The sequence below is a fragment of the Mesocricetus auratus genome, unplaced genomic scaffold (genome assembly GCF_017639785.1).
Source record: "Mesocricetus auratus isolate SY011 unplaced genomic scaffold, BCM_Maur_2.0 Super-Scaffold_100015, whole genome shotgun sequence".
Lineage (NCBI taxonomy): Eukaryota > Metazoa > Chordata > Mammalia > Rodentia > Cricetidae > Mesocricetus > Mesocricetus auratus.
Genome location: NW_024429198.1, coordinates 50529646 through 50601734, shown reverse-complemented (window position 1 = coordinate 50601734; position 72089 = coordinate 50529646). Strand labels below are relative to the sequence as shown.

Here is a 72089-nt window from a genome sequence, read left to right as displayed (position 1 = left end):
GCTAGTCTGTACCCTGAAATCATGCATGCACCCTTACTGAGGTGCACTGCTGATTTTCTTTGTGTGTAGGATGTATTCCAAACACATAGACACCGAATAGCTTGGCTTCTGGTTCTGTATTAATTAAAGTGTGCTGCTTACATACTCACTGGCCTCTTCATTGGTTCCCGAATTCCTGATTTTGACAGAGGTACCCATACCTATGTTAGATGTCACTCTGACTTGCTCAAGGCTACTGGCTGTGCCCTTCCTGTGGGTATATTGTTTACCTTTGATATGTCAGCTTTGTATCTGTCCAATTCAAGTATAGGATCTGGGCAACTCAGTTTGGAGAAGAAATCCAGAAATGAGAGGATCTAAAAGCAGGTATGGCTTTTGTAATGTATTTCTTAGGTAATGTGGGGGAAAAATGAAGATTTCTTGGCCCCTGGTCTACTGAATTAGAATCTGGGAGGAGTCAAAGAATTGCTTAGCTGTTACATGCTCCCAAGGTAATTTTGGGTTTGTGGGCTGGAGTTAGGAACTAGTGACTCCTGAGCTAATGAGATAGTTTAGTGGGTGTGTGTCTGCTTCCAAGACTGACACCCAGAGTTTCATCCTGTGGGAGGTGGATTGAGATGGCACCCATAGCATCAGGTATCTGAACACTGGTCTTCAGATGCTGACACTCTTTGGGGAGGTGGTATAGCTTTGGTGGAGGAAGAATGTCACTGCGGTGGGCTTTGAGAGTTCATAGTCTTAGCCCACTTCCATTTTACATCAGACTTGGTGTTGAAAGCATGATCGCACAGATTCTTGCTCTAGCTGTTTCCTGCCATGCCCGTCTAGCCATTGTGGACTGACCTTTGTAACCACAAGTAAATTCTTTCTTTTGCAAGTTGTTCTTGATCATGGAGTTTATCATAGCAGATGAAATACATTCTCAGAATCCACAGGGTGGAAAGGGAGAACTCATTCTGACCTCCTCAAATACACCGTGCATATATGTGACCATTCCTGTATGCTTACACACAAAGTAAATAATATGTGGTAAGAGTGTTTTAGAAGAACTGTTCATTGATTCAGAGTCATTATCTTATCCTATGGATGGCCCAGAGGAAGAGGACATCATGTAAATAAGAACCTCATTGTTTTGGTTTGAAAATATTGCTTATTTAGTGTGTGTGTGTGTGTGTGTGTGTGTACATGTGAGTGCTGGCATCCTTATGTGCCATAGTGTACATGTGGAACACAGGATAACTTGTGGGAGTTGATTCTGGCTTTCTTTCTATTGTGTGGACCCTAAGGTTTGAACTTAGGTTATCAGGCCTGGTAGATTAATATCTTTACCCACTAAGCCATCTTGCTAGTCCAAGGACACTTTTTCTAATGTAATTTACTGTCTCTTCATGGAGTTGGTAAGTATTAACCATTATTTATTTTTATAAGGGAGGGTTGCTTCATTTCCTCTCCCATTTAGTCCATCTTGCTAATGATATAATTGTTGCTAATTTATAAACATGCCAACTTATTTAGAAAAAAAGTGCAAGTGACATCTTTTGGGACTCTGACCTTCTGCATTCCCTTCCCTGCCAATCAATGATGTGGAGCCAGGTTTCCATTATCAAATAATTTTATAGTTGCCAGATATCCCTATGTTATGAAGGATTATGTCATCTTTAGAGAACAGTATATTCTTGTCTCAGTTCACTCATATTGCTAACACAAAAAGTCAGAGGCTGGTTAGCCTGTGTGTATTTGCTTCTTATAGCTCTGAAGGCACAAGACCAAAGTACCAGTAGATCCTTTGTACGTCAAAGGCTTGCTTCCTGCCTCGTAAGTGACACTTTCCTGTTTACTTCCATGATGGAAGAGGTGATGAGCTTCTTTGGGTCTGTTTTTCTCAGAGTAATAATCCCATTCATCAAGGCTCTGTCCTACGCCTTAATCATTTCTTGAAGGTCCCACTCCTAATATTGTTATGTCAGGGTTAGGATTGTAAGAGCAGGCTTTCTCTCTCAAACTCCCTCTTTCAGCTAACTTGTCACCACAGTGGGACGTGACCAGAACCTTGGTTTTTTTTAATCTATCTGTGAATCTCACTGGATTTGGGACATATTACTATTTTACTATGAGCTTTGTTTGAACAAAATCACATCCTTTACCCAATTTTGAGGGTTTTGTTTTAGAGGAGGAAGTCTTTTGCAGATATTTAGAAAATAAGTCTTTTTTCATTTTTATCATTTTTTCAGTTGATTATGATTCAAGAAGTTACTAGTTAGGCCAGATATTTCCAAATCTCCTCTTTACCCTGAAATATCTAAAACACTGGCCAATACTCATCTGCAAAGTTTAGATGTTTTGTCCCTCAATTCGTAGTTACCTAGTCACACAACAAGGAGCAGTTCAGAGCAAGCAGCTGTGTCTGAAGGGATGGGAATTTGAGGGGCAGAACGGTGTGGTCCAGGGCCCACTTCACACAAGACTGTCAGGCAAGGATAGATTTCAGGATGATTTAATATCCAAACTGTAATACAAGAAGTTAACCTGTAAGCCCCCTTGCCTGAGGACCAGGTAACTTTCTGGAATGCTGGAAGTCACACTTCTTAGAAAATAACAACAAACCTACATGGGAAAGTAAGGTGGTGGCCTTTTGGATTTTCCTTAAATAGCTCTGTAACAAGTGTTTCTGGTAAACTCTGCTGGGAAGTTCCAGAGAGTGGTCCTAACCAAAGTCCTTCTAGGTGAGTACTTAATATTTAAATAAAGCTTGCTTTAAATTTGACTCAAAACGGTGGAACTGATTTCTCTCCACTGAGTCTCAGGATTAACAATGTGAACGGTGAACAGCTAGCATTTATTCATATTCAGCAAGCAACTGTCAAGCTTCTATTTAACATGCTAATTTAAAAGTTGTTATGTTAATTCAAAATTTGCTACTTAATTTTATGTGGGTATATCTTATGACAATATAAATTTTTTGGTGTGCCCCATTTTCCATTTACAGTGTTTTATTTTATTTACTTATACTGAACAAACAAACTTACAAATCTAGTAATTAAGCATGCCTGTATTTTAAGATTCTGTCTTGTTTCATGTGAGAATATAAACTAGATCTAACCCTGAGTTACTTCATTTCCTGATTTAATTTATTTCTTCTTCCTTCCTTCCTCTCTCTCTCCCTCCCTCCCATCCTCTCTCTCTCTCTCTCTCTCTCTCTCTCTCTCTCTGTCTCTCTCTGTCTCTCTGTCTCTCTCTCTTTCTTTTGAGACATGTTTTTTTTCTCTGTGTACCAGCCCTAGCTGTCCTCTGTATACTAGGCTGGCTTCAAATTCACACAGATCCACCTGTCTCTGTTTCCCCTGTGCTGGGATTAAAGGTCGCTCCACCACTGCCCAGCCCTGGTTTAATTTTTAATTGCACAGTATTACATGAGGGCCTTTCCATGCATGTATGTAATATACTCTGAACATATTCTCCTTGCACCCTCTCAGTGTTCTCTTCCTCCTTCCCTTTCTTCCTATTAATTAGATTCCTCAGTTAGCTTGTTTCTTGTCATCAGTACATCTGTGATTCAACATGTCTGTTGAATCACAGAGCCCAGAAATGAGAGAAAACATGACATTTCTGAGACTGAGTGTTCATCTAATATGATTACCTCCAGTTTCTTACACATAGCATAAATTTATTTTTCTCCATGGTTGTAAAAACTTCCACTGTATATGAGAGCAACATTTTCTTTATGCAGTTCTCTGTTATTGGACAGAGGTTAGTGGGAACAGTGCTGCTTTAAAAATTGGTGCCCCCTCTAAAATAAGCTAGCTGTAGAGATATGTCTCACCAGCACACTTGGCATTTCCATACTGTTTGACCAACGTAATGTTCTTATCATCCTCAACTTTTTCTCAAAGGCAATACACAATAAAATTTTATCTTAACTGGCTGACTTGAAATGTGTCCTCACAGTTTTCTCAGACAGTTTTCCTGGGACTCTCATAAGACTAAACCATTTTCACTATGGCAATTCTCTTGTACCCCTTGAGACCTAGGGTTTTAGGTCTCAAACTAAAATAACATTTAACACTGGTCAGGAAATACCCTAAAATTTCCAAAAATGTTTTCTCATTTTCCCAAAAAACAAAGTGTCCCAAGACACCCTTTGAGATGTGACCTTAGAAGACACCAACACCAGACACTACTCTTTCTTTTTTTTTTTTTTTTTTTTGGGATGAGTGAATATTTTTTTTTTATTATATTAATATTTTTTTTATTTTCCATTTTAAATTTAGATAAGAAACAAGGTTGCTTCACAAGTCAGTACGAGGTCCCTCTCCCTTTCCCTCCCCTCCTCCTGTGCCCTCCCCCCATCCCCCCCCCGTTATCCCCTCATTCCCCCAGGGAGGGTGAGGCCCTCCATGGGGGTGTCCATAGTCTGTCATTTCATATAGGGCAGGGCCTAGACCCTTCCCCAAGAGTTCAGGGTGAGAGTGCACCTCACATTGTTCTATGGGAGTCCAGAGACCGTGTGTATACTTGGGATGGGTACTGATCTGCTGTCCAAGGCTCAATAGATTACCTAGGCCTCCTCACTGACACCCAGATTCAGGGGGTCTTGATCAGTCCCATGCTGGATTCCCAGGCTGATGCCTGGGATTCAAGAGTTAACCTTTGTCTGGTCAGCTGTTTCTGGGGGTTCAACCAGCCCAGTCTTAATCCCTTTGATCATCAGTCCTCCCTCTCTGATACTGGCTTTCTTGAGTTCAGCTCAGTACTTAACCAGCCAGTAAATGAAGTTTCTGTTTCCCAGACTCTCTGGCAATAGGATTGTAGGCTGGCACTCCCCAGATCTATGTCTAAAATCCATATATGAGAGAGTACATGCCATGTTTCTCTTTTTGTGACTGGGTTACCTCACTCAGGATGGTTTCTTCTAGTGTCATCCATTTGCCTGCGAATCTCATGATTCCATTATTTTTTTCTGCTGAATAGTACTCCATTGTGTAGATGTACCACATTTTCTCTATCCATTCTTCGGGTGAGGGACATCTAGGTTGCTTCCAAGTTCTGGCTATTACAAATAAAGCTGCTATGAACATAGTGGAACAGACATCTTTGTTATATGAATGGGCATCTTTTGGATATATGCCTAAGAGTGCAGTTGCTGGGTCTTGTGGTAGGTTTATTCCCATTTTTCTGAGGAATCTCCATACTGCTTTCCAAAGTGGCTGAACCAGTTGGCACTCCCACCAGCAATGGAGGAGTGTCCCCCTTTCACCACATCCTCTCCAGCATAAATTGTCATTGGTGTTTTTGATTTTAGCCATTCTGACAGGAGTGAGATGGTATCTCAGAGTTGCTTTGATTTGCATTTCCCGGATGGCTAAGGATGTTGAGCACTTTCTCAAGTGCCTCTCAGCCATTTTAGACTCCTCTATTGAAAACTCTCTATTTAGTTCTGCAGCCCACTTCTTAATTGGGTCCTTTGCTGTTTTGGAGACTTGCTTCTTGAGTTCTTTGTAAATTTTGGAGATCAACCCTCTGTCAGATGTGGGATTAGTGAATATTTTTCCCATTCTGTGGGCTGCCTTTTTGTCTTGCTGACTGTGTCCTTTGCCTTACAGAAGCTTCTCAGTTTCAGTAGGTCCCATTTATTAATTGTTGATCTCACTGTCTGTGCTACTGGTGTTATGTTCAGGAAGCTGTCTCCTGTACCAATTCTTTCAAGGGTACCACCCACTTTCTCTTCTAAGAGGTTCAGTGTGGCTGGATTTATGTTGAGGTCTTTGATCCATTTGGACTTAAGTTTTGTGCATGGCGATAAACATGGATCGATCCGCATTTTTCTACATGCCAGTCTCCAATTATGCCAGCACCATTTGTTGAAGATGCTTTCTTTATTCCATTGTATATTTTTAGCTTCTTTGTCGAAGATCAGATGTTCGTACGTGTGTGGGTTAATACCCGGATTTTCAATTCGATTCCATTGGTCTGCCTGTCTATTTTTGTGCCAATACCAAGCTGTTTTCAGGACTATAGCTCTATAATAGAGCTTGAGGTCAGGGATAGTGATGCCTCCGGACGTTGCCTTGTTGAACAGGGTTGTTTTGGCTATCCTGGGTCTTTTGTTTTTCCATACAAAATTGATTATTGTTCTTTCAAGGTCTGTGAAGAATTGTGCTGGGATTTTAATGGGGATAGCATTGAATCTGTAGATTGCTTTTGGCAGGATTGCCATTTTTACTACATTGATCCTACCTATCCAAGAGCATGGGAGATCTTTCCATTTTCTGAGGGCTTCTTTAATTTCTTTCTTTAAAGATTCAAAGTTCTTACGATACAGGTCTTTCACTTGTTTGGTTAGCGTTACCCCAAGGTATTTTATGTTGTTTGTGGCAATTGTAAAGGGTGATGTTTCTCTGATTTCTCTTTCAGCCCTTTTATCATCTGTATATAGTAGGGCTACTGACTTTCTTGAGTTGATCTTGTAACCTGCCACTTTGCTGAAGGTGTTAATCAGCTGTAAGAGTTCCCTGGTAGAGTTCTTTGGGTCACTGATATAAACTATCATATCGTCTGCAAACAGTGAAAGTTTGACTTCTTCCTTCCCAATTTGTATCCCCTTGATCCCCCTTTGTTGTCGTATGGCTATAGCTAGAACTTCAAGTACCATGTTGAAAAGGTATGGAGAGAGTGGACAGCCTTGTTTTGTTCCTGATTTTAGAGGAATTGCGTTGAGTTTCTGTCCATTTAGTTTGATGTTGGCTGTTGGTTTACTGTATATGGCTTTTATTATGTTTAAGTATGTCCCTGTTATCCCAGATCTCTCCAAGACCTTTATCATGAAGGGATGTTGGATTTTGTCAAAGGCTTTTTCAGCATCTAGTGAGATGATCATGTGATTTTTGTTTTTCAGCTTGTTTATATGGTGGATTACGTTGATGGATTTTCGTATGTTGAACCATCCCTGCATCCCTGGGATGAAACCTACTTGATCGTGGTGAATGATTGTTTTGATGTGTTCTTGGATCCGATTTGCCAGTATTTTATTGAGTATTTTTGCATCAATGTTCATGAGGGATATTGGTCTGAAGTTCTCTTTCTTGGTTGTATCTTTGTGTGGCTTGGGGATCAAGGTTATTGAAGCCTCATAGAAAGAGTTTGGCAAAGACCCTTCTGCTTCTATTGTGTGGAACACTTTGAGAAGAATTGGTATAAGCTGTTCTTTGAATTTGTGGTAGAATTCTGCACTGAGGCCATCTGGACCTGGACTTTTTTTGGTTGGGAGACTTTTGATGACAGCTTCTATTTCCATAGGGGTTATAGGTCTATTTAAATTGCTTATCTGTTCTTGATTTAGTTTTGGCAAATGATAGCTGTCCAGGAAGTCATCCATTTCCTTTAAATTTTCGAATTTTGTGGAGTACAGGTTTTCAAAGTATGACCTAATGATTCTCTGGATTTCCTCAGAGTCTGTTGTTATGTCCCCCTTTTCATTTCTGATTTTGTTAATTTGCGTGTTCACTCTCTGCTGTTTGGTAAGTTTGGACAAAGGTTTGTCTATCTTGTTGATTTTCTCAAAGAACCAACTCTTCGTTGCATTGATTCTTTGTATTGTTTTCCTGGTTTCTACTTTGTTGATTTCAGCCCTCAATTTGATTATTTCCTGGCGTCTACTCCTCCTGGGGGAGTTTGCTTCTTTGTGTTCTAGAGCTTTTAGCTGTGATGTTAATTCTCTGGTATAACTGTTTTCCTGTTTCTTCATGTGAGCACTTAGTGCTATGAACTTCCCCGTAGCACTGCTTTCAAAGTGTCCCATAGGTTTGGGTATGTTGTGTCTTCATTCTCATTGAGTTCGAGGAAGTCTTTAATTTCTTTTTTTATTTCCTCTTTGACCCAGGGATGGTGCAGTTGAGCATTATTCAATTTCCATGAGTTTGTAGGTTTTCTGCACTTTGTGTTGTTGTTGAATTCTAATTTTAAGGCATGGTGGTCTGATAAGATGCATGGAGTTATTCCAATTTTTTTGTAGCTGCTGAGGTTTGATATGTTGCCAAGTATGTGGTCGATTTTTGAGAAGGTTCCATGTGGTGGTGAGAAGAAGGTATATTCTTTTTTATGTGGATGAAATGTTCTATAGATATCTGTTAATCCCAGTTGGGTCATTACTTCTATTAGACCCTTTGCTTCTTTGTTGAGTTCCTGTCTGGTATTCTTGTCTAGTGGTGAGAGTGGTGTGTTGAAATCTCCCACTATAACTGTGTGGGGCTTTAGATGAGATTTAAGTTCTAATAATGTTTCTTTAACGAATGTGGATGCCTTTGTATTGGGGGCATAGATGTTCAGGATAGACACTTCGTCTTGGTGGGTTTCCCCTGTGATGAGTATGTAATGACCTCCTTCATCTCTTTTGATTGATTTTATTTTAAAGTCTAGTTTGTTAGATATTAGGATTGCTACCCCTGCTTGTTTCTTGGGTCCATTTGATTGAAAAATTTTTTCCCAACCTTTAACTCTCAAGTAATGTCTGTCTTTGAGGGTGAGGTGTGTTTCTTGTATGCAGCAGAAGGAAGGGTTCTGTCTTCGAATCCATTCTGCTAGTCTGTGTCTTTTTATGGGTGAGTTAAGGCCATTAATATTGAGGGATATTAATGACCATTGATTGCTCATCCTTCTTCGATTTGCGATGGTTGTTGTTGGTGGAATTATGGGTGGAATTTCGCCCCTTTGTTCTTTTGGCTGTTGGTAGAGAGGGATTCTCTAATGCTTATGTTTTTCTGGTTGTAGTTAGCTTCCTTGGGTTGGAGTTTTCCTTCCAAAATTTTCTGTAGGGCTGGGTTAGTGGACACATATTGGTTGAATCTAGTTTTGTCATGGAATATCTTGTTTTCTCCGTCTATAGTGATTGAGAGCTTTGCCGGGTATAGTAGTCTGGGCTGGCATCCATGGTCTCTTAGTGTAGGTAGAATATCTATCCAGGACCTTCTGGCTTTCAGAGTTTCCATGGAGAAATCAGGTGTAATTCTGATAGGTCTGCCTTTATATGTTACTTGACCTTTTTCCTTAGCTGCTCTTAATATTCTTTCTTTATTCTGTATGTTTGGGGTCTTGATTATTATGTGGCGAGGGGATTTTTTTTGTGGTCCACTCTATTTGGTGTTCTGTAGGCTTCTTGTACCTTCATTGGCATGTCTTTCTTAAGGTTGGGAAAGTTTTCTTCTATGATTTTGTTGAATATGCCTTCTGCCCCTTTGAGGTGGATTTCTTCTCCTTCTTCTATACCTATTATTCTTAGGTTTGGTCTTTTCATGGTGTCCCATAATTCCTGGATGTTTTGTGTTAAGGATTTGTTGGATTTAAGGTTTTCTTTGGTTGATAAATCCATTTCTCCTAATGTATCTTCAACACTTGAGATTCTCTCTTCCATCTCTTCTATTCTGTTGGTAATGCTTGTATTGGTAGTGCCTGACTGTTTGTCCAGCTTTTCTATTTTCTGCCTTTCTTCAGATTGTGTTTTTTTTAGTGTCTCTATTTCAGTTTTCAACCCTTGCAGCATTTGCATTGCTTCTTGCAATTTTCTGTTTATCTGTTCGTCCGTTTGTTGCCTTTTATGAATTTTTTGGTTTGTTCTTTCTTCCATTTCTTGCATTTTTTGGTTTGCTTTTTGTTCCATTTCTTGGATTTTGTGCTTTGTTTCTTCTTCCCTTTCCTGCCTTTTTTGGTTTGTTTCTTCCTCCATTTTTTTTATTTTTTGCTTTGTTTTTTCTACCATTTCTTGCATTTTTTGCTTTGTTGCTTCTTCCATTTCCTGCCTTATTTGGTATGTTTCTTCTTCTAATTCTTGCATTTTTTGCTTTGCTTTTTCTTCCATTTCTTGCATTTTTTGCTTCATTTCTTCTTCCATTTCGTGCCGTTTTTGGTTTGTTTTTTCTTCCAATTCTTGCATTTTTTGGTTTGTTTTTTCTTCCATTTCTTGCATTTTTTGGTTTGTTTTTTCTTCCATTTCTTTGAGGGATTTTCCAATATCCTCTTTTAGGGCCTCTATCATTTTCATGAAAGTGCTTTTAAGATCGTTCTCTTCTGCTTCCTTCGCGTTTGAATATTGGGGTCTTGATGGTGTGGAGTCTCTAGAATCTGGCGGTGTCATATTTGTTTTTCTGTTGCTGACTGTGTTTTTGTATTGTCTCTTTCCCATCTCTTCTTTTAGTGGGTGCAGAAAGAGCCCCTTCCTGGTCTGGGGACCAGAGTTCCCTTTGGTGGGTGCTAGTAAGTCCAGTAATCTGGTGGTTCTTCTATGCCTTGTCCAAATGCTGGTCCGTGGGTAGAGAAGAAGAACAGGAATCTGGGGCGCTTAGCCTCCTACCTGGTCCCCTGGACCCTATGCTGGGTCCTGTTGTACCTGATCCGGAACAGCTACTCCCCTGGTCTCCCTGGTTCCTGTAGTTTCCTGGTCTCTTTGGTGGGAGAGAAGATCTGGAGTCTGGGGTGCTTGGCTCCCGCCGGGATTGGGAGCTCTGTGCAATTCCCAGGCGATCTGCAGGCTCTGGAACTCAGGCCGGGAAGCTGGCCTGTTTACCTGATGCTCCCTCCGGGATTGGGAGCTCTGTGCAGTTCCCAGGCGATCTGCAGGCTCTGGAACACAGGCCGGGAAGCTGGCCTGTTTACCTGATGCTCCCGCCGGGATTGGGAGCTCTGTGCAGTTCCCAGGTGATCTGCAGGCTCTGGAACACAGGCCGGGAAGCTGGCCTGTTTACCTGATGCTCCCGCCGGGATTGGGAGCTCTGTGCAGTTCCCAGGCGATCTGCAGGCTCTGGAACTCAGGCCGGGAAGCTGGCCTGTTTACCTGATGATGCCAGAGGGACAGCTACTTCCCTGTACTCCCAGCCTCCTCTCCTTTCCTGGAATCGTTGGTGGGAGAGAAGATCTGGAGTCTGGGGTGCTTTGCTCCCGCCGGGATTGGGAGCTCTGTGCAGTTCCCAGGCGATCTGCAGGCTCTGGAACACAGGCCGGGAAGCTGGCCTGTTTACCTGATGCTCCCGCCGGGATTGGGAGCTCTGTGCAGTTCCCAGGTGATCTGCAGGCTCTGGAACACAGGCCGGGAAGCTGGCCTGTTTACCTGATGCTCCCGCCGGGACTGGGAGCTCTGTGCAGTTCCCAGGTGATCTGCAGGCTCTGGAACACAGGCCGGGAAGCTGGCCTGTTTACCTGATGCTCCTGCCGGGATTGGGAGCTCTGTGCAGTTCCCAGGCGATCTGCAGGCTCTGGAACACAGGCCTGGAAGCTGGCCTGTTTACCTGATGCTCCTGCCGGGATTGGGAGCTCTGTGCAGTTCCCAGGCGATCTGCAGGCTCTGGAACACAGGCCGGGAAGCTGGCCTGTTTACCTGATGCTCCAGCCGGGATTGGGAGCTCTGTGCAGTTCCCAGGCGATCTGCAGGCTCTGGAACTCAGGCCGGGAAGCTGGCCTGTTTCGACACTACTCTTTCTTGAGAAATAATAACACACTCTTGAACGCTGACTCTCCTTTGAGAAGCCACACACACTCTTGGATTTCTCTTCCTTGTTTTTCCGAGCACCCCTCCTCCTTTTAACTCCCAATGTGAAAGCTGTTGAAAGTCTTCTACTGAAAACTCCATCTCTGCTCTGCACTGGCTCATTCTGAAATTCTTTGCTGAGGCAAAACCAAGACTCCTGCTTTTACTGGGTGGAGAATGTAGAAAACCAAGGCTAGGCACCACAGGAGGCGGCAGGAGCAGAGTTTCTGATGCCCTCAATGCTGGCATTGCTGTGGGTTTATCCATCATCTACATGAAGAACTGTTGCTGTGTTTTCTCGATGGCTGCTTAGCTGCTCTGCCATGTTCTTTGCTTGTATGTCTTTGCTTTCTCAGCAGAGACTTATGTAATGGCTGATGAATAGGCTATCCTACTCCTGAACCACAAGAAACAGTATACAGATTGTTCTCATTATAAGGACTCTCCTACCAATCTTCTAAAATCTCCTTTTGCCTCTATGAGAGCATCTTGAGACCCCGTTGGAGAAAACTGACTTGGCGTGACACACACAAGAACCAATTTTATTAAATAGCACATTCTAGTTCCAAAAACCACGTTTTGTCTCTAGAAAGAAATCCTTCAGCTGCTGGGAGCAGCCTGGAGCCGTATCCCCATCCCAATCCTAATGACAGATCTGTAGAGGAAAGCTTCACTCATAGAACAGAGTCTACTCCCGCACAGAAGCTATGTGTGCTATAGGAGGCAGAACTATAAGGGTGGAGCTACTCCTGCCCTTTGGAGCCCAGACGATTCCATCATGAGCCTCAGATGCTGGACATGCAGGGGTAGGATTTGATGTTTGCTCTCCTGTGTGATTCAGTCTTGCTTTGGTTCAGTCTCTTCTTGCTGTGTCTCTACTTCTCCCTTTTGGAACTAGGATTTTTACTAGTTGTGTATTGACACCATATAACTTGTCATTTTGTTTTACAGTGGTACACACTTAGGGGGTTGCCTTGAGAATGGAGTGGTGAACTGCTTGCCTAGCATGCGTGACGCCCTGGGTCCAATCCCCAGACCACAGAAAATTAGCATAATGGACACACCTGTAATCCCAGCATGTCAGATGTGGAAGAAGGGGGATCACAAGTTCAAAACCATCCTTGGCTGCATGGCAAGTTCCAGGGGAGCCTTGGGGTAAAAGAGAGAGGAGATTGCTTTGGACTTTGAGCAATGTCAGGATTGTTACAGAATCTTTGTACTTTTGTGGTACTGTAAATACAATGAAAAGCCTGTTGCCAGGAGGTCACAGAGCTTAGTGGAAAAGCTGCTGCTGTTTTGCTAAAGGGACATGATGAATCCATGGAATTATCCTCTCCATAACTATGTTCACACGCAGAGGTTAGTGCTGTGTTAGCTTTGGTGAGAGAATCTCCTCTCTGAAGTGGTCAGTGGTGACTGCCAAGATTCACAGCTGGTCAAAGTACTGGGAATAAGGCACTGTTAGAGTCTTAGTCGTAAATGGGATAGTTGTATCAATCCCTTCAAGGTCAGGGAACATGGCAGAAGAGAGAAAGAATGGAAGAGCTGGATGGGGTGAGGAATGGTATAGAACAATGCCTTTCAGACATAGCATAGCCATTGACCTCTTGAACTCACAGCCGCTGTGGTTACTTTTACAAGATCTGGACAAGATTGGGCCTGTCAACAGTCTGTCATGGAAGAGGGAGGAGCTCATGAGGCCCCTCCCTCCCTTGCCCTGAGGATTTATATACACTTAACAGTTGATAGGACATGTAGACATGTTTTCTTTAGTGGTGTAGTCACTGGCGAAGTGCCCACACTCCTGTAAATAAATCTCACCTGTGCTCATATAGCCAACCTCAATGAAACACACGGAGACACAACCACTTAAACACACCCACACAGACACCCACAGAGAGAGAGACACACACATTTACACAGATATACACACAGACATTCACACAGACTCACACATGGACACACAAAGACACACCTACCCTCCACACATAAACACAGACACACACATACATACACACACACATAACCACACACAATCCCCCACACACAGACACACACAGACATTCGCACAGACACACAGACATACCCACAGACTCACACATGGACACACAAAGACACCCCCCCCACAGACACACACACAGACATTCACACAGACTCACACATGGACACACAAAGATACACCCCCCCACACACAGATATTCACACACACAGACATACCTATAGACTTACACATGGACACAGAAAGATACACACCCGCACCCCCCCCACATATACACACACACATACACACATACATAAACATACACAGATATTCACACAGACACACTCACAGACATACCCACAGACTCACACATGGACACAGAAAGATACACACACACACACACACACACACACACACACACACCATGAAAGTAAAAAGGAAGCCAGAGGACATGAGGAAGGAGATTAGTGAAAGTAGGATTGGGGCTTGAGAGTGAAGTGGGAGGAAGGTTAAATATGACTGAAAAACATTATACATGCATATGAAAATATCATTATTATGTATAATTAATGTATTTTCATAAGAGACATAGAAACCCAAACCAAACAGGAAGGGACAGGCCAGGGAGTCTCTTAAGGTGGCAATGAAAGCCTCCTCCATCATGATCTGTCCAGGCCAGAGTGTTGCGGTTTGAAGGTAAAATGTCCTCCAAAGATTTGTGGTCTTGGGTAAACCCTGATGATTGGTTTTATCACATAAAACAATTTGAAAATGAGCCAGCATAAAGCAGAGCTGGAGTTTATTAAAAGACATTTCTTCACAGATTTAAGAAAGTCAGTTCACAGACGGAGACACTGAGGGAAAGAATAAGGTGTGCCTGAGAGGATGCCTGTAGGTTACTCCCTGGTCTTTACAGCAGTCATAGGCAGCATTTGGGTGATTTATGAAGTTATTATCTTAAAAGGCTGCTAAGGAATTTCAGTGAAGTCATGGGGTGATTCCTGTGGGCCATCTCGTAGGCTTAAAATTGCTGAGGTGCAAGTGTAGATGGCGGGGTTGCAGAAAGCTGGGATACCTTCACTGTCCACAGAGCTAATAGTCTTGTTTGTGAGACTCCCAGAAAATGCCAGGGGCTAAGGGGAGGGGATTGCTGTTTTAGCATTCTAGTTTCCAGAAATATTTCTGTGTAAAAGAAACACTGTCTCTTAAAAAAGTTTAAATGCAAGCCTTGCTATTGCTGTCATCTGTACTTGGGAGTGTGTCTACCCCACCTGGGGACGGCTGCTCTGTGTCGTCACTATGCAGTCTTGGGAAGAAGATGCCTATCGGAAGACACAAAATGAAAGGAAGCTAAGCAAAGGAGAATGAAAACGTATGTAAATATTGTGACAGTAAAAATAATTATCTCCCTGAATATGGAATTAAAATAATAGCTGGATTTGATACATTTTAATTCTTACTTCTAATCTAAAATCTCCCCAACCATATAATTCTGGAAAGACAATAGAGGCATATCCATCATTTTATTGTTGTAAACACAAGTATGCGGAAATTACAAACTGTCTTAAAATAGTCAGCAGATGATGAAGCAAGGAGCTAGCAACCATATCACTCCCAAATGTTTATAAGTGAAAGAAAGCACCTTATCTGTAAACACTGCAAGAAGTGGATATGAGAATTTCAAATGCTTGGAAAACAGTGTAAGAAAAATATGCTAAAGTAAGTACATTTTGGCCATAATGTGTTTATGCAGAGACAGCTAGATGGAAGGGAATATAGATAATTAAACAATAAATTATTCATAACTTTAAAGTATTTGGTTGATCTACTTGAGCTTTGTCCTAACAAAGGTGAATAATTTGGAGGTAGGAGACAGACTGAGTTTCATGGGTGTGAGAACTATACTATGACTACCCCGGGCAATGTGTAATGGAGCCTACAAACACCAGGGCTGGGCCTTATTAAGCACATATGAAAGCATGCTAAGCACTTGGGAGTTTACTTGAATTTTCAGTGTCTTTCCAAAAGAGACTAAAGTCATGCAAGCTGTACCTTGGCTGTCAACGAAATCTTGGCATGAATTCAGAAGTAAATGGTGTAACTGCAAACATTTACTTAATATAGAAAGTGTGATTTTTGAAAATACATAATTAAAATTCAGTTAGCACATTACAGTGAATGAAATAGAACACTACAGTGTTTATAGATAATGTTGAACAAATGTCCAGATGGACTTCAGAATATCAAGAATACATTTTTTTGTGAAAATTTCTGTACAAATGTAGTGCATCCAAGAACACTAATGGAGGTAAACAGCACATGATAGACATTTCTGAAGTTATATTTCAAAATCAGCTGAGCTTTTAATTTGGCTCATACTCAAAAATAAAGAATTTGTGACACATCTTTTTCTGTCCCTAGGGACTACCTTTTCAGAAAGCCAGATATTGGATTGTGGCCATTCCTGAGCAACTGCCTTTCAATGGTGTAATGATTAAAAAATATATTGTAGAATGTAGGACTGAACCAAACACGCTGGATAACCTTGAAAGAAATAGTTTGATCTCAATTTAGCTTTCCTAGGAATATGGGAGACATTTTCTCCATTTAAAATTTTATTTCTGCAGGTCTTATATAAATTGATGAATGCTAATCTCATTTACTAAAGGTGGCCATATTGCCATTTATTAAACAATCTCTAAAAAAATCTTTGGAATTCATCAGGTATCTAAGTAAAGATACAAGGATACATCACACCAAGACAATGAATATACTTTCTGTAGTTAGGGACCTTTCCTTTGGAAGAAGAAAGTAAGTAAGTATCTAAGTAAGACTATATTATTTCTATATATTCAAACTTCCAAACTGAAGCATCTTCAAGTATATTTCAACAAATACCTTTTGAGTTTTATTTCTTAAAAAATTACGTATCCTCAATGCATTACCCTAAATGTTAGAAAAATATGCAAGACTCCCTTTGAATAACTTTATTTACACCTCTGCATTTTGGCTTACTACATGTTAACAAAAATTTACATGTTCTACACAGTTAAAATTAGACATTTTGTGGCTTTTACAATATTCACCACATTTGCTCTTATATAGAACAAAGTAGCTCTTGCTGGACTAGTCAATCACTCCTAAATCTCTGACAAGGACTGGAAGTTGTATTATGATGCTGTGATTCTGTAACAACCTAAGAAATTAATATTGAGAAGAAAAACAAACCTTTAAAAGTTGTATGCAATTCACAACTCCAGGACCAGCATTTTCTGTTTTTATTTTGCCATATCCCATTTGGCTTTACTGCCCTTATTTTAACATTGAGTTTAAAAACAAGAAAAGCTTCCTCTACCTTGCAATAGCAAATGCACCTGTCTCTCAGAAGGCTTTGTTTTCTCTGAGTGATTGTTAAATCAGGTAACATCATATGGCAAACACACAGAAACAACACATAATAAATAGCACACTACTAAATTTCAAAGCTAGAAAAATATATCATACCATAACTTGTAAACTGTCTTTAAGTCAGAACATTCAGAAGCCAAGAGATTATTGACAAATCAAATAAAGAACTTTTAAAGTTGTGTGTATAAAAAATTTTTAGTTAAGTAATTGGGTTTGTCCAGTAACTGTTTCATTCTTTCTGAGGTAACATCAACTCTAGGAAAGGGTCCTGTTGATCATTTCCAAATGGCAGCAGAGGACCATTCAAGAAAAGCACTGATCTCAATTGCATCGAATAGTATGATATTCCTTTACTGAACAAACCTTTTCTAACATTCCCCACTCAAGACAGTTTTCATGTTATAAAACCGGTTTTTTTCCTTAGATTCCCTTAAAAATTCCCTCAAAGCTTAGCCACACTGCAGGCTCCCCCCAACCCTCCCCACACCTCAGCATAAGTAAATTATTTTAGCTTTGGAATGGTCCACTAAAGAGCTGCATAGGAATGTCCCTTACTGCTTGCACTGAAGATGCAATACAACCCTGTCTGGGTACTTAGGAGGTGATTTAACACAGATGAAGGTAGCCACATCGTGGTCACTTGCTTTAGTTTAAGGTAAGCTTGGAAACTTTCCTTTATTATTAATTTACTTCAGTGGTAAAGAGAAAAGTGAGCATTGTGTCCTACATCCTCCCCAGTAAGCAACATTCTTCAAAATCACACCTATGAAACACAACCGGAACCTGAAAAGTTCTTGACTCCAACAGGAGACTTAACTGAGACCCCATTTTGAGATTCAGGCTCAGTTTGTGTCAAATAAGTCTCACCCTATTGTTACTGTCTGTGGGTTTCCTCCTAGAACATATTTCTTAATTTGAAAATTATTCCATCAAATGCAGTTTAGATGTGGTCAAGATGAGAATAACTGGGATCTTCTTATATGATTAACTATGTAGTTATAATTTCATTAGCCCATAGGAGGGTTTTTAATTTTTATTACCTATGACACAGACAAGGTATAAGTGAAGGAAATATCAGATTTTCCTCACCTAAGTGACCACAAGCTACACATTGAAACCTGTTTTGGTAAATTTCTGAATAGCAAGAAGAATTCTTCCAATTGCCATTTAAAGCCACTGCTTTTACATAACCACATTTTATTTATTCAACATGTTGGTGATACCCTACAGGGCACACAGAGTAAATGAACAAACAAACAAACAAACAAACAAAAACCCTGTAGACCACATAGCCACGAATAAGACTGCTCAATTTCACTGTCATTACTTCTTTCGTATTAATATAAGAAAGTTTACCAGTGCGGGGAGCATTCTCCCCGTGTGATGTTTCCGTTTCTTACTCTCACTGTGGCTCCTCACCTTCCTCCACAGGTCTCCTCTAACCTTCTCTGCATCATAAATTGCACTGTTAGATTGGGGGGGCAGGAGTTGAATGTAAATCACAATGATGATGGTGAACAGTACTTGGGACCCTGACTACTTGGTATACTGTACTGTACTGTACTTTGTGATTCGACTTCGAGCCATGCTAGGGGAGGCAGATCCAACTGTCTGGCTAAAGTGATGGTCAGAAGAACTCTTCATGTGGCCAATAGTGGCTGTTCCGCCCATGCTGCTCAGGGTCCCACCTCCACCTACCGCAACCCCACTCAAGCCCCCTCCACCAGCACCCATGGTGGTGCTAACCAGGCTGCCGCCACCTACGCCTCCAACTCCACCTATCCCGGTGGTGCCACTCATTCCACTCACACCAGCCCCAGAAACCACCCTCTCTGTCACAATCACATTGTGGGCATTTGATAACTCAGGGGGCACGCTCAGGTTGCCCATCATGCTGGAAGTTGGTTGGATCACTCTTTCTGTCACAACCACATTTGAAGACTCTCTAGGATTAGCAATGGTCAGAGTGGTGGGCAGACTTGAGCCTGGGGCTATTACCCTTTCTGTCACTATAACATTTGATCCATCTCTTAAGTCGGGTATCTCTAACATCCCATGCAAATCAGCACCAGAGATGGGGCCCACCACCCTCTCTGTCACCACCACATTTGAAGCCTGTCGGTTATCGTGAAAGTGGACAGAGGGCTTCAGAGTGCCAGAGCTGGTGTATGACTCCATCACAGTGACATTACCATAGCCTAGAGGGTCAGGAATCTGCATAGGATGCTGTACACTGGGACCGGAGGGGTAGGTGTTCTCAGAGATTACTGTGGTAGTGCCAAAATGTGGGGAGATTGCCTCTGTTTGCTGGAGGCACACTGGTTCGGTGCTCTGAGGAGGCCAAGAAGGTTCTGGGTCTGGATATGAGTCTATTTCTTTTCCCAGGCTAATGTCTGCCAACTTCTTAAACTTGGGTCCCAAGGTATCCAGGAAGCTTTCATCTAAATCTTCTCCAATGAAGCTGCAACAGCCCACAGAACCTGCAGGGGAGCCTACACCTTCAATGTCATAGATGAGCAAACAGTCATTGGATGGGCGTCCTTCATCTTCATCCGCGTAAGCATAAGCTTTCTGAATTTGGACAGGAAAATGGGAAAAAGCAGTAACAACATGTTTTAAATGTGTCTAATATTTGCTAGAACTACTTTAAACACGATTTCATAGATGCTTGAAAGAATTCAGTTTGAAGTTATCTTAGCTGCATCTCCAGTACATTTTGGATTTTAAAATTCTCTTTAGGTGAACTTGCTTAAAATAGTGCACTTTGAACACAAAATTCATATGAAAAAATCCACACATGCCTGTTTTATCCCTAATTTAGAAGTAGGGAAATAAAAATAGTGTGTACAAAAGAGTTAGTAGGAGGGACTGCTTTTGGTCCAGAGGGATACTGATAGTTGATGGGTTGTCCCAGGATTACAATCACATTTTCCATTTAGGCAAGGTGAGTGTGGCCACCTTGCTGATGGTCTTGATAAATTTTTTTTGGCAAAATGAAAAAATTTGATTCTGGATTCAGGTTTTATTGGAAATATCATGCAAATAATTCATGGGTTGAATTGAAAATAGTACCCATAAACTAATAATTTTTAGCAGTGATAATTTTTATAAACTGTGTTAAGAAGAAAACACATAAAAGTATGGAATAAACATGGATCCTGCTAAAGCTTCAGGGAGGTGGTGATACTTGACCTGAATCTTGGAAGGTGGGTAGAAATGGCCGAGAGGGCTAAGACCCTCGGGAGAGTTGGTGAAAGCGTGGAAGATGGTGAGTGGAGAGAAAAGCATGTGACTGAAAACCTTACCTGACAGAAGTAACTTTCCATGAAATTCATATTGAGACCTCCATCTCTACATTCTCTCATCGAGTTTCTTCTTAATGTTCCTGTGTATTCTTGGCATATCTCGGGGGCGGCCGATGTTTTAACTCCATCCATTAGTTCAAATCCTGTTGTTCGCTCTCCTCCTCCCAGATCTTGCATTTCTCTGCCACAGTACTCATTTGTATAAACTCCTGATGACATTGAACACATCAAATTTAATATTCTTAGTGCAGTATAAGCGAAAAACTAACTCACTATCATGTATAGTTTCTTCCTTCAAGGTGTGTTTGTGAGTCGAGAGGATATTAAGATGATGCACAAAGGATGGATAATTATGATATTTAATTCCAAATAATATTTATAAGGCACTGATGTTGATGCATTTGCTAGTTTTAATTACTAGTTGGCAGGCTGTTCTATAAGATGTGTTGATACAAGTGCAATGAAATAATAAAAATTTGTAAGCTGAACAGTTTGATTTCAAACTGAATTAAGTTGAGTTAAGCAGCTCTAATTTTAAAAGTTAAGTAACAGCATCAGTATATGCCCAGTGAGTTCCTGGATGCCCATGACCCCTGAGTTTCTGAAAGCGGCCATGGTTATAATGAGAAGAAAGGCTTCTGGAAGGCATCTTGAGGGGGCACTTGGTTGTGAGGGGTGGGAAGGAGCATGACATGTGCTTGAGGGAGTGACATAAAAGGTGAGCATAAGGCGAGTGTCACAGTAGGATGCATGCCCCAGGCCACAGCATTCTAATTTGAGTTTGGGGGAAGCACACATTTCATATTCCAATTATCTTGATGTCGTCCATGCTACTTTACACTTAATGACAAATCAATGCACAAATATATGTTGGTGATTTTGATAAATTGATGGCTCTCAGGAACCAACTGGGAACTAAATGGAGCAGATGTGATCCAGTGGTTATCTGTTTTCTGTATGGGGAGATAGTGGCAACACTAACAAAAATGGACACATCAGGAAGAGAAGCAGGACCGGTGACCTATTGTACAGGAGATAAACAGACCATTGAATCCAATTCTATAAAACAGAAACATTCCTAAATCTGGTGCATTTTAGAGTATTCAAAGTAGAAAAGTAATTATACAGGGGCTAGAGAGGTGGCTCATTGGTTAAAAGCAGTGGCTCTATTGCAGAGAACCTAGGTTTGGTTCCTAGCACCCACTTAGGAGGTCACAACCTTCTGTAACTACACTTCCAAAGGATCTGATGTCCCGTTCTGATCTCCGAGGGCACCGCACACATACTGTGCAAAGATATAAGCAGGCAAACACTCATACATATAAAATAAAAACAACAAAGTCCTTAAAAAGTAGTAATTGCTCAAAAGAGTAAAGGAAAACTCATGGAATAAGTAATATTTGCTGTTAAAAGGATAAAATGGTAAGAGTATTTCTAAAAAATAACATAATGAGACTGTCTATTGACAGAAGAAGTTATTTTAATTGTTCTTTTTATTACAGTAGTAACTTCTAGTTTCTGCTTGGAAATCAGTCTAGACATTTGGTTCAAGATGAGTTGTAGATACACAATCATAACACCATGCAAAGAGAAACTCCATTGTGTGTGCACAACCTTAGCTGAGGGTTTTGGAAGGCTTTGAAAGTGTTTTGCTTTCAATTTAAGAATTTAGAAAGATTTTTTATAGGTCAGTATTTATATTCATGGCAAGAATGAGCATATTTTTCTCTGTAAAAAGTGGAAAGGTAAAGTGAAACAAAACAAAACAAAAAAATCAAAAGTGGATCTTCCTCTCTTTCTTACCTGAGTTGTCAATGCATTCTATAATGTTGCCATTACCAGGTAGCATCTGTGGCACACAGATGGTGGCTATACCCTAAAAGACAAGAGACAACATTGTCCTATTAGTAACGAGTCTTTTCTTTCTCCACTGGTATAGTTTGTATTCTAAAACTATCACAGAATTCCTAAAAGAATACTATTTAGGAAGCTTTTGGATTCTACTTAAAAATTGAATCTCATGTTTAAGCCTTCACTGGTAACTTCTACTGGGTTTCAATGTATGTTCTACTCCTCCTCCTTTCCTCATTAGGTACCGAAGAGCCAAGAATAGTGTAGACTGAATGATTTCCACCATCGGAGGGCATGTCTGGAGACTGGGATTTAGTGAGTCCCCAAATCCCATTCTTAAAGATTAGCACTTACATCGTGGGGTTCAGGTTGTGGGCCTTCTACTGCCCATGTGTGAATTGCTCCATCAGAACATTCTGGAACAGGCTCAAAGCCAGCTCCACCACCAGAGGCACCTCCACAATCACAGCAGAGCAACAAGAATGGGACCACTGAGGAAGAGAAAGAAAGAAGGGGTTAGCAGTGGGCTGTGCTGGAAGACAACAGCCTGATTTTCAGTCGTTAAATGAGAATTCCCTAGATGCCTGAATTTAAAAATCACCATGTTAAATGCCAGAATTACAAATTAAAAATATGTCAGACTCCCAAATAAGCTTGAGCTTGGAAGCACCAGACTGCAGTGAATTTTTAATTTGTTTTATAGCATTAAAGTTGCGGATAAAATCATGATTACAATGGTTAATTCTTTCCCCATCATCCCTCAAGAAAGCAGCAGAGACTGAAAAGAGCTGAATTCAGGCAGCACTTTGGGTACCGCATGTCTGTCTTTGCTTTCCCATTTTCACATATCTTTCTTTTTCTGTTGTAAAGGAAACTCTCAGTCACTCACTCAATTATCCTCACGAAGGCTATACTTTTCCCCGACAGAGACATCTTTTCTCCAAACATTTCTCACATGAATAGAGACTATCACCCTTGGGCAGCGTCTTTTCTTTCTAACCCGTTTGAGATTTTCACTCACGTATTTGCTTTTGTCGAAGACTCTTGCTAGGTCATTTTGAATGGATGGATAGAAAGAAAGGATGTGTAAATAGCAGAGGGAAATTAAGAAGGACCTGGGCGAGAGGGGAGGATAGAAAGGAAGCAAAGGGAAAGACGCTGGTGAGTTTTACTTGTTTTGGAAATCTGTAACCTGGGAGAGGAGTCATTGACCCAAAGCCCTGTGGGTAACATCGAAAGCATTTATTAGACACGCCTTCTGATATTGAACATTGGTTTTAGGGGAAGTGAAAATGAAAGTTAGCTGTTACTTATAGTGGTCACCATCAGCTCTTTGGTATCTAGTTTGCTTCAGTAAAACGAAGAATTGGCTGCAAACCTTGGAGGGACATCTCTTCTCATGTCGTTCACATTTCATACATCTTCCTTTATTTGGTTGATTTTGATGAAAAAAATGTATTTTTAAACTCATTATCTTTCTCTTAGAACTTTTCCTGGTCCTTATTTCTATTTATTGTGGGCCAATAGGGATGAATTTCTGTTACTGAATACAGAATGTTCATTGTTTTTTGAAGTGTGTTTCAAATTCAAGAGAGAGTGCTCAACTATAAACTGTTCTCTCAGCATGCCCAAATTTCTCTGTGGTTTGGATGGATCGATGCCAATGAAATGTTTCAAAGGTGAGTTGTCTAAAGTCAGAGGAAACAGAGTGAAGAAGTATTCATTTGCAGCTGTTCACTCATTCAGAGCAGCAGCTGGGGAGGTGGCTCAGTGGCTAAGAACTCTAGCAGAGGATGCAGGCTCTGACCCCAGGTTCTGTCCCTCACAGCCACCTACAGCTTCAGTCCCAAGGGATTCATGGCACTCTCTCATGGCCTCTGCAGGCACCAGGCCCATACATTTTGTGTTTGTATACGTGTAGGCAAAACATAAAATAAAAATATCTTTTTGAAAAGAGAGAAATGAAGGCAGAAATGATATTTTAAAACTTTGCACGTGAGTTATCTCAATACACAGTTTGTGAATAATTAGCTAAACTTATGAGGCATGATTTTTTTCTACCAAGATTTTATGATTCTGCGCTTGAAAATGGCAGTTTTCACATTTCTGTATCTATTTATTTGGAGTTCTGCTGTATATTTTCCAGGCCTGTTTTAAACTTGTGAGCCTCCTGCCGCAACCTCCCAACTGCCTGGAGTGTCAACCAATGTTTGTGTTAACTTAATGTCAGTGTGTAGGCTTCAAGATACTACCCCCTTTGTGGCCCCGTTTCCATCATAATCCAGGGCAATGTTAAAGTCTGCCTGGCACATCCATTGGACTCTATGCTTGCATTTCTGTTCATGACTAAGGCCACTGTAGTGGTCCCAGGATGTTCCATGGACTTCACCTGTGGCAACTTTCCATCATCTAGTGCAGTTGTAGGGAAGTAGCAGTAATTATTTTGCAAGAACAACAGCAAAACTCGGAATCATTAGGCAATCCTTGGAAGACATACATTGTTAATTTGAACACCTGCCATGTTTGGCTCTTATTAAACTTTGCAGCTTTACAATGCCTGAGATCCTCCAGGATCCAGTCAGGCTTCTGAGCCTGATCCCTTACCACACAGTCTGGCACAGCCTTGATTTCTTCCCCATGGGAGTTCTCTATTTCAATGCCATGCCTCTCAGGCTCTTGGCTGTTTACATGTAGATTTCTCTCTCCCAGTGAATTCAATACTAAGCACAAACATTTCTGGGTAACTACACAATGTAAGTGGATGTAAGATATATTCATCCAAGAACGAAAACTCTTATTTTTTCCCCATCTTATTTTTTGAGAGACCCATGCCAAAGGATATGTTGGAGTACTTACACCCTAGGATTAAGAACCCCATGACGAGCAGCCCAATGCCTGCAGGACCCAAGTGAACGTTGTCTCCACCTGGTTGCCGGTCAATGCCAGTGCCATCACCATTATCGTAGGGACCTCTGCCATTATTGTCGCCATTGTCGCCATTTTCCCATGATCCCGTGGTGACTTGCATTTCCTCAGTGGAAGTGTTTTCACTTGTGTCACCTCCTCCTGTACTGTCACCACCTCCTGTACTGCCACCTCCGCCTTCTGTACTGCCACCATCTCCTGTGTTGGTCTCTGTGCCTGTCACCCAGCCAGAGCCATCAAGGTCGATGATGACTGTCCCAGTGCAGGTCCTTTGAAGATTATCTGTAACAAAGTTCGCAGAGGAATATCCGTCTGTACACATCCTCGCAATGGTCAGAAATACAGAACCACTTTCTTTGCCCACCTCAACGTGTTCCTGTCTTTATTCTCATCAACTCAGTGACTGCCCTCAGTCTGTGTGACTGTCGCGTCAGTCTGTGTGACTGTCGTGCATGCGTGATTGTGTGTGGCTGGGGGGTAACCTCAGTTAAGGATCCTCAAGTGTTATCTGCTTTCTGTTTGTTTTGTACGGGGGCCCTTAGTGGGCTGAGACTCCTGGAGAAAAGACTAGGCTGACTGGCTAGCAAAAGACACAGCCCCAGGGTCGACTCCCCATTGCCAGTGAGATTACAAGTGTCCAAAGATATGTCCCTTTAGTGGGGGTTTTGGGGACTCTCAGCAATCCATCTCCTTAGTCCTTCTACTCAAGTTATATGGCAGTCAACGACTGTGTTATTATAACTAGCCTAATCATTATCACCAGCAATGCTGGATCGTTTAGAGTGTCGCTAGTTAGATATTACATCTCAGTTGAATAATGTAAAAACACAGACAGTTGTGAGCTGAAACCAGAAGCTAACCCAGAGCATCAGTATATAATGATAGCTTTGTAGATTCTTTCCTGATCAATTATCCTTAGGGATAAGGCTCATGTTGTTTATTTACTGATATGATATTATAGTCCATCTTACTTTGAACAGGATCTGAGGAACTGTTTTGTTTTGTTTTTACTTTAACTGCACACACTCCTTCATGCTTATGTACACATTTGATTAACATGGTTTCTGACAGGTACATAATTTTGTATCAATTGGACTATAGTTGCCTTCCTCAGTTGCCTGGGAATATATGGCTTTTAATAGTACTTGGGGAAGGCAGTGCTGTGCCAGCATTTCTGTTCAATCAGCTTTCTATCTTTAGCACTTTCCCAAAGACTGTTGGAGGCAGGATCACCAGATAGGAATAAGGGTAAAGCCTGGTTTGTGCTGTTGTGAAGCTGTGAGCCTTGCTTTCACTGACAGAGGCTGGCACTTAGTTATTAAAGACTTGCTGCATACTTTCTGAATAAAAGAAATAAAATCTCTGGAGATGGGCAACGGGCATAGTTCTAAGTCTGCTTATCTAATTTTAAAGGCTATCCCCATGTATTCAATGATGTTCATGATATTGTTACATGTTTTGCTATTTATACTTGTCAGAATATATTGTTACTGACCCATTTTTCAGAAAACTGGGGTGTAGATGGGTGAGATGACTTCTATAAGATCAACAGTCAGTCAGTGATGGGACATGACAGCCACTCAGTCTCACCACAGCCTTCAAGGTCTTAGCCTCATGTTATTGAAGGTTTGAGCATACAGTGCTCGATGTTAACAACTTTTATTGGAAAGGGGATTTCTTTACAATAGGATAGTCATGTTTAAATTACCTGAGGATATTTATGCTCAGTTTTCTCTAGAAGAAAGTTAAATTGATTTCTTACCATCTATTGACAGTATTGTTCCTTCATATCTCTTATTAAGCGTTTCGTATTGTTCCATCGTAACTCTGTTTCTTAAAGTTATTATGCCTGTTCTTGAGTCAACAGCCAGCAGGTCAGCCGGGTTATTTCCCATTACATATCTGTATTGAGAAGAATACAATAGAAATTAAAGCAATTTGTTTTTAAGAAGAGACTTAGTAAAATGACTTCTTTCAGGTCAGCATACAAAATCATGGATTTATTGTGTCTTTTCGCACGCATGTACCACGTACTTTGCTCTCATTCATCTTTCTTCCCCCCTACCTTCTGTCCTCCTCTGGCTGGTTCCCTCCCTTCCCCTTCCCCTTCATGTCACACTCACTCCCTTCCCCTCACCGCTCCCCTGAGATTGCCATCTTCCCTTCTCACGATCCCCTAAAATTATAACTTCCGTTGGAAAATGCCATTCTTACCTAACATTTGTTGAAACTAGGCCAGTGTCCAGGTCGGTAGCTGTAAAGTCTCCCACTTTGTAATTTGCTCCCATTTGACTATTCACTACAAAGGTCTTTGAACCTGGCCGGAACACTGAGCCCTCAATTACATTCAACACAGTCACAGTGATCATAGTTGCTGTGATTCTATACTGAGAAATAATGGACTGGTGGAATTCAGCTACATTTCTCACACCAATGCTAAGTTGCATATTCTTCATGGCTTCGTAGTCTAAGGGCTAGAAAACACAGAAAGGATTGGTTTTACTGTAAGAAAACATTTCAGAGGACAGAGAAATCCTTTGAGACTAGTCGAAGTAATTTACTGTGTTCTTGTTTCAGTTATATAATTGAACATAAATCCATATGATGTAGTCTAATCTTACTTGTTAGGTATTTAGTTAAAGGTAGACACGTGTAAATACAGCAAATAAAAAACATCTAGTTGTTCTGGGTCTTTTGTTAAAATGATTGAAAGCATAGAACATGAATCCTAATTGCTCGCCAAAGCAGTTAAATACTTAAATTCAACATATGATCCAATTCATGTATTTGCAGTGCAATAATTTGTTAGCTGACAGCATTGTATACTTCTGAGAAAGTTGCCCTTTTTATAATAAGATATGAGTCAAATATATCAGAGATCTGATCATTTTACTAGTTTTATCCCTGAAGAATTTTTGAAAATTCACCTTAGTGTGACTTTTTGAATGTCAATGCACATATACATACTTATATGTATGTGTGTATATAATACATGAAGAAATCCTTATTTTCTTTAATATATTCCAAAAATTATTTCATTATATAAAATAATCAAGTAGTAAGTTTCATTATGGACATTATACCCAAATCTATAATTCATAAAAATTGCCAAATAGCTGATATGTTCCCTGTGTACCAAATATATTTTTCTGAATATTTATGATTATTGTAAGTAAAATACCCTTACACTGAGCTCTGCTGTTCATCTAAAATTTTGTCTGAAATAGTTTTATTTACAACTTAAAATACCAATTATATCATATATGTGTATAGCATACATATAAATGCACATCATAATTGTATTACTTCTATGTAATTATAATAAAGGGTTTACTATATGCTATCATAGTTGGGAGAACTATCCTAGTTTTCAGTAGAGGTATTAAGAAGAAATAATGTGAATACTTTTTAGAGTAATATAAAATTGAAGGGAAAAAAAGAAATCGATTTCCCCAGCATCCAGTGCTAGATAATATCACAGAAAAATGAATTTAATAGATAAGGAAGCCAGATTTAAGTGTCTGTGCCAAAAATTAGAACAAGGTACAAGCTGTCTGAATCTCCATCTTTTTTTTTTTTTTTTGCAATGTGAATTTAATGTAACCTAATTTGCAAGGTGTGCTGAGAGAGACAACCAGAACTGGAAATAGTTTCAGTAAATGAAATTCTGGAGACATGGGAGGCATAAGCCCACACTTTCAGACGGAAGGGACTGAGTTCATTGGAAATCAGCTTTGTAGGGTTATTCTGAACTACAGACTGCACCAGCGCTAAGAATAAGTGTAGAGAGATCAGAGTGACAGAGCTGGGGGAACTGTGGGTCTACCCTAAAAGGCAGAATTCCCCGGGAATGGAGGGGCTTTTGCAGGCAGGATGGAAGAATAAGTAGATGAAGAGGAACTGATTGTATCATGAATGATTCATATTATGTGCATCACATACAGTCATGAGCAATTATTGAAGACTTAAAACTTTTGTCCTTGAGTCTTGTGTCACAGGGTGAAAACTTTACTATCGGCTTCTCAGGAATCAGGTTTTTACCCTTCCATCTCAGAGGACAGTCCACTGCATGTGATGTGTTAGACAGTTGACACAGAGGAGAAATAAAATAAGCCTTGGCCCATAGCCACAGTGAGATGGGTGTATGAAGGTTCTATAATTCTACAATTGTCACAGTTCAATTCCATAAAGAACACACTAGAAAATGACAATGATTTAATTTTAGCATTCTGGAAGAATAATAACTTTTAGCTTATATGGTGGATATTTTTAAGGCATAATATCAAAACCTCTATGTGTGCATGGGCAGATTTTTTTAAGACCACGATAAATCTGCCTTTGAAAATACTGTTTATCTATTGACTTTGGAGCTGGAGAGGCGGCTGAATGATTAAGGGCATACACTTGCATCTTGCTTCTGGGGGCCCTACAGTCATGTGCCCACACTCCACACAGGTTCAGGCACACATGCATGTAATAAAAATTATCAAAATAACTCTTTGAATAAATACTTAGCAAGACCTTAAATTTAAAGGTTAATTATATTTTGCTGTCTGAGACCCTCTTATGTAGAAATAAGGACTGTATTGATAACGAGAGTTTCAAATTTTTAATGCTTTTTTTCCTGAAACAATATAATCATATATATTCATGTTAAAGATAGTTATAGTTTATATAATTTTAAAGCATTTTAACTTTGATGCGTTGTAAAAGAAAAGGTCAGAGAGACACATTATTTAGGATAATTATGCCATACCTTGACAACCTTTAGAATTCCCACATTTGTTCTTTCATTCATTTCTATTTCAAACCAATTTCCCTCATTTCCAGAGATAAAAAAAAGGAGTGCCTTCCAGTTGTCTGAGAACTCCTCATCCAAATCAATGACTCTGATCTGTGCTAGCTGCGAGTGCATTGCGTTTTCTTCGATGCTGACGGCGTACTGAAACAAGAGGCAGGATATCAGAGCAGAGCAGGGCAGAGAACCTGTGCCCGGCTGTCCGTGGTCACAGTTACCTACTCAGAAACAACATCCTTGCTTATAATTGCAAACTTCATGGTTCAAATTCACTCTTCCCACTGGAGAAATGATTCAAGAGGAAGTGTGTGCCTACACTGGTATTGTAGACAGCGAATGAAGCAAGTCTGCCTGAAAACTGACTGGGTTCCTATGTGAATTAGAATGTAAGGAATGTAAAATCATTAAGTCGAGTTCTCAAGAACAAATGCTTACAGATGACTGCTCCAAGTATGGGATGTTGTCATTGACGTCCAGGATTCTGATGTTGCACTCGCATTCTGCAGACATGCCATCTGCCCCACCATCACGGTCTGAGCCTCTCACCACAAGGGAATACTGGCTATATTGCTGAAAACATACACACACATTCATTACTAGCTGTGACACATCAGGCATAGATAGTCTGTCTTATGTAGAGCTCTTTTAAAATACTGGCTCAACATTTACATAAATCCACAATAGAAAATAAGGTAACAGAGGTGAAAACCCATAGATTTGTCACTTCCATTTCTAGTGATGCTTACCCAGCATAATTTCAAAGAAGCAACAGTTTTCTTAAAGACTTCATTTCTTACTCAGTGTCCAGAGGGAGGAGAAGGCTCTAAAGGGCCAGAATGTTCAAGAGGAGAAAGATATGGTTCATCAAGGATACGTGAGATGAAAATTCCATGTTATGAGCAAGGCACCATTGAGTACTCAGGGCAAATAAGGAGATGTCTAGTGGCAGGTGGAAAGGTGGGAAAATGAGTCACTGATGATGTTTCTCTTTTTTATTCTGTTCAGTGTTGCCTCCAATTTTAGAAGTTGCTGAAAGTTATGGAACCTTCCTTAGACTTGTGCATAAACACAATATTTCCCATTTATGGATGTAACTTCAGCACATCTCTTCATGGTTCCAGAATTCCCTGTGATTATGGGTATTCTGGACTCTCCAAGGTCCCAGTACTGAGAAGTGGATATAAAGTCTCACCCCTAACCTAGAAGCAATTTGAAACTGATACCTGCTGGGAAAGAGAAAACAGTTTTCTGCAATGGAATGCCGCTAGATTTATCAATGATACTCTAGGGCAGGGGCCCGTGTCAACACAAAACAAAATAGATTTCTATTTGTGTGTGAATTTTTTATTTTAATATTTTTATCTTTTTTGTTAGTTTGTTTCTATCTTTGTTTTCTTGAGAAAAAGAGAGAAAGAGAGAGACAGAGACAGAGAGAGGAGATTGTGTGGATAGGGAGGTGAGGAATCTAGGAGGATTTTGAGGAGGGAAAATAATATAATCAAAATATATTGTGAATAAAAATATTTAAATTAAAATTTTTATATAAAATAGGGCTAGTGGGATGGCTCAGCAGGTGAATGTAGTTACCACAAAGCCTGACAGCTTGAAAGATATCCCACATGATGGAAGGAGAGAGCCAGCTCTTTGAAGTTGTCTTCTGACTTTAATAAGCATACCACAGCAGGCACATGACCATACCCCCCAAATAAATAAGTATAATAAACAATATGCAAACTTTGAACACATTCTTTTAGTGTTCCTCTCTCTTAAGTAACTTTACTTTTAGAATCATCTCCTTTTGAACATAAAATCTTTTAAGATTAAGAATAATTACCTCTCTGTCTAGAAAATTATTCATTGTTCGGATTTCTCCAGTGCCTCTGTTGATGATAAACATTGGTGATTCTGAAGGTTCTTGTCTTATGATCTTGAAAGCTATCTTCGAGTTCAAGTTATTTGGCTCATCTGCATCGGTGGCATCAAGTTTCATGACCAGTGTGTCTAGAAAGCAAGGGCAGTTGCCACAATTGGACAATGAACATTATTACAGTTCAGTATGTTATCTCTGTTCATGCAGGGTGCACTCAACTTTCTTCTCTTTGCACAGTGTCAACATACCAATATAGTAACTCCTTTCTTTACTTTTGTCCTGATAAAAAAGACATATTTGAATAGGAGCCTAGACACTACTGATGGGGAAAAGAAGTCTTTCATTTTGACTCTATTTCTTATTCTAATATAATTTCTTATGAATAAGACGGTGAAAGAAAATAGCATTAAAACTAAGTTAATGTTTTCCCAACTGTGCTATCTAACCTTATTTATACTGTATGATCTTGTCCTTACTTCCCACAATTATAAATGGGAATTGTAATAACACCACACTCATGTAAGAATTCAACAGCAAGTGAGAATATTGACTGATATGTCTACTGAATAATGCTTTTTATGAATATTATTGTCCATTTTGGGCATTTAAGAAGTGGCATTGTGGTTTAGATTGAAATTGGCTCTTGTGTAGGTGCAGTGTAACTAGGAGCTTACAGGAAATGTCTGTTTAATCACATGTACTTCCTGTCCTTATCTTCCTTCTTAATCTAGTAAGTAGTTTGATGAATGACACTAATGGGCATGAAAAACTATCAAGATTTATTCATCAACTGGAATTCTGTTCTACTCTCTAAATTGTTTCCAAAATGATTTGCCAGTATACCAGGGCATCCTATCCCTTCTCTTCTCTCTTCTTTCCCTTGTGCTGAATTCTCTCTCTCTTTCCCCCTCTCACCTCTTCTTTCTAGTCTCCTGTCCCACTTAGATGACTGAGTGCTTGGTAATTAAATTTGTAGGTACAGGCCGGGCGGTGGTGGCGCACGCCTTTAATCACAGCACTCGGGAGGCAGAGGTAAGCAGATCTCTGTGAGTTCGAGGCTGGGCTGGACCGATAGCCTCCAAAACAATACAGAGAAAGCTTGTCTCGTAAAACAAAAAAAAATGTGTAGGTACAGGAAGACATAGAGTAGCTACTCTACTTCAATGATGTCAGAGCCCTCACAGAGAAATGCCACAGTAGAATAGATTCTTTAGTGCTACCTAGTTTGCACCAGCTCACCATTTGAGAGATATGTTTCAAATATTCACAGTGAGCCACTTGTAATTGCATTTATAATATATTTCCAGTATAAAAAACCCAGGAGTGTGAGCAGAATGATTACAAAACAGAACTAGTGCAGTCGGCCCTCTGCAGCTGTGGGTTCCATGCCCACGATTCAACCCATAATGAGTGGGAAAAATTCAAAGAACTTGACTGAGTATATAAAAGCCTTTTCATGTCATTAGTAATTGTTATCTAAGAAACACTGGATGATAAACATTTATATGACATTTACATTGTATTGGGCATTGTAGCCATCTGGAAATAATTATAAACCTATGGAGGGATGTATGCGAGTTATATGCAAACAAGGCAACATTTGTAAAAGGATGCAAGTTCCATACATCTCTTTATGTTTAGTGTTCCTGGAGCCAAATCCAAAAGATAGGAAGGGAAGACTGCACTCATTATAGCTTGAGTGGAAAGGGGCAGCAATGATTTCTTGGCATTTATTGTTGTTAAGAAAGCTCTTAGCATTAAAGAGGATTAGTTGGAACAGATACCTTTGGGTGACTTTAAAATAATAAACTTCCTCGTGTTTCCATTATTTACTGCTCTCCAGTTTCTAGCGACCACTGTTCCCTCTATCCTTCTGCAAGAGTGCTTTGGAAATGAGTGAGAATGCATGACATTTGTCTTCCTGTGCCTGGCTTGGTTTGTGTAAAAACAATGACCTTTAAAAAGTTCAGTAGGGGTGATCACATTTACCATGCATGAGTTCTTTGGGGTTCTTCAGCAGAATAGGGTAACAATCTATGATACATGTCAGAATGATTGCAAAGCATGAGTATGGACTTCTTCAGTGCTTGCTGACTAAAGACATGGAGATGCTCCTGAACCTTATTTATGCACTCCTATAAAGAGGTGCATTTCTTACATCTGGATACACAATAAAGTGGAAGTAAGGATGATGATCACACGTGAGTGGGATTGCTTTTCAACACACTAGGGCAGAGAGAAAATTCTCATCCCTCTGTGCCTGCCCCTACTGTGCAGATCTTGTTGGGATTTATTGCAAGACTCTCCTAGGAGCTCGGCCTTGAGGCATGAGTTTGAATTCCACTTGTTGTTTTGGAGGTGCTCCTGGGCTGACTCTGCAGCCATTTTCTGAGTTGTTGGTTCTGGATGCTTTCTGCCTCCCACCTGATGTTTACCTTGATGATGCTCAGCCCAGTTGCCTAGAAACAGTAACTTAGTCATCAACACATCGTTTCTTTAGTAGTCCCCCCAGTGACTCACTTGCATTAGAATTTTCTTCTATTTGTCCTGTAAATGTAGTCATGGAAAACACAGGAGGGTTGTCATTTATATCCATAACCCTGACTCTAAGCTCCAGTGGGCTCTCCAAATCCTGGCCTTGTGCATTCAATGCTCGGCAGTAGATCTAGATATGAAAGAAAAGGATCCCTGGTGAGTTATGCATTTGTAAGTTCTTACAGAATGGAGGTATTGTCTTGGTGCCACGTAGGATTAAGGGATACCACATTACTATTTCCCATTAAAATATAGACATGATCAACACATATAATCAATAAGAAAAGGCAAACAAGAGCATAGCATGCCAGTTTAAAAAGGTAAGCTGATACATTAGATAGAGGGAATGTTGCAGCTTCTATATTTAAAATCAAGAGAAAGAGTACCAGGGGAAGGGCACAGATAACATGGCCAGGGAGAGTCAGAAGAGCACTTTGAAAACAATATGGCATTCTTAAGTGCTGGTGTGGCTTTGTGGCTGTTTATTTGATTATTACTGCTTCCTTTAAGAAGACCTATAATATGTACTATTTCACAGAGGTCATCTCTGTGCAACAGTGCATTGTGGACTGCTTTGCTGATGTGCTGAATTTGTAGGGAGACACTGTGGAGGGAGAAAGTCTAGAACACAGATTTGGACTTGGAGACTCAGGAATTAAAGTAGTTCTAGGAAAGCAGATGTGCAGTGTGAATGAACACAGCAAGGACTAATGGATATTTGGAGGTAGTTTAGAATATTATCCCTTTTTAGGGCTGGAGATTGAATCCAGGCTTTTACATACAATAAACAAATGCTTGGTCACTGAATTAAATTCTCAAATCTTCTATGGGATTTTAATAGAAGAGATTACAAGTTAATTGGAAAGATTGTTTTTATATTATTATTATTATTGTTGTTGTTGTCATTATTATTGGTTTTTTGGAGACAGAATTTCTCTGTATAGTTCTGGTTGTGTGGGAACTCCCTTTGTAGCCCAGGCTGGTCTCTAACTCACAGATATCTGCCTGCCTCCACATCCCAAGTGCTGTGATTAAAGACATACATCACTACCACCCAGCTTATTTTATTTTATTTTTTTTTGATTAAGAAGTGTTAGCCATGACCATCGATGGGAATGCAGGTAATGAATGACTAAGGAGAATAGAAGGGGGAAAGTAGGTGATAGGATAATTCTCTTCAAGAGACAAGTAACAGCAGGATGACAGGCATGTCATGGGAAAGCTCCAGGAAAGCAGAAAGCTGATCATGTTTTAGAAGTGGCAAGGAATGTATCCGAGTGAAAAGCGAATGTGCTGTGTGTATGTATGGGAGGCATCAGGATAGGGGACAGTGGCTTGGTTTGGGGCTGAGCTGCTTAGGGAGAAGGAGGTGGAGCACTGCAAGACAGGCTGCTTAAGTTGTGTGACAGCTTCTACAAGGAAAGGAGACAGGGAGGGGGGAGAGGGGGAGAGGAGAGAGACTATGGACGAGTGAGTTTTTTAATTTCCTTTAGAGCCTAGATGATCTTAAGCAGTATAAAGTCATGATGAAATATGTTCAAACGGAATGAACAGCCTCGAGGAGCCCCAGGATCATCACTTGGCACTGGAGTTAAAAGGAACCATCAATTTCCATCGATTTTCTTTTTAAAGATAGAACAAAAACAAAGATTTGCCCTTTCAAGCAAATACTCTAATTTGTCATGGAACTGATGTTAACTAGCATTTTTGCTAATATGTAAGGGAAACGTGTATGTATTATTTTATCTCATCTATTGGGGTTCCAGTGAATTAAGAAAGATCTCAGGAAGCCAGATTTGGAGAGTCTTGAAATTAAATCTAGTATGGTCTAAGATTTTTCCAAGAATAATTTACATCTGCATACAGATGTTGACACAAAGCCCACTTACAATGAAAAAGGGGGTGACTTCCCGGTCAACGATGGATGTTATATTGATTTCACCGGTTTTTTGATTAATAACGAAGATTCCATAAGGTGGCTGGTCAATTCCTACTCCAGAGATGCGGTATGTCACTTGCTGGTTTGCGGCACAATCAGAATGAATCTGTACAAAGACACAGAAGAACATGTTACGGGGGCACGTGGACTTCTACATGTGACATATGACAACTGTTCTCCTTGAGAATTGTTGAATGTGCTGTTTGTGAAGTGTTGAAAACTGGAAAATGGTCTTTAGTAGTAGGTACATGGTCAGTGTATATTCTTAATGGTAAACAGCAATGTAATAAGATAATTACATTTCTAAGTCTTTTTTGTTTTGTTTGTTCATTTTTGTTTTTGTTTTTTCAAGACAGGGTATCTCTGTTTAAGAGCCCTGGCTGTTCTGGAGCTTGCTTTGTAGTCCAGGCTAGCCTTGAATACACAGAGATCTGTCTGCCTCTGCCTCCCTAGTGCCGGCATTAATGGAGTGTACCACCATGCCCAGCCCTATTTCTATGTCTACCAAATAATAAAGAAACAAATGTTATTCTAAGAAGTCTGTATAGATGTTGTGCATAGATTTCATAATCATTAAACATTTATAGTTTTAGATTCTATTCTAGCTTTATCTAGAGTAGTAGTTTATTCCTTGCTTTCTTAGAGAGTTTTATATCACATGCACATTATCTCATAACATTGATCTTTAAATCAAAAAACAACTTTTTTTTTGGTTTTTACGAGGGAGGGTTTCTCTGTATTGTTTTGGAGGCTATCAGTCCAGCCCAGCCTCGAACTCACAGAGATCCGCCTGCCTCTGCCTCCCGAGTGCTGGGATTAAAGGCACACGCCACCACCACCCGGCGAAAAACAACTTTAAAAAATGCTAAGATTCAGGAAAATGTTTAAATCAATTTTGGTAGTAACAAATTATTTGAAACTTTTAATTCTGAAAGTGGTAAAGAAAAGGAATCTAACAAAAGATTAAAGTCTGGCTGTTTGTCTACTAAATATTGTATGAATCTACGTAAATCTTACAAGGCAGTAGTTATATCTATCTGTATGAATGGTTGTTTGTATCTGTGTATATCTCTATATGCCGACAGGGGTGAAACTGTGTGAGTAATTTCCTGAATTTGTGCTTTTGTGTCTGAAGAAAGGAAGAAAGGGAAAATGAGGAATTTGAGGTTATGAATGAGGCATGCTTTGAATGCTTATACATACAGACAAATAGAAGTTAAGTTCTAATAGGTCAAAGCAGAGAGAGCACATACTCTCAGCATGCTGAACTCCAAGTCCATCTGTAAACCATGGTCGTTTTGAAGTCTAGCATAGCAAATATTCATGTGGACTACTTCTGTCAATGAACTGAAACAATGTTTAGTTGTTAATTCAAGTACACAACTTCATTGGTTTATCCCCGTAGGAATTTTGGTTTTCATAATTTGAATGGGGAGGTGCTTTTAGGTCCTAACTTTCTGGGTGCACGTGAGCACAAAGCACTTAAAATCTGGGTCCTTCCAGAACTGTGACCCTATCCACGGTGCTGTTCGGATCCATGCTTTGGGGCTGACACTTACTTTGGCGATAGGGTTTCTCTTTGAGTTGTCTTCACCTTCCCGACAAGCTGCTGCGAACTTGATCCACTCACGTTTCTGCCTTCTGATGGTGTGCCAACTGATGGTACCATTTTTGGCGTTATGGTCTCTTACCTAAAATAGGTAAAATATAGCACCCATTAACTATTACTTATTACTACTGGTATTCCACTGGAGATTTGGAAGGAAGAATAATTATGCCAGGAAGAGAAGATGGTAAAGAATTCTGATAATATTAACATTTGCAACTGTAACATCACAGTAATCTTATATTTAGAAGAACGAGGGCTTTCTTGAATGTGTGTTGTCATTGCTAATCTATCTTTCCCTTTGCTCTCTCTCCTTCTCCCTCTCCCCTTCTCTTTTTTCTTAATTTTGTATTGTTTGTTTATTGTGTGATTTTGAAACAGAGTTTCTTTATGTAGTTCAGATTCACTTCTAATCCACAATCTCCATGGCTCAGATTGAGGAATGCTGGAATTATAGGCATGCACTACTATGCCTGGCCCTTTTGTTTTTCAGTTTGGAAAAGAAAAAAACAGGGTTGCTTTTTCTTACCTGGATATGAAATTCACTGTTAACTTCAAGCACCACCTGTAAAAAGCAGTAACAATAGTTAATTTTTACTGAGTGTTTTCAATTCTATGTGAGCCCATAACTAAAAACACATAAAATAAAATCAAACAATGCAGGTGTGGGCTAAATTAATGGCAGTAGATGTTCCTTAGCTGTAGTTTTCCTGACTAGGGAACTTCTCCCTGAATTAAAGCACGTGCTTCTGAGTAGAGCTCCGTTTAAGTGAAGTGCCAGATTTGATATCAGGATATATTAAATTATTTTTAATCTTAAAATTGCAGTCATTTCTTAAAACACCAATATTCACATATCAAAGTAACGTGTCTGTGTTTTTGTTTTAGATGTGGCAAGTGTATATTTAAAAGTTAACTCTTTTTGCATTCGTTGCTTTAAAGTGCATCTAGGAGCAGCTAACACCAGCGTAGACACTTAAGTTTTGTAAATGTCTTTTCAAATAAGAGGTATGGAACTTCTAATTGAGTTTTTCACCATAGCAGCACAGCCTGAAACCCATGCTCATAGTCAGATGCTAGCACTGATATTAAAAGCTATAGTGTTTGGCATGTACTCTCTCATATATGGATTTTAGACATAGATCTGGGGAGTGCCAGTCTACAATCCTATGGCCAGAGAGTCTGGGAAACAGAAACTTCATTTAGTGGCTGATCGAAGAAGAGGCAGACTCCCTTGGTTAAGTACTGAGCTGAACTCAAGAAAGCCAGTAACAGAGAGGGAGGACTACTGACCACAGGGATTAAGGCTGGGCTGGTTTAACCCCCAGAAACAGCTGACCAGACAAAGGTTAACTCTTGAATCCCAGGCATCAGCCTGGGAATCCAGCATGGGACTCATCAAGACCCCCTGAATCTGGGTGTCAGTGAGGAGGCCTAGGGAATCTATTGAGCCTTGGGCAGCAGATCAGTACCCATCCCAAGTATACACACGGACTTTAGACTCCCATAGAACAATGTGAGGTGCACTCTCACCCTGAACTCTTGGGGAAGGGTCTAGGCCCTGCCCTATATGAAATGACAGACTATGGACACCCCCATGGAGGGCCTCACCCTCCCTGGGGGAATGAGGGGATAACGGGGGGGGGGATTGGGGGGAGGGCAGGGGAGGAGGGGAGGGAATGGGAGAGGGACCTGGAACTGACTTGTGAAGCAACCTCGTTTCTTATCTAAATTTAAACTGGAAAATAAAATATAAAAAAAAGCTATAGTGTTTACTTAAAAAATTGATATGAATAATATTAAACATAGTCATTAGTTTTTCACACCTGGCTTCAGTTTCATCCGTAAGGAAAATATAAAATTTCAGTTTCTAAGAAGATGTTTTGAAAAAGAAGTCAAACAAACAAACACACAAGCAAACAAACAAACAAACAAAAATGTATTTATGATCAACATGAGTAGCAAGAAGAGAATTATTACTCATGACATTATGTCATTCACTGTAATTATTGACATTAATTGGATGATAGCTAAGTACAAGATAATGTGGCCAGAGAAATCTGTCCATTTATCTTCCTTACAAGCCCAGTAATCACCATTAATATTATTATCTCCTTTATACAGGAGAGGAAACTGAGGCCTGACTACTAATTTATGGCAAAATGCAATCCCATGCAGTTCATCCTCAATATGTGTTTATTTTGCAATCAAGTATAAGATAGCCTGTTTTCTTGAATAAATTTATTAAGTAAAGCATTATCAAGAGTTGATATAACCTCATGTTATCCGTGTGTGTATGTGTGTGTGTGTGTGTTTGATGTATGAGTACATATGTGTTCACTTGAATGCCTGTGCACATGTGCAGAGAAGAGAGAATGACACTGAGTGTTCTGAGCCTTGCTCCCTCGACACAGGGTCTCTCAATGAACCTGGAGAAGATTAGGGTGGTGGCCATCCTCCTGTCCCATCCCCACAGCAGTGGGGTCACAGGCATTTGTGGCCATGCCCAGGTTTTAGATGCTGCTGATTCACTCCCAGACCCTCAGGGATAGCAGCACTACTCTCACCCACTGGGTCATCTCCCTGGCCCACTGGTACTGCTTATATAGAAATGGCGGCAGCAGCAACAGAGATACAAGGCAACATAGGAATCCGCACAGCTTAATGGTTAGGGTGTACAACTGCAATGCTGTCTACAGAGCTGAGCTTGACTACGAACTCACTTGTTCAAGTGAGTTCTTGCTGCTGTGGGCACTCTTTCTTGCTCTTGCTTGTGAGTGGGACAGGTCTGCCGGGCTACCTTCTCTGTCTGGAAGTCATTTCTTCATAGCTACGGTTCTTGTTTAGTCATCTGCTATCTGTTACTGCATTTCCCTTCCTGGTGTGAAACGCCAGTGCCTACTGCTTTGGGTAACTGGCCAGATGACTAAGAACTCTTCCCTACTTTATGAAGCCAGGTCATTCTCTTTCCCATGAGAAGCAACTTAGGCAAAAGTCCAGGTAGGTTTCACCACAGTGTCAGACTCACAATTGAATGGGTAATTACAAAACCGCCTAGTCTGCTTTTTAAAACATGGTGGGTTAACGTGAGCTGTTTTATTCTTTTCTTTTCTAATCTGTAGAATGAATTCAGTTACAAATGTTGGGCTTTTACAGACAATGATGTGGAAAGATCATTGGGTCGTCAGAAAATGACATATATAGTAATTCTCTGAGCTTTTGTTCATTTGAGATGTGAGTAGACAGACTACAGACAAATACCTTTCCAGTCCTGACATCAAATCCTTGTGTGCCATAGAAGGATACTGAAGTAATTTGGTCATGAGAAAAGCATGCTGAAATTATAGGTTTGAAAGACAACTTGGACAATAGCCGGTAGGAGCAATGGGAAGACTTAGAAATTACAGGCTGAAGGCTGCTGGGTCTTCTGCACCAATCAAAGTCGAGGTAAGGAAGAGAGAGCTAAGTAGATGCAGATGCAGAGGAGCCACAGGGTGAGATCAAGGGGGGAGAATCTGGACTGACAGGTTCCACAGGTTAGAGAACAGATGGGATGGCAGATAAAGCACAGGAGGGGTCCCTGGAGCTAGCAGTCCTAAAGAGTGGACTAGGGCCAGAGGTAGGACATGTTTGAGATGCTGGAGGAATGCCACTGAGCAAAAACCTCCCATAGGTGTGTAATGTTGGGATGCATCCACTCAGGTAGAGTTGTTGAAGTCATGGGTGAATCAGATACTTGCAAAGTGGAGGATGCAGCAAAGAAACAACCTGTGGCTGAGGAGGGCACTGGGGACTCCTGCACTTGTTTAACTGGGAATAAGTGGAGAGTGGGGGTGTGGGGAGGTGGGGGGTGGAGGGGTGGTGGTGGTGGTGGTTGTGAAGAGGTAGGAAGGAGGCAGAGAGGTACAGAAAGCAAGAGAGGAAGGAAGAGATGACAGAAAGAAGGGAGAGAGGAAGCTGTTAGCAAGAAAGTCAGGAAGAAATGTGCCACACGGATGGTAGGGAATGAAAAGATTCACAGGTATCAAAGAAGCGGCGTTGAAAGACTGATGGGACATGAACGTCAGATGATCTTAAAAAAGTGAACTGTGCTGGGAGGTAGAGGCAGGCGGACCTCTGTGAGTTTGAGACCAGCCTTGTCTACAGATTGAGTTCCAGGGCAGGCTCCAAAGCTACAGAGAAAAACCATGTCTGAAAAAAACAAACAAACAAACGAAACAAACAAAGAAACAAAATAGAACAACAACAAACTTGAACTGTGTGAAATGTGAGGAAATCCTAGAATTTCAGTGTCCTTTTAGAGAACATTTTTTGTTCAGGTAGACAGGGCAAAGATTGCCCTACCAAAAGAGAACAAGGGGTGAAGAGGAGAGGAAGACATAAAACTACTTTCTGAGGAATTGTGATGATAAAAGAGAATAGAAAGACTAAATGAGCTTCAGGTGTGGGAATCAGTAAAAATATTGTGGAGGAGGAAGATATTATATTTGAAAGTTGAGAAGGGACTTTGATTGGAAAACAAAGCTATTTAAGAGAGCTGGAGGGGATAGACTGGAAAGGAGCTAAGCAGAGAGGAAGGATGGGTTTGCAATACATTGACTGCTGCAGCAAAGCCAGAAAAAAGTTAATTCTCAAGACCAATCTTCTTCCCTGGCATCGGCATGGTGATTTTCTTATGATAATGGAGTAGCTTGGGCTCAGAAACAATTCTGGATTTTGTGCAATGTTGATAGCAATGGAGATTCCACCTAGAGACATGAATTGTCAAGGTGTTTAAAAAGACTCTGCCCCCTTACCCACTGCAAACTTTATCTGTCTTTGCCACCGTCTTGTCACTAACATTGGAAACTAAATTCTCATGGAGTCCAAAAGTTGTGTGACAACAGTAAATAACTCGTCTCAATAACCTCTTCCCTTCATACCTGCTTTTGTAGTCACGGGAAGCGAGTTCATGACACTTTTATTGATTATCTAGTTAAAGTGAATTTCAACAAGTCTTTTTAAAATTAAAATTTGTCCTTTGCATTTGCTAAAATTTGACTTGAAGGGTAATTTCTTAAGAAGCAAATCCCTTGTGTCTAATAATAGTGAGGTAGTAGCAATTTGTTGAATCGAATGTCTTTGTTCATCACAAGGTTAAGCTAGAAGGAATCGGTAAAATACAATTTGTTTCTTTACAAAAACAAACAAAAAACAATAACACAAACCTCTTTTGTCTTTCTTTTGTCTTACTCTGACAAAGGATGTGATATTTGGATTGACCATAGCTCAGTGGGTTAATTTCTTATATTTATTCACGATTTGTTCATTTCTTTGTCAAATGTATACTACAAAGTTCTAAGACACCGTGATGGCATTAAAACAGTGGTTCTCAACCTGGGGGTCATGACCTCTTGGGGTTGAATAACCCTTGAAGGGTTTGTGAACAGAGGTCGCATATCGCATACCAGATATCCTACATATAAAATACTTCCATTATGATTCATCACAGTAGCAAAATTACACTTAGGAGGTAGCAATGAAATAATTTTATGCCTGGGAGGTCACCACAGCATGAGAAACTGTATTAAAAGGTCATAACATTAGGAAGGCTGAGAGCCTGAAAGTTCTGGTAAGCTTAGAATGAATTGTCAAGTGGGTGCAACACCATACCACAAAACATTAAGAAAAGGCCACATGATTACTTCCATACCGACTACCTTGAGAGGATAGTTTTTGGAGTGTGTGTGGGAAAAGAAAATTTGAGCTATTCCAAATTTCCTTTTTGGTGCTTCTGTTCTGTGTTGTGAGACACTGTGGGTCAGTTTTGCATTGAGTCTTTCAGGTGAGAGAGCTGTGAGTGACACAAAGGTTAATCAGACATGGCGTTTGCCTTCAGATGGCTTAGAGTCAAAGACCTTCATAAGCAACTACCGACTGTTAATTTGTAGGGATATGATTCTAATTAGACAAGTATAAAAGACTGTACTCCGTGCTCATAGAGCAATTAAGAGCATGGATCACCAGCCATTGACATGACAAAGGTTGGACTTGTCTAGGTCCATTATAAGAGTTTGCACGCCAAGCGTAACTCGTATGGGCGGCATGACCCAGCACCCTGGAGGGTGTTAACTCAGCTGAAGGAGCAGAAGAAATCTAAGCACAATGCCCAGCAGATTAAGCTTCTTGCTTGTACATTAGGCAATGACTCTTATAACACCAGGATATTTGGCAACAGAGTCCTTGTTGAATGCACAGTAGAGAGGTATCAGAAAGTGAGTGAAGTGAACAGAGTCCCAAGTGTTCTTTGTCTTCATTTATCAGCTTCTTCCAATAGGTGCATCTTCATTGCACCCATGAAGGCTACTGCATTCATGCTTCAGCTTGTCTTGTCACCGAAATGCCTTCTTTTACACTGTGACACCCTTAATTGAATGGTGATGGAATTGACTCCCCATTTGTGTAAAGTGGAAGGATGACTTTACTTCTAACTTTTCAGTGAATAAAGAAAGCTTATGCAAATACCACAACCGTGGAGATGATCCTGTTTAACTATCATTTGTTTCAATAGCCAGAGGAATAGAAACACTGATTTTATTACTTATAAAATATTCGGCTCAATCTCGGGGAAGGGCATTTAAGGTATCCTCTCCACTATTGCTTAGATTCTTAGTTGAACTCCTGGAGTTCAGTTGTAGAGAAGGAGGAGTGATGAGCAAAGAATTCAAGACCATGTTGGGCAAACCCACAGAAACAGCTGACCAAATGGGAGCTCACTGACTCCAGACTGACAGCAGGGGAACCTGCATAAGACTGAACTAGGCCCCCTGAACTTGAGTATCATGTGAGGAGCCTGGGCAGTCTATGGAGCTGCTGGCAGTAGAACCAGCATTTATTCCTAGTGCATGACCTGGCTTTTTGGAGCCCATTCCCTATGGAGGGGTACCTTGCTCAGCCTAGATACAGAGGGGAGGGCCTCGGTTCTGCCCCAAGTGATGTGGCAGACTTTGATGATTCCTGGTGGGAGGCCTCACCCTCTCTGAGGAGTGGATAGGAGATGGGGTGGAGAGTGGGAGGACAGAAAGGAGAAAGAACTGGGATTGGTATGCGAAATAAGATTGTTTTTAAAATGAAAAATGAGGAAAAATATTGGGTTCAAATGCTATCCTCTGCATTGCATATATACATACACACATACATATCTATCTGTCTGTCTGTCTGTCTGTCTGTCAGTCTGTCAGTCTGTGTGTGTGTGTGTGAGTGTGTACATGCATGTATGTATGCATGTATGTATATATCCATCAGTGTCCCTCCTTCTGTTTGGCCTATTTTCGATGTCAGTGAACTTTAACACTTTCTTTGTCAGTGTCAGGGAACATAGATAAAAGAACTTACAATATCAGGTTCAAATAAGTTAATCAACTCTGTCATAAATGAGTACCATTTTAACCCCTGCTTGTATTCTTAAAAAGTTTAACAAAGATCAAATTGTAGGGTTGGTTTATTGAGTGTTAGTTAATTAAATGAAATCGTAATCCCATAAAATTCTCATAAAAAGAGCAGACAAGAGCCTGGTCTAGTGGTGCCTGCATAAAGAACCCAAGTATTTAGGAGGTTGAGACAGGGGGAGATGGCGCTTAAGACCAGCCTGGGCTACATAGTGAATGCAGGCTAGCCTGGGCTGCAGAGTAAGACCCTGAATCAACAATATAAATCAAGCAAAATCCAAAACCATGATTAACATTGTTTTGTTAACAGATAAAAGAAGTTTTATCTCTACTGTTTGAGCTTAATCTGTAGAAATTGCTTCTAAAAAGGGATGTCTTCAGATTTGTGCTCATGGTTAGCACAATAATCAGACGTGGCAACTTTGCAGGTGATTTTTCCAGCATTACTAGAATTCCCAGATCTTACTGATCTTCTCAGATAGGCCGGGGATTTCCTTTCATAACTTTCATAAACGTCTACATAGATACTTTTTCTGTTTGATGCACAGGTATAACACTGTTCTCTGGCAGGAAAAATTGTAACTATTCCCTCCATACAGATAGATAGATAAATAAATTCAGAGATAAATTGATAGACAGTAAGTAGATACATACATAGAAAGATAGATAGATGAATAGATACAGAGATAGATACATAGACAGTAGATAGATGATAGATAGATAGATAGATAGATAGATAGATAGATAGATAGATAGATGAAGGAAGAGGAGAAGGAAGGGGAGGAGAAAGAAGAGGGAGGGAATCCACCCATGACTTCAGCTTGTAGTGCTGTAACAGATATGAGCTACCATCTATCCAAGAGACGTCTGAACTGGTAGAAAGCTCACGTAGCAGCTTTGGTCCCTTTAGGAATGGCTTCTCTTCTTTAGTCTCTCTGGTCTAACTTACTAATTTGGGAAAAGCTTAGAGCAGGCCATGCAATATGCCACCAACACATAGCTTTATATTAAAATATAGTATAATAAATATAAATAAAATGGATTTATATGAAAATATTATCAATTAAACATCTTAGATATATTTACATTTTTTTCTAAATATATTCTTAACATGGGTTTTCATTTATTGACTTTGAACAGTGAAGAATATATAAAGACTTTATTTTTTTCAACTTTTCCTTTGGTAAAGACAAACACACTCAGTGAGACTAGGAACAGAAAACTGGAATTGAAAAATCATCCGCTAAAATTAGCAGTGAAAATAGGACCTTCAAATCCTTCAAAAATGAAACATTTTGCCAAAAGCTCCGTATTAACCTGAAAATAAAGCATTTTATTTCAGTATAACAACAGTTTCTAAAGATGGGCTGGCGAGACGGCTCAGTGGTATAGCGTACGCACTGCTCTTCTAGAGGACCTGAGTTCAGTTCCTAGCACCCACATTTATTGACTCACCATCCTGTAATTCCAACTCTAGGCAACTGACACACTTGTCACATAACATTTACACAGATTCACATATACAAACATATAAATGATAATAAAGATACATATTGTAAGGCATTTGAGAAGTTTGTGATAGATTCTGCAATAACTATGGTCACAGACTCCCTCTCTTCCCCCAAACCAATTCATAGGCACAACACACACACACACACACACACACACACCCTGTCCATGCTTAGAGAATAAAGTACTAATCCCCAGAAATTTCTTTTTCTTCAGGCAGACAATTCCATGAGAATGTTGATAAAATGATATATTTTATTGATGAATGACTAACCGGGAAATAGCTGTTTGGAAGAATTTCATAAGATGCAATTAATTAGAAATAATCACATAAATCAAGAAATGAAGAATTACTTAAAAGTTCAATGAAAGTTAGCACATAGGTGTTAGTGAATGGAAACGCTACAAAAAGGCTTAATGAGTCAAATTTATATGAAATTAAAAAATAGAGTATTTCATTATTTAGCAATAGACAGATATTCCTGTGGTCAAATGACATGCTATATAATACTCATTGACCTTTGCTATAGTCCAGATTGTGACATCAGCTGAACCTAAAAATCCATTTAAAAGTCTATGGAATAAGAGTCACATTTGACTGACAGCTTAGAAGTAAAGCTATTGAGGGCCATTTATAACTAAATAATACTGCTCACGACTCCCCGGCCGGCCTTTTATCATTCACTTCTGGGAACTGAACCCAGGACCTCACGCATGCTAGGCAAGTGCCCCACCATTGTGCAAAATCCTCAGCCCCATGACAACTCTTGATAAACAAACTAAATTCAAAGCAGCTAGCATATAGTAAACCCAAACTCTAACTTGTTGCAATACGAATCCAACATTCCAGCTCAAAAATTAAGCAAGTAAAAACGAATAAGAGCTACGGCCTGCCAAGGCTGGAGGGGGATTTACCTGGCACTAGCCTTTCACGATTACGTTTATCCTATTTGAACACTGAGAGAGGCTATGGCTTTAAAACATATTGCTGAACATGAAGTTGATATATTGGTGTGACACATTTATCAACTCTACGAGAGAATGAATGACCCGTAGAGGGGCAACAATGAATCATTGCACTGTGTGGTCTGACCACCAGATGTACGGCTGGTGTGCCACATCCTTATTGAAGGACAAGGACAGCGATAACTACACTTACCCCTTCATTATGCTCACTCCCTCACCTGCTATATTAGCTATAAATCTCCTGTGCTTGCAGTTTTTGAAATTTGCAATGGCATTTTAATTCAAGTTGCAAACAACATTAGGATTTTGGTGTTAGTTGGATAGAGTCTGACAACATCTGGAAGGGAAGAGTGTCCTAGGACAGCCAGGCTCGCCACAAACATCTGCAATCCTAAAGTATACAAATACTTCCGTGGCTTTAACACATGCTATCAGTCTGTCAATCAAAATACCCAAAGAAGGGGAAAGCGTTCAGACTGAAAATCCAGACACATCTGGAATATTTAGTCCAAAGCTCCATCCCACCAAAGAGAATTTGAACAAATGAAAACAGCAGCTATAGGACTTTCTTAAGTTCAGTATTTTTTTCAGAGTGACCAACCATTGTCTGGGTATCAGGGATTTGATATGAGTGGACACTGGGGCATTAATATGATCGGGAGTCTTCAATTAAGGAGAGAAACACCACTTAAAATCCCAGTTCATAAAAACCACCTTGTCATTAACACAAACTTTTAATGGTTTAGCATAGAAGTGCCTGCAAATAGCATTCTCTGAAAAGTCCTTTCGTGGTTATGCTGAGGCTACAAGGTGAAGGATGGCTTTTAGCAGAACCCACTTACCAGGAAAATGAGTAGCACCGCAGCAGTTCTGAAGGAGTGCCAGTCCATCGCTGCGGCTGGCTTCTGTTACATCCACGGCCGAGGGAGTTTTGCTTGTTCTTCTCTGCTCTTTTTCTTTCTCCCACTCAGCTGGTGTCTGATTAAAATAATTTCCCAGTAGATGTTCTTACATGCAGGCTTTGAGGTGTTTCTGCCTTCTACTGGGAGAAGGAGGGAAGGTACGTATAACCAGTCTGGATCCCCACCCTAAAAACTTGGGCTGGTCTCCGTGAAATGCTTGACAAGATCATCATTGCTCCCAGGTAAAAACTCAGGGACACACCCTTCTGCCAGCTGGAAAGCTGCTCTCTGTGAGGGTAGGATGTGCCTCCCCTCTACTGAAGGCTTTTGGTGGCAGATTGTCAAAATGGCCAAAGCATGGGGGTTCCCGTTCATGGAGAGGGCTTCTCAGCTCTTTACAAGTTAGTTCCTCATCAGATTAATAATGCAAGTATATTCGGAGTATCCGTGCCATTCATAGGCTTGTACAGCTGATATTCAGAGCCAAACCCTCAGGTCACAGAAGAAAATTATAAGCTTTTCATTTTAGTAGATGTTAGGAAAGATGCAGCTATTTCTTAAGTTGTTAAGAGAAAAAATTGCTAATGATCAGTGAGGAATTTTTTTAAAGAACAGGCAAGGCATAACCCTTACAATCATTGTGTTCTTTGCATAATTCCTTTCCATGACCTGGCTAAGTCCAGGGTGATCTCCATTTTCACTCCATGGATATTTTTTTCTCCCTCTTTAAGAGTCTGTACTGTTAAAACACAATAATAAAACAATCTGGAAAATTTAGCTAAGGTAGTTTTAAAGGAAACAACCACAGCCCCCCAGTTAAAATCCTGTTGAAGTCCAGTGTTGAAAGACAAACGAGAATATGGAAGATGCGCTTCAGGTGACGTGGGTTAAAAGTTGGGGACGATTCCCAAGCGCAGGGCCAAGACTCTGCACAGCAAGCCAATTAGAACACAGGGGAATGCTGCCCACACACGCAGCAAGAGCAATGTTACAAGAGCCTGAGGTTAGCAAGAATGTTGACCCAAACAAGGCAACATTCAAAACTCTCTTGGGATATCTTCCCCTGAATACTGTCTCAGGAGCCTACTGGAGCTGGATGTCTTCAGGGTTTGCTGCGGCACCCTGAAGCAAGGCCTGTGTGATAATGTGTAGATTATTGTCGGAGAGTGCTAAACATGTCCCAGAAAAGAGAGCTCTCTGGGGGCAAGTCTACAGAATGTTGTCATTTTGCTCTTGGTATGTGGCAACAATACTTGACAGTGGTTTGAGAAGTCACATGACTCATTGTAATACTCAGAGGGGTGGCAAAAAGGATCCTGTGTTTGCAGTGAGTAAAAATGCTTGTGGTAGGGATTGGTTGAGGTGAATAAACAAAATAAGAAATGAGCAGACCAAATTCCTCATTAATAAACGAGAATATGAGTGTCTGTCTATGACACTCCAAAGTATGACTTAGTTTCAGCAATGCATTAGTAGGTAGATCATGTGGCCAGGAATGACAACACTCACTGGGCACCAAACACAGGAGGTCTGACTCTTGTAGGCTGTCAGTGACAAAGGAAGGTTCTATCCATCTGGAATTCTGGGCTTGATGCCAGGGAGTGCATGGACCTTCTTCATCCATTGAATTATCTTTCCCTGAGCCCATCCCTGGATCCACCCTAACTCAAGGCTCTGTTTCAACAATCCCAACCAACCAGATGGTTTGGGGGACAGCAACTTATCTAGCAGCTTTCTGGGGAGGAGATAGGGCGGGGCCCCAATATTAGGGAGTAGTGACAGACTCAACAGGAGAGCTGGCTACAAAGTGGGGAGGGTGCTTATGAGCCATGTTTCTCTTCCTCTGCCTCTTTTCCAGCTTTTCATCTTTCAGGGCTGTCTAAGTTTCTACAATGCAGAACTTTTCTCTGCTCTGTCCAATATGGAGGCTGCTGACTGCTAACAGAGCATTTGGAAGGGGACCATTGCAAGAGGGGAAGCGCACTGATTTACTTAGTATGTGGTGTATATATGCATTCATATGTCTGCGCTCCTTTTGTTCCCGTTTCCAACTAGCAGAGTTTCTTTACATAGCCCAAGCTGGCCTTGAACTTAGTGCCTCCTCACCACAGCCTCCCTAGACTGGGCTTGCTGTTGTGTGACACCATATCTCCTTATCCTTTAATTCCCTTTCCTTTCAGGAGTTCCATGTGTCGTGGGCCTAGACGCTTTCCCTGACTCTGTACTCCTCCCCTGTCCTGAGGCTGAGGAGAGAGCACACCTTCAAGCAGACTGTGTGGCTTTTCTTCCTCTTCATGCATTTCCAATTCTTTCAGGTGGTCTCTGTAGCCCCTTCCTCATCGTGTGTGACTGCTACTCAGTCTATCCATCTCCACACAATCCAAATCTCCCCTCAATGTTGGTGATTATGTAGATGAATTTTATTTCATAGAAACTTTATGAAATTTGGCAGGGGGAGAGGAAATTTTTGAGTTGGAGTTTCTTGAGTAAGCTGACCAAGTTTTGCAATGGGATCAGAATTCTGGAGAAGAGATTTCCCTTTTCCTTGATAATACACTGTGAACCCCAGAATGTCACCTGAAAAGGACGATGTTTCTACATTTGCTCAGCACTTGGGATAGTATAACCTTTTCTTGGAACACACATACATGGACACACACACTCTCTCTCTCACACACACATATGCTCTTTCTCTCTCCCTCTTTCTCTCTCTCTCTCTCTCTCTCTCTCTCTCTCTCTCTCTCTCACTCACTCACACACACCCTTAAGGATAATAGATTTTACTGATCTTGAATTCTGTTGGCATAGTTAATGGAACCCTTTATTTATCTAACCTTGTTTGCAGAGTGCCCACAGCAGGTATCACATTTTAGAGAAACCTTTGAGGCTATGCTATTTTGACCTATGTGAGCCTCAAGCTTCAATATGCGTCAAAATTATCCTACCCAGCTCCACACATTATCTTATATAGAACAGATGAGGGGGTTTCAACCCCAGGGCTGCATCACCCCAGCCAGTGGTGTGGGCCTGTAATTGTGAACTCAAGAGAAGAAGCCGAAGGACTGATGCTCTGTGGTCCTCAGCTACATAGTGGATTTGAAACCAGTTGGAAACATTTGTTTTACATCTGTACTGACTTTCCAGTGATACATTGTTTCACATTGCTCAAAATGGGATAGAGCTTTAAGGGTAGTATCATGCACAAAGATGCCCATGAAATAAGTAGGTGTGTGTGTGTGTGTGTGTGTGTGTGTGTGTGTTCAAAAAAGCAGCTTTGGTTGTAGTTATGAGGCTGTTTGGGAAGTTTAACAGGATTATTAGTGATTTAGTATTAGGTTTTCCAGGATAGGTCACATTACATATTTATATATGCACACATGTATATGTCATATATGCTTAGTTATAAAAGGAACTCTTGTGATCACATAGATTCCTTCTGTCCATTCAGCAATTAAAAAAATGAAATAAATACAGTAAAATATTAACAACTATTAATGTTCAGTGATAGCATAAGGTATTCTCTGCTTTTTGTTTATTTGAAACTTTTTATAACAAAATAGAAGTAACAGAGTAGAGTAGGCATGAAAAATTACAAATATAGATCAAATCTGTCTCTGCCTGCTTTGTCGATAATTGGAATGCTGCCAGCCTCACAGGATCTGTGGGTAGTTTTATTCTGCACAAGCAGAATGAGTTTCGGCAGAGAACAGCTGGTCTGTAAAGTTTAAAGTAACAGTCTAGTCTTTAGACACAGTGGTGACTGATGTTTGTTCAAAATAGTTTTCAATAAGAGCTTTGAGAACAGTTCAAGAACAGGTATATTGTTTTTCAGAGATTGTTGCTTTTGTTGTGTTTTTAAAATTCGGTTCCACCAGCATTGCTTAAGACTATTATAGACTGAAATGATTGTGGGGGGAGGTAAATGCAGATCACAAAAGTTCCCACTTTTTTACCATTGGTTAGAGTGTGAGCTGGTGCAGCCCTTGTGGAAATCTGGATAGGATAGACACTATGACTCATTCATACCATTCCTGTGCATATTCCCAAAGGACTCTATGCTACTTCAGAGATGCTTCTCGTTCATGCTTGTTGATGCTATATTCACAACAACCAGGAGATGGAAACAGCCTAGGTATCCATCAGCTGATGAAGGAATAATGAAAAATGTGGTACATACATACAATTGAATATTACTAAGCTGTAAAGAAAAGTGAAACTGTGAAATTTGTAGGCAAATAGATGGAGCTAGAAGTTACCCCTCAGAGTGAAGTAATCCAGACCCCAAAAGACAACCTCATGTTCTCTCTCGTACATGGACACCAGCTTTGAATCCTTAGATATGTGTGTATAAATAGGATTACATGTAGAAGTCAGGAAAGTAGAGAGGACCATGGGAGGTGAATTTAATGGGAAGGGGATAGAGCACAGGTGAAGAGGAAAAGGGAATAATAGAACAGGAAGGACCAAATGGGGTCGGGAGTGGGACCATAACCTAGAGGTGTGGGGAAGCCTTAACACTTAAAATCTTTGAAAGATCCAGCTGGAATCTGCTATTTTGGAAACTTCCTAAAATACATGCATACAGATAAGGGGACAATGCTACCCACAAACATCATAAGCTATTAAATGAGAAGCCCAGTTCTTGGGACTCTAATAGACACCCCAAACTTTGCAAGCTATTGTCATTTGTCTTGGATATTCTGCAGAACTTGATTGTGAGACTGTATTGCTGAAGACACCACACACTTGGATATACAGCCAAGGAGAAACCAAGCTGGCACTGACATGGAAGCTTCATTCCCTAATGCCTAGCTTTTGTAGTGCTGGTGACCTGTGCACATTACCAGGGAAGAAAAGTCATCAACAGACTCACCAGCCAGCTGCCGACACTGAAAGCTAAGATAATAGCTGGCTTAGCAACATATGCTCCAGTTCAATACTGGCACAGATGTTATGCCAGCAACTGTGTTGGGTTGAATGAGAACCGCTCCCATAGGCACATATGTTTTAATGCTTGGTTCCCAGTTAGTGGAGCTGTTTGGGAAGGACTAGGAGGTGTGGCTTTGTTGGAGGAAGTGTTTCACTGGGGTGGGTTTGAGGTTTTAAAATCCCATGTCAGGCCCAGTCTCTCTCTCTCTCTCTCTCTCTCTCTCTCTCTCTCTCTCTCTCTCTCTCTCTCTCTCTCTCTCTCTCTCCCTCTCTCTGTGTGGATCAGGATGTAAGCTCTCAGTCCCATGCCTGCCTACATGCTGCCATGCTTCTTGCTGTGATGATAGTGGACTAATCCTCTGAAACAGTAAGCCAGTCCCTAAATAAATGCTTTCTTTTATAAGAGATGTCCTGGTCATGATATCTCTTCACTGCAATAGAACAGCAGCCAAGACAGTGAGAGACCACTTTACTACTGAATTTTCAATCTATTCCATAAGATGGAACTCATATTGGTACCATTAACTGAACCAAAATTCTATGACTGGCAAGGTCTCTAGGTCATAAAACCTAATGCTATTATTCTGCTAAATGCCCACAGAAATAAACCATCCTCCTAAGATCTTACCTTTATACCCATATATTACCACGTGTCTCATCCCTCATCAAAGTAGCTTCCCTTTGCAGTAGATGGTGATTAGCATATAGACTTAGAATTGGTCCCATGTTGAGAATAAGAGATGGCAGAGTGCTCATCTCTAAATGGGACTTGAATATCACACCCCTCTTCCCAAGTTGTGGGGAGCACAGCATGAAGGTCTTCGTGCTCACAGATCTCCAGAGAAACCAGGAATGTGAAGCACACAGGACTGTGTTTCTAACGGGAAAGATGAAAAACATGTTCTTCTATCCAGAAAGCTGAAAACTGGGAGTGATGAATAGCCTGATGATCTGTGTTATTTGTTGGGCCAGGCTATGTCAATCTCTCATAATGAACCTTACAGCCAGGAGTCCTCCCCAAGGTCCCACAGCCAGGATAATGATGGCAAATAGCCCAAATAACTTCTATGCTATCTGTATGACTGAGACCAGACCCGACCCTTAGACCTGACATTGTATTACATCAGGAGACTTTTTTTTTAAATACTGAGCTTTAATGTATTGAGAATAAACCTCCTGATATCAGACTCTTTAGAAGTCTTGATCCAGGTCGATGAAGTCAATCTCATCCAAGTTTTCATTTTCCAGTCTTCGCTGTTCACTTCTCTGCTTGACATCTGCAGAGACCTCTCACCAAGTCACATAAATTACCAAGGAAAAAGTAGAGGAACCATTGTAAGATCCAGAGGTAGCAGACATCCGCAGTGAAACAGTATCTGCCAGATATTATTGCAGGGCTATGGTACACAGCGCTCACAGTGGCTATGACTGCAAGCAGAAGACCTGAACATGATCAAGTCAACCAGAATCCCAGCATGGATAAGGGATGGGCTCACCAAGTCCCACCCCTAGCTGAGCCTCTGCTGGCCGTTGATGGCTGCTAGGGGACAGAAGGATCTGTTTTCTCCAGGGATACATGTAACTCGTATTATCTTGTCCAGCCATGTCCTGCTGCCACTTTAACCCCAAATAAACACACAAAGACTTGCATTAATTATCAAACTATTGGTCAATGTCTAGGGCTTCTTATTGCCTAGCTCTGTCTTAATTATTAACCCATATCCGTTAGTCTATGTAGTTCCATGTGGTCTTGGCTTACTGGAGAATGCCTGGACTTTGGCGGCTACATGGCATCGTCTAGTGTGCCCTCTGCCTCTCTCCCCAGAATTCTCCTCATCTCCTAGCCCTGGCTGTCCTCCTGCCTCTGTTGGCCAAACAGTGTTTTATTCATCAACCAGTAAAAGAAACATATATAGAGAAGGACATCCCCCATAACCCTATGGAGGCTACCTCTGCTCATGAACACATAGGCAGCACCAAGCAGACTCAGTGGATTAAAAAAGCAAAACTAAGTTAGGAGGAATAAGTGGTGGGAGTAATAGAGTTGAAGGAGAAGGAATGGATGTGTGTTTGATGAAAACATATCAGTGTGTATGAAATACTCAAACATTAAAAACAAATTTTAAAAGGTTCTTGTTACAAAGATGTAAGTGACCACACTCACCACAAATGGAGAACAAAGGCACAAAGAAATTTTTATTTCTCAGGTCATAAATTGTGAGAGGAAGCAGGGATGGTGAGGGGCACAGCAGCGACCGACTATGAAGGGTTTTGACAGCTCTGCTGAGGAATGTGTGTAACAGTCTATGGCACAGAGAGCCACTGTAAGGTATTAGCCTGTCAACATCGTGTGTTATGAGTTTTTCCAGTCATCTTTGTGAAGAACAGTTAGAAAAGAGACTCTAGGGAGCAACATTGGAAGCAGTCATAATAGTTACAGCAAAGAACCTGAGCTAGGAAAGGATGCTTGAGATGTAATGGAGTTGAAATTGATGGTCCAAGTGGAGTTTACATCGGAGGAGTGGGGAAATGAGGGTTGGGAGGGAAGCTTTCTTTAAAATTAGATGCAATGTGGGTAGCGTGGCCGAGCCCTCTAAGAAAGTAGATGCAAAGGGAAGATAATTGATTTAAAGTGTATTAACATTTTGTCATGTTATTTTTTCTGTCTTGTTTCTCCACATATATATTTCTTGTTTTGACTTTGCTAAAAGATTTGAAATAAGTTGAGGGTATCATGTTACCTTAATTCCAAGTGCTATAGTTTGTATCTTTTAATAACAGACTTTTGCTGCATAATAATAGCCTAAATGTCTTTGATGCAAGAAGTATCAAAAGAATGATGATGCTAATCAGGCCTGGTACATTGACTGGAAAAGAGTTCGCAAGATCTGTGAGCTCCAAGGGCTCCTTGGATGAGAGTGGTGAAGAAAAGTGAGCTCTCACTCAATGTTATTGACAGCTAAGAAAGGTAGGGGAAACAAAATTGGAAAACTTTGATATTGCTCTTCATTTTAAAGTGGAAAGCTGGAATGCAAATAAATAGTGTGTGTGGTCACCAAACCAAAACTTTTGTATCATAAAATGGGACATGCTTAGTGTCACACTATTCAAGCAAAGGAAAAAGAATTCAGTTATCAGGCACAAGATATAAGGAAGGAAATACGTGTCACTTAAAGTACCAATTGTAAATGTAAAGTACTTCGTAGTGAAGCTAAGAAGAGGGCAGAGTTTATGGGATAAAACTTGAAAATTTCCTCAAGGACATGGAAGCAACATGGATAAAAAGAAATCTTATTTTTGTGCAGAGAAACTCAGTATTGTAAGTAGATCCCTAAGAGAGAGAGAACCTGTGTGTGTGTGTGTGTGTGTGTGTGTGTCTAAAACAAGGATGACTTTTTAATGCTGAGAAACATGGCTAGCTAGGATCTTGGATGGAAACTAGCTTACTCCTTATACTAAAGAAATCTCCAATAAAGATTTTGCTGAAATAGAAGCCTATACTATAATCCCTGTGGAAACTCAAACCAGACCCGTCCCAGCATGGAGAGGGGAGATGGACATGAAGCCCCACCCCTACCTGAGGAGCTATTGGCAAGTGATCTTTTCTTATGTACTCCTTGGTAAGTTGCTGCACTCTAAGGGCAGCACAAATATGGAGTTGATGAGTAGAAAGACATACAAAAAAAAAAAGGACACGAAGTTGGGTGCATAGGGAAATGGGGTGGATCTAGGAGTAGTTGAGGAAGGAGTGAATATCTACAAAACACAGACAAAATTCCCAAAGAATTAATAAAGGTTTTTCTAAAAAAAATAAAGAATCCAGGAGTAAGAAAGTCGATGACCCAAACACAGGCAGAAGACATAGCTAAGAGCTGCCACTCAACAGGATGTACAATGACTAACAGGCAGAAGGAAAGATGTTTGACCTCAGTCAGGAACTTATAAAAATAACACTGACACCAAAACAAATAAAACGCATTTCACCATTCCCATGAGACTTCGACATCAAAACATCAGACAATGCTATTTACAGAAGAGGATAGGAAACTTGAGAAGTACCTTTCTGCAAGTGAGAGTTTGTGGTGGCTTAATATGTTGGGCTGGCAATTAACAAAGTCTAACAAAAATTAAAAGTGCACAAACACTTTGTTGCAACAAGTTTTCAAGACATATTTTTATTATTTTAATGTTTTGTGTATGTTTGTGTGTAGGGGGATGGGTGTGCAATTGTGTGCAGTAGTCAGTGTGTCAGATCCATTGAAACTTCTTGATGTGGGTGCTGGGAACCGAACTGAGGTCCTCTGTAAGAGCCGTGTTTCCAGCTTCTGATGCAGCAATCTTCATGTTTCAGATTTCACCACAGGTATAACATTCAGCAGATTATAAATCACACATAAGAATATTTGATGCATTGTTGATAGAATAGGGAAAAATTGCAATGACTTACATGCTAATCACAACAAAGCCAGCAAAATAAACTGTCATACATTTGCATAATGGAAAACACTAGGAGATATCTAGGTTCCAGTAGAGAAAGATGTTGACAGCATAGTAAGTGTGGAAACTGAGACAAGATGGAAATGAAGATGAGGTTATGGATATATACTTTTCTGGCATTTTCCACATAAATCTTCATAAAGAAGGAAAAGTTTAGTTTTATACCTGTTCAAGCTATTTTAATAGTTGATAATACTCTTACTTTATAATAAACAATGGAAGTATTTCATGTTTTATGACTGTCATTCTGGTGTAGTGTGAGCCCACAGCCATGGGTGCCACCATCATTTTATCCCCTGAGCCCTCTATCCAGACCCCCAATCTTTCTTCTGAACTCTTTACTGTTAATTTCTTGTTTCTATTCTCTTATATTTTCCCTTAGTCAATCATTCAATGTGTCCTCTGAGGTTTGGTTCTCACCTGTAGTTTCCCTTGAAAGTGTTCTCACACAATCCCAACCTGCAGGCGCTGCATCCAGAGAGGCTTGTCCCCAAATCCTGGATCTCTACATCTACAAGCCTCCTTAGTAGTTTTCTTAGAATTTGCAAATAAAAATTGAACTCAGTGAGTCCAAAACTCAAGTTCCCATTGTCACCACTGGATAGGTGGGGTTAAAGATTGCCCTCTGACTACTTGGGTAGGACAGAAGCCCAGAAAGCACTGTGAATATTTCTCTTGTCACCCTTTCATTATTTTGATCCATCACTAAGGTCGACTGATTTTTGTTTTTGTCTGAATATCTCAAGCCAGAACCCTTCTCTCTATCTTGTTTTTTTTTTTTGTACTGATTATTTTTGTTTTGTTGGTTTTTAAAGACAGGGTTTCTCTGTGTAGCTTTAGGTGTCCTGGAACTCTCTCTTGCAGACCAGACTGGCCTGAACTCATGGATATTTACCTGCATTTGCTTCCTGAATGCTGGGATTAAAGGCATGCACAGCCACCACCTAGCTTTTGGTGAGTTAACTAAGTGATTGTATCCCCTCCCCTGGGATGTTGATATAACATACTAACAGGTCTGCTTCCATTGTGGTAAGCCCGGGTCTGTGACTGCAAGTAATGTCAAAGATTAACCCTGTGATTGCCAATTAAGAAACTGGCAATTAAAAAACTCACAGACCTTTAGAATAAAGGAAACAGGAGTCTTTGGTCTGGGGTATGTGGTATGTGATTGTCTAGCACCTGCCTGATTTCCAGGTTCAACTTATACTTCATTCTTGTACATGTAAGAGTGGCCGTGACTTCATTCTTGTACATGTAAGAGTGACCGTGACTTCATTCTCATACATGTAAGAGTGACCGTGACCTCATTCTTGTACATGTAAGAGTGACCGTGACTTCAATCATGTACATGTAATAGTGACCGTGACTTCATTCTTGTACATGTAAGAGTGACCGTGACCTCATTCTTGTACATGTAAGAGTGACCGTGACTTCATTCATGTACATGTAATAGTGACCGTGACTTCATTCTTGTACATGTAAGAGTGACCGTGACCTCGGTACAGCTTCTTTGTAATTCGCATGGCAGCAGCTTGTGTTTATATGCGGGATTGCTCAGTATCTGTCCTTACTACTGGACTGTTATGCCCAGCTTCTGGGAAGAAAAAAGCAAATGATATTGCTTTAAAAATAGTTTTGGATTAATTGACGAATGAATAAAAAACAAAGTGAGGGTTCAAGAACAAAGCATTATGTCTCAAATTTTATTGATAAATATAAGCAGGTGAAATTAAGCACCTAGAAGCAACAAACAAATTTATAGAATTCTAGAATCATCTGGAAAAATAAGAGGGTGGACTTGGAAAGAGTACCCCTACAGCTAGACTAAGGGCTGTTCTGGAAGGTGAAGACAATAAAGGTATGAATGGTCTGATGAATGGTGTTTAAGAAACACAAGGCACGAGATCTCATGGGGTAAAAAGAGGCATCAGACATGAATGAACTCTCCAGGACAGCAGATTGCAGCCCCTGAACCTTCACAGTATACTTGCTTGGAAGTTGGACCTCAAAAGACTCAGGCTGCAGCTTTGGGAACTGGGTTTATGGAGGCATGAATTATGGTCTGGAGCTGTGTTCATAGTCCTCAGAGAAGCTCCTTTCTTCCTTCGGCTTGTCTTGCATGGGGACACAGTAAGTGTGCAAAATATACATGTTAAATTTAGCCCCATTTTTTTAAAAAAAGAAATTGACGTAGTTTTCCTGTAGTATTTATTTGTACTCTGCCTCATGGAAACCTCTGTACAAATTCAACCTCATTACTGTTTCCTGAATGGATAATTGCTGTTTATTAAATCAACCACTTTTTTGTTACTTGGTCTCAAATAACAAGATGAGTATTATAACGTGTATATATGTATTAGTATCCTACATAACTTTTCTACCATTGATGACTTTTCTACTATTACAGTCGTAGCACATGAACAGAGAGTTTTGTCTGGCAATTATGACAAGGGTTACAACAAGCAACCAGAGAACAGGTTTTTAAAACATGTTCTGGTTTGGCAGAAGGGATTCTCAACTCAAGCTACTGCAAACATCATCAAAATTCCATGATACAAATCAGTGAGGCGCTTTGAAATGCCGATGACTAACCTCTGCAAGCTCACATCCAAGCTGTCCAACTTGTATGTTCTGAGTCACAGAGTGGTGAACTTGCAAGGACTGAGAAGACACCCAGTGGAATCTGCACTTGGTCAGAGACACTGAGATTGAGAGGGTAACACCCAAGTCTATCAGGAATCTTGGGTCTGTGTTTTACCATTACCAGCTCTAACTCAAACCAAACTCTAACTAAATTCAAACTATGCTTCCCACTGGAGGTATGGTATTGAATGCCTTGTATAAAAAACATATAGTAACTACTTCTGAAAATATACTGAAAAATGCAGATTTGGGGGGGTGGGGACTAGATTTTACATTATTCAATTCATCTTTTGAGAGAACAGGTCAGGAAACTGTTTAGATAAAGTTTCCATAAAGAAATAGATAGCTTTTCAAATTTGAGGACCTTTGATGCGAGAACAGGGCTGTTAGTAAGATGTGCACCACGATGTCCTTGTGTGTGTATCAGTAATACCCTGTAAGCAAGCAGAGACCGATGTCTCTGGGCAAATCTCCACATGAGCTTCTCTGGTTAGTTTACCGGGTTTTCAGCAGTATACCTGTAGTGTTGATTACAGGGCATCATGGGGTGTAGAGTCGACACCAGATTTTGAATCATACAGAGCTGAGCCCCAGCCAAGGCCTTCCAATGTGAGGTTTTGGTCAAATGGATGAGTGTGTCTTGGTTTTCTTACCTGAAAATTGGATATTAACAGCATGCTTAGCAGGCAAGTTAGAGCTTATGGAGATTAGATGAGGGTGTGAGAAGCCATGAATTTTTGCTGCTTTTCATAATCCATTGAGCCAAATGGAAACATGAAAAGAAGTGAGAAGAGGGAAACTCATAGATGTGGTTATGAATGGTTTTAGAGCCAAGAGGAGTCCTTGAGCTTGATGACAGGTTTCCAAATCTCATGGTGCTCTCATGGTCTTTATCTTATTAGAGCTATTGAGAGCTGTGCTGTGTCCTTGAACAAACTCAGCCCTATTTGACCTTAGCCTCATTATCTAAGAATCTAGAAAAGGAGATAACAGTGGGGAAGGAGGGGTTTGAGGGGAGGAGTAGGATCGTAGGTGGGAAAAGATTTGGTATTGTAAAGTCTGAACTCCCGCAAAGTTATATACACCGTACTTCACGGAGCAGCATAATGATCTACTGTTTATTAAGCACACTGAGCTCAGTTCTTAGAATGAAACTGAGGTATGTCTCATTATGTATTTCTGACTACCCTGGACATCACTCTGTAGACCACTGGGATTAAAGATGTGTAACATTATGCCCAGCTAATGTGGCAAAATTTGTCAAAGAAGTTTGCATAAAATCCTATAGGGAAAGGGGGACCACTAAGCAGGGAGAAGGTCTTCCCAGAGGGCTGGATGTTTGAGCTGTGTCAAGAGGGAAAGGGAGGAGGTCTGTAGCCAGATGTGGATGGGAGGAGGGGAACGTGTTATCCTAGAGAGAACAGTTGCACTAGGTCTGGCTAATTGGAAGAGTCAGTCAGTCTTGATGCTTGTTGGGATTAACTTTACTGTAAACTGCCCTGCCTTCTTTATTTCACTGGCGCTCACAAGCGAACTTCCTTTTCCAGTCACAGAGTGGGCTGTGAAAGCCTCACAGGGATGGCATGCCACGTGGGCTGCCATTCTCTCCTCTTCTGGTTTCCTCACCAAGACACGCCCTCACAGGAGGCTTTGCAATCATCTCTGGCTTGCTTACAGCAGCCCTAGCAGCGTTACTTTTCTGAAGGCCACGCATAACTTTGCTGATGCTTGTTCAACAGTTGCTGTGTTCATTTGCTGGACATCTTGGGATACTCCATGAAAAGTAGTTCCTCTTTAGTTCAGGTTGACAATGACGGTCCTGATGGTGAAGTTTCAGATCCCTTTTATTTATACAATAGAACCCAAAGTGCACCTTTAAAACCAACAACCCTTTTCCAAATGTTTGCTTAAAGTTTATTACTGTTGCTTTCAGTCATGAAAGTTCTTCTGGGGGTGGGTGGGGTAGGCATCTTCTCAACCTGTGTGTGTGTGTGTGTGTGTGTGTGTGTGTGTCTGTGTGTGTGAGAGAGTACATATATGTTTCTTGGTGTGTTATGTAAAGCTCAGTGCTATAAATACTCTCCTTTCATGATTATCTTTTGTTTATTGTTAAGACTTTAAGACTTTGAGATGTTACCAGGTGTGATAACAAACGCCTTTAATCTCAACACTCAATAGGTAGAGGCAGGCAGATTTCTGGGAATTTGAGGGCAGCCTGATATGCATAGCAAGTTCCAGGGCAGCCAGAACTACATAAGAGAGAGACCCTATCTACAAGGAAACAAAACAAACAAGACTTTGGGACTAAGAGGGCTTCTTATGGAGCTACGTATCTCTTGTGAGATGTCTACATTTTCGTCTCTAATTCTAGAAATAGGGGTCATTTGGCCTTGGATTCGGTCTTACCAATAATGTCTTGCTCAGGCCAAGGTTCTTTTTAGATCAAGATTCTTGCAAGAAACAGCTTGACCTTGAGGGATGCATTGCTTCTTTAAAAAAAAAAGCCTATCCTAGATCAACCCCTTTACCTTTAAATTTCATTTTTCTTCATAACTGATTAATATTCCATTGTCTGTATATACCACATTTTCATTATCCATTGATCAGTTGATGGGTTTCTATGTTGGTCCCACGTGCTGTCGTACATAGACGGGCAATGACCATGGAAGTGCAGGTGTCTGGCTTTGGAGAGAATGCACCGGCTTTCCATCACTCTCTGCCCTCATGAATATTCACTGGGAGCAGGAGTCTTCCCAGATGACAGAGACAGAAGGAAGAGCCTCACGGCAGAATAGTTTGAAGAAGTGGCAGGCATGTAGACATTTGTATTGTCAGGTGCCATGCTATGTGTTGGGATTCAATGTACTTATGAGGAACTCACAGTCATATTAGTATCATTTAATTAGTAAGTTTTATATGACTAATCATTAATCTAGAGATTTGAGGGCTGGTTTTATTGTAAAGAGCCTCTAATATCTTATGCTGCTCCATCATCAGAATCTAAATAATTGCCAGATGCAAATCTGAGCATCTTCCACTAACTGTTTGTAAGAAAACATCTTAGAAACATGGACAAGTATGCTTAGTGTGTGCCTTCTTTATAAAGCGCTGTAAAATTAATAAAACACTAATTAAGTCAATTAGTTATAAGTTTAGTCATTAAGAATTCACTTGACAGATGTTATTGTAATTTTTTTGCCATGGTAAAAATTTTTATACAACTATAATGTCTATAATAGTTACAAGAGAATTTTCATACTTTAAAAATTGCAACAGCCACTGGAACTTTGGAAGCAAATGGAGGAAACACATATTTTTTGAGACAAATGATGAGGGCTGCGGATAGGTCAGGGGCTAAGTGACTCCCTAGCACACTCAATTTCCCATGTTTGATATCATACACAACACAAACTGGCTGTAGGACCTGTATTCCCAGCCCTCAGGTGTTAGAGACAGGAGGATTGGAAAGTTAAGGTCGTCTTTGGCTACATAATGAGTTTGAAGCTAACCTGGGATACATAACAAGTAATAATCAGCAATGAGTAACTCATTAATATTGTAGTTTTTCATTCCATGGGTATTTGTCTGGTACCTACCACTCAGTAGAGAATACTGTATGAAATTTGGTGAGTATGAGTGAAATGAGCTACTTAACAAAATACAAAAATAAATAAATTTCTCCACAATGAGTTTATTCTCTCCTGCCTTTTACACAAAGTTCTTAGTATTAAGCTAAAATGTTTTCTATCATGGTAGATAGCATGTGAGAAATATTGGCTGCAGCACCAGTGTGCTTTTCTGAGAAAAACTGGAAATTTAGATTTCCCCTGATTCTCTCTTTCACTTGATGTCTAAATTACCCTTTCCTATCACAGACATTTTGGGAAATTATTAAAGTGATGAAACTTTTCGGTATAAGCCACCTTTCCTGTATAAGGGTGGCTACCAGTCCTCATCTCTGAAGCTTTACAGCATGTGGAGACCATCACAGAAAGCCCCTACTGGAAATGATGCAGAGATGGACGGATCGTGGGGATTCTGCCCCAGTGGACATATCTGCATCATAATGACTGCATCTATGGCTCAGGGACATCCCTAGAGAGGGCACAGGAAGATTGTAAGAGCCAGAATATTAGGAAGTCTGTCGTGGAACAGATGTCCTAGAAATGTTGCATAAGTAAGACCAGAACAATGACAACATCAATGCTAATATGGACGGGGAAAATATTATGGGGTCCTACCCCTAACAAGGAGCTTTAGGTTATCTGATGATTGCTGGGAGGAGAACTAGCCTTTTCAAGAACGAGTCCCTTACTGGCTGCTCAGTACAGAGTGGTCAGCTTTGAAACCATGTACACACAAAGAAAAATGTACTCAGCAGGTTACATCTATATGTTTGTGCAGACATGCACGAATATGTATGCAACAAATGTAATCTAAGAAAAAGAGACTATCAATTTGAGATAGAGGGTATGGCATGGCTTTGGAGGAGGGGAGTGGAGAATGATGTAATTATATTTTAATTAAACTTGCTTTAATTTGAAATATGTAAAAATGTTAGACTTTCTAAAATTAAAAAAATCAACAAATGTGTGGAAATAATACTTAATAGCATTCTTTTATATCTAAAATAAATAGATGTTCTGAAAGAGTATAAAATCAAGAATCTAGCACATACGTTTTACTACGCTAGTGAAATAAAAAGACTTTCAAAGTGAATGGAAACAGTTGAGAAACCTCCGCGACTTTTAAATTGCTGTATACGTTGCATAAAATGATTTTTTTCTTTGTAATCATTTTGAAGATAGTCACCACCGTTTGAAACATTTTTAAAAGGACGCTCTATATAGTTTAGCTAACAGCTCTTGAATTTCAGAACTGGAAAGTAAACTTTGGCTGCTCTTTTTGTCCCAGGTCCCATCGAGAAGCAGCCAATAGCCAATAGTTGTGAAATTCGTCTATTGTGACAATCTTGTCCATCTTCACACAAATGGAGTGCTTCTTTCTTTCTAGAGACCTCAAGCATATCAATAAAGCATTTGCAGAATCTAGCTAGCCAATTGCCCCCTTCCCTCCCCCCCCCTGCCAAACACACACATACACTGAACCTGGAGAAGTGTTGAATTGTGTGGTGACACATTCTAGAATTTTCTAGAACCCTATCTCTAAGCAGTATTGAAATAAAAGGGTGATATGTGGTTACCAAGCTCTCTAGGTTATCGACTGTTTGGTTAAAACATTAAGTCATTCATCTCAGAATGATTTGAGTTTAGCAACATTAGTAGAAGCTGAATCACCTTACTTTTCCTGCCTAACTACATGTTCAGTCCTTTGGTGACAGCTGTCAGGTAGGACCACAAGCACAAAGAAGACACCTCCCACTGTCTAAATGCTGCATGTTCGTGTTGAAGTGGAACAAACCTTGCACAACTCGGGAAGGTTTTCCCACTGTTTTACACCAGTTGGTGTCTTATTATCCTACTGGCTACAACAGTTGCTTATATTAATATTACTATTATTTTTCTAATTAATAGGTCGGGCTAAGGGTGTGCGCAGGAAGAGCGTGCTAAACCTGTTTCTTCTTTGCGTGGGTGCACCCTGCTTACAGAGCCTTACACTCTACCTGTTCTCTCTCTTGAGCAACTGTTAGTCACATAAAACAGTTCAGAAGATCAAGGCTTTTGAACCCTTTCAAACAGTTTAGGCACACAGAAGCATAAAGAAGCTAAGCTAAATTTTCTCAGTCTCACAGTTTTGTGGCATTAAAGGCCAGAGGTTTTCTTGATGACATTTGAAGTTATGGGCAATTTTCATCAAGCCTTGCTACCATTCATTTTAAAATAAATTATGCCTAAGTCATGTTGACCCATCTCTGGATTGCAGAGTTCTTTCTTCCAAAGTGAATTGTTTTACATAAAGCTGGGCTGCTCCTAGCCATAGCAATGTGAGAGTTCAGGAAATAAGCACCCATAATAAATATATTTTCTTCTAAATTTCAGAGAAAAGGAACACTTAAATTGTGTTAATCAGTGTGGCTCTTAATGAAATATTTGATTACCTGTGTTTTGTTTGCTTGTTTTTGCAAGTTGATGTTTTCATAATCACGAGTGAGTTTGTACTATCCAGTATGCATTCTTTACACTTGAAAAGAAATTAAATCCGGGTTTGGGAACAGCTATTGCTTTAATGTAGTGTTGACACTTTACAAAAGATACTTAGGAACTTGATATGACAAGAAAGACTAGTCCAAAGTTGACTTAAGTCTATTGACTTGTCATGCAAGCTGCCATATTGGGTCCGTCTCTCAATTCATTATTTCATAGATACGGCACTTTGACTTGGGAAAGTATAATTCATACATAGTGAGACTGCTATCAGTGCTACCTAATGACAATCAGAATGATGAACTCACTGTGTGGGCATCCTCAGAGGAATCGCGACTTCTATTTGCTTCACAGTTATACGGGGGAACCACAATTACCAGTTAAAACTGCAGATGAAATTTAAATACAGGGTCAGAGCTTTATTGTTTTTCCTAATATGGAAAATGTTTCTGTTCAGTTTGGTAATCCTCTTGACTTCTAAAAGTGCTTTTATTTAACTTTTGAGAATTCCATACAGTGTGCTTTGATGGTATTCTTCCCTGTCCCTTAGTTCCTTTCTGATGCTTCCCCATGTCTACTATTACTACTAATAATATAAAAATGAAAATAAATGCAAAGCAAAATAGGACCGAACTAACGAGCAAACCATGGAGTCTGGTTTGTGTGGTCCAACTGCCCCTGAGCACGGAACCCGCCCTGGGGTGTGGTTGATATACCCAGAGTCACTCCATTGAATAACTGGATTTTTCCCTGTCCCATCAACTTCAAGGAGGTTCTTAGAGGGGATGGGGATAAGACTATTGATTTTATGATTGTGGGGAAATGGAGAAGGCCTCGCTTTTAGGAAAATTGTATTGCCATTCAAGTTATGGTAGTTTTACTAATATCTGCTTTCTCCCCTTTACTTAAGGAATAAAAGAAAGGCAACTCAGGATTGGTTAAAGCCTTTCCTGTTCTATTTATAAAATCCATCTGTCCAAGAAGTCAGATATGTGACTGATTAAAAATATGTTTTAGCTCAGCAATGGAAGGGCACACCTTTAATTCCAGCATTCTGGAAGTAGAAGAAGGCCTATCCGTGTGAGTTTAAGGCCAGCCTGGTCTACAGAGTGAGAGGTTCAGGACAGCCAGAGTTTCACACAGAGACTTGTCTCAAAAAACCAAAATAAATAAGTAAATAAATGTGTATATTTAGCAGGAAATACTATATTTTTTACAATTTATTGTATTAAGATGGTTATATCATTTCAAAATTTTATAAGAAAGTGCCAACAAGAGTGTTTTCTGTGAATAAGGCATGGAATCAGAATAACTTTAATCTTAAAAACTGTGAGAACCCTTAAATTGCCCTAAACAGCAATATATTTCATTGTATATGCTAAACTTAGGCAGTATTTTAAAGTCACACATATCTGATAGCAGAGTCAGGGCCTCAGTTGTGGACCATGTCAGCGTGGGTTCAGATCCTGCTCCTGTCTCTTCCCACGTATGTGTCTATGCTGTTTAACATCTCTGTTACTCAGAGTCTTCATAGCAAACAGAGCAAATACCTGTGCTTTCTTGATACCCAAGAGGACTGTGTCATGTAGCACGTTCTCCAGACTTGAGCAAGTGCTGAGCAAAAATATTACTATTGCACTACCGAAACTGATATAATGCTTAAAATTACTGAAAACCACACATACAATTTTAATTTCTGCTGTTTTTTAAAATGTATTGTTGAATTAGTGGGAGTTAATTTTGTGCATATACTGTTCTGTACAGTCAGTTATTTCTTCTATTGTGTTGACTTAATTTCTATTGTATTTCTCTGTGTGTGTGTGTGTGTGCACGCGCATGCTAAATCACAGTGGAAAGGGTCAAAGTGGAACAAGTATTTCTTGAGATGGGTTATAGTGAAAAAGAAAACGATTGAAGGCTGCTGTCCTAGAATACGCCAGCTCCTCCTCTCCAGAAGGACCGAGTGCTGCCTCAGTGCTTTCCACCCTCTAGTGAATAATGAGCAGTAAAACTTGCTCCGGGGGTGGGGAGGGCAGTAACTAGCTTGGGAGAGCAGGTGATCACCTCTGGGTGTAGACTGGGTGTAGGTGGGGGCGTCGGGTGGAGGGAGAAGGCAGGGCGGGGCTGGAGAAAATCCCAGAGCAAGCAGCAGCCTGCTCTCAGACTCTGGGCTGGGCTTGGGGTTTACTGAGGGATGGGGAGGCCTTGCTGAGATTAGGCATGTTTGGGCCTTACAAGGATGGCATTGAGGCTGAGAGAAAGGAGAAAAACACATGAAAGTTTGCCAAAGCCTGCACGGTGTAGGGTGCAGTTCTGAGGCGGGTGCCGTTGAAAACCTGGTAGGCAAAAGGCAGAAGGAGAGACAGGGCAGGGCAAATCGTGAGACTGAAGGGATGAGCTAAGGAAAGGTTGGCACCAACTGAATAAAACTGTGGAGGCTCCAGACTCCCCATAATTCATGATGCAGCATTAGAACGTGCTCGCTCCTAAAGGCAATTAAAGCTGAGTGCAACAATGGCCACCGACTCCAAGCTGCTGTGTATGATTTGCTCTGATCCAGGGAAGGAGTACAGAAGACCGCTGCTGGGTCTAATTGTAGCGTTCATAATGAACTGAAGTCGAAATGTCGTGTTCCGATTTTTAGTGGGATCTGCTTAGGACCTTCTCTGAGGAGACGCTGAGTCACATGGGAAGCTAGTTAAGGGTTTATGTATCTACTTACTAAAAATGATAAACCGGGCTAGCAAGGCAGCTCAGTGAATAGTAGTAAATAAATAAAAGTAAGAAAGAAAGGTAAAGAAAATTGTAAACAGTAAAGAATCAGTGAGTTGTGATTTGTGGGTGAAGAGACAAGTAAATAGTTCAGATACTGTCATTATACTGAATCTCTTCAGATAGAGCAAGTACCCCAGACCACCATAAAGAAGACTACCCTTTTCACAGCCTGTCTAGTCATGCCTGGTAATTCTTGGAGGACTTCATGCAATTGTTCATGAGCAGAGTTGTCCAGTTGTGTTGGTAAAGACGACCCTTCCCCAGACACTGGTCCTTCTTCTGTTGGGGAAACAGAACAAGACACAGCCATCTAAGGTGACCCTGATTTTATTGTATAAAGGAACTCACATTATTGATGTGTTACAGTAGCTTTAAGAACACTTTATGGCCAAGTGTTGTGATCCATGCCTTTACTTCCAACATTTGAGAGACAGAGGCTGCTGGATCTCCATGACTCTGATTTAAGCCTGGTCTGTACAGAGAAGCCAGCTAGGGCTAAGAAGTGGTATCCCATCTTATGTGAAAATAAATAGTTTTTAAGTGAAGGATTTTGAGCACTGTTTACCCACATTTCTGGCATCAGTGGAGCAGGAGATGCTCTTCTGATGTACAGTGCTATGTTCTCTGTGAGCTTCATCTTCTCAGCATCCAGACTCTGCTGCTGGACCAGCTCTGCTGACTCTTCCATTAGGATGGGGTCTCTGCCTGGCTTCTCAGCCTCACATTGGTTACTTGACCTCTTGACTATATCTTTACCTAATTTGAAAAATATTAGAAAACTTCAAAGTTTCAGAGCTAGAGGGGAAGAAACAAGTATTATTTCATTTTAGAGATTCTAAAGTAGTTTTTGTTTTCACGGAGAGCTCTTTTGATATTCACAAGGAATAAATAATCACATAAAATGTATTCTCTGTGTGTGTCCTAAGATGTAACGACTGTTGACTTGTGGGGCATTAAGAACATATGTACCAGAAAGCTTCCTTTTCTGCTATCCAGCTGTGTATCTCTGGGTTCCGTGAGGATGGGGTGATTGGCCAGAACTGACATGCACACCAAGCACTGATGAGCTATAAGAGAGGGGATCCTGTTTGGAGAAAGAGTGTGAAAAAATTACTCAATAAAACAGAGATTATGTAGCTCTGTATCCCATTTTTAATTGGATTATTTTGTTTGGTAAAGGTTTTTTCCCAATCTGTAGGCTACCATTTTCTCTTATTGACAGTGTCCTTTACCTTCCAAAAGCTTCTCAGTTCAGGAAGTTGTCTCCTGTGCCAATGTGTTCAAGGCTATTTCCTACTTTCTCTTCTATTAGGCTCAATGTATATGGATTTATGTTGAGATTTTGATCCACTTGGATTTGAGTTTTATGCAATGTGATAGATATGGATCTATTTGGATTCTTCTACATGCCAGCATAGAGTTAGACCAGCACCATTTGTTGAAGATGCTTTCCTTTTCCTATTGTATAATATTGGCTTCTTTGTCAAGAATAGGTGTGTGCATCTCAGATGGTTTCTCCTCTATGCAGATCTTTCTGACTCTCTGAGAAGAGCTAGTGGGCCACAGTACCAACATACAGTTTAATTAGCTGCTAATCTGTCATTAATGCTGGACTGCACTCGTTTTACTTCCCCAGAATTGGAATGAGTGCAGGGCCCTGCATACTAGGTGAGCACTCTGCATCTTGTGATGTCCCCAGTCCTAAACTGTATTTTGATTCCCAGCACCCAGCCAAGGATGGGCCAATGCTCATAGGAAGGGCTTTTGTATCCTCAACTGACTGAAAGAGAAAATACAAGAAGTAATTACAAACATCAGTGTTTTCTAATTCTTGCCTAAGATTGGGGGCGCAACATTGGCTGTATGCTTTTTAAAACAATAATATTTCATTTAGGACTTGAAATGATTTGGCAGGAACATTTGATATGATGTTGTATTTCAAATGGAAATTACTTAAATAAAGAAGGATTTTTTCCCTCTCCCTATAATTCTAAACGCTTGAGTAATAGACTTTTGGCCACGTGCCCAACTGAAGATCCAGGGTTGTGTTTTAGTGTAATAGATCCATCATTTGGAAAGTAGAACATGGCTGCTTTTTAGATAACATTGTTTTGATTTTTATCGAAAGTGTCTAAAATCGTTATGATTGAATGGTGTGGGGAATTAAATTAATGAATGTGGGGGGGATAGTTTCATGTCATCTTGACACAAACTAGAGTCATTCTGGAAGAGAGAATCTCAACTGAAATATAACGCTCCCACTGGATCAGCGTGTGGACAAACCCGTGGTACACTTTCTTGATTGATGATTGATGTGGGAGAGACCAGCTCACTGTGAATGGTGCCATCCCTGGTCTGGTGGTCCTGGTTGCTATAAGAAGGGAGGCTGAATAAACCATGAGGAGCGAGTCTGTAAGCAGCATTCCTCAATTGCCTTCACATCAATTTTTACCTTGAGTTCCCGCCCCAACTTCCTTGGATGAGGACCTGAGATGTATAAGATGGAATAAATCCTTCCCTCCACAAGATGCTTTTGCTCATGGTGTTTTATCATGGAAATAGAAACCCTAACTAAGACACAGTAGCTGAAATCTCGAGTAGAACTATTAG

The 72089-nt window shown here is 40.4% G+C and overlaps 1 protein-coding gene across 1 annotated transcript; it reads right to left on the bottom strand.

The window, feature by feature from the left end:
- Window positions 1–14999: 14999 nt before the first annotated feature.
- Window positions 15000–48708, bottom strand: Dsg1 (desmoglein 1). The gene is made up of 15 exons (XM_021234932.2): window positions 48472–48708; window positions 38257–38292; window positions 37681–37812; window positions 36072–36227; window positions 34168–34312; window positions 31612–31778; window positions 30213–30347; window positions 29736–29921; window positions 27194–27453; window positions 26742–26881; window positions 24911–25261; window positions 22409–22545; window positions 22007–22079; window positions 20204–20412; window positions 15000–19469 (listed from the first exon to the last, which is right to left on the bottom strand). The coding sequence occupies exons 1-15, from the start codon at window positions 48517–48519 to the stop codon at window positions 18435–18437; spliced, it is 3210 nt and encodes a 1069-aa protein (XP_021090591.1). The 5' UTR covers window positions 48520–48708; the 3' UTR covers window positions 15000–18434.
- Between the last annotated feature and the right edge of the window lie 23381 nt (window positions 48709–72089).

Excerpts from the sequence above, each read along its gene's own strand:
- Dsg1 (XM_021234932.2), bottom strand. The coding sequence starts at position 48,519 with ATGGACTGGCACTCCTTCAGAACTGCTGCGGTGCTACTCATTTTCCTG. Across the intron at positions 37,813-38,256 it reads ACAGTGAATTTCATATCCAG|GTAAGAGACCATAACGCCAA; the intron begins GTAAGAAAAAGC and ends TACCTATTTTAG. Across the intron at positions 25,262-26,741 it reads AACAATACTGTCAATAGATG|ATAATCTTCAAAGGACCTGC; the intron begins GTAAGAAATCAA and ends ACTTTGTTACAG.